Below are 72,089 nucleotides of genomic sequence, written 5' to 3'. Positions count from 1 at the left end.
CTAATACATATATTCTCATTATAGACCATCACTACACCACTTTAATTCCATTAAAATTCATCAAAACCATCTTTAATTCATGGCTACTAAAATTTAGGGAAGGTCTAACATGCATAATTTGTTTCAATTCTAACAATCTCTCACTCAATTCATGGTCGTAACAAAGAATATAAAGAGAGAGAGAAAGGAATTGGCACTAACCTTGAAGTGAGCTAATTATGACTTTGTTAAATCTTCACTTTCTTTGCTTTTCTTGGCTGCCAAACACCTTAGCATGGTTCTAGGGAAACTTTTAGTATTGGGACTTAGGAAAAATATGAAGAGAATTGTAGGAAATTAGAGCTTTCAAGGAACAACGATGGTGGAATGAGGGGAGAAGTGGTTCAGTTAGCCTAAAGAAGGGAAGAAGACAACTGAATTTTTCTTTGGTTTTATCTCTTTTTAATTTTTTTATGAGTGCTTTTCCCATTTTAATTATTAGGGGTTTTTAATTGTATCATCCTAGCATAAGGCTTGTATCATAATTTGAATTTACTTTTCATTTCATTTTATTTTCTTTTCTTCTCTTCTCTATTTATTTCTAATTACATTTTTATCACTATTTATTCATATATTATGTCATAAACCTTACTTCCTTAAATGGACAAGTTGGTCAAAAATCATCTCTGAAGGTGAAATGACCAAAATGCCCTTCATTTTGCTTACCGAGTTAAAATTATCTGCATCGATTTATAAAATTTTCTTAGCATTTTCTTGGCATTATATTATCATATAAGCCTCAATAATTCTTCACTAGAGTCTCAAAAATTATTTCACAGGGTTTTCCCACGGGTTTAGGTTGCTAATTTTCTTTACAGCATTCCCGTTAGGATTACCCATCGCCGTAGCTTCGGCTCATTTAACCTTATCACATTTCGTCTCTTAAATTTTTTCTTAATTTTTCTTATCAGTATTTGAGTTATTTATGACTCCTCACTCTAGTTTAAATATAGTTCTAGACATTCTGATTATCCGGATAAACATTTATCACCAAAACTGTATAATGTATGGGTTATCTAAAGTGAGGGTGTTACACTTGGATTATGAAATATAGTATTATGTTCATGTTCAATAGATTTTTAGGCTTGCTATGGGTTCTGGTAGCCTTAAGCTGACTCGACCCCTAGCACCAGTAATGACCCCTTAGCTAGGTCACTGTAGCATCACCGATAATGCATATCCTACTTTAGCATAAGAAAATGGGACATTTCATTTGAGATTGTCTAAAGGCACCATAGGTATTAGTGGCCATTGTTTCATAACCTGCATATAACAATGTGTAAGGTGGAATGCGGTTTGCTAGTTAGTATAGTGGTACATCCAGCTTCCAAAGAGCTACTTGGAGTGATGCAAAAGCACACAATTTAGCCCTAAACAACAATTAGTAAGGATGAGGCCTGGTCAAGTCAGGCCAAATGTTTTTACCACAACACACTAGACGTGTAGACTTCAAATGCAATAGTATCAAGTACAACTATAGTCTATTCTAAAAAGGCTTGTGGTTTAATTGATTCAAGTGCTATGCATTCTTTTATTTTGCCTATGTTTGCCATGAAAATTCAAAATTGGCCAGTCAGACTAGTCAAGCCTTTATTGGTAACCACACCACTTAGTGAGTCAATAATGGTAAATGAAGTCTAATCATCCTAACCTATTTGTATTTGAAAAATAGACCTTTTATCACATCTAATATTATTAGATGTGATAGAGTTTGATGTGATATTTAGCATGAATTGGTTGACTTGATATTATGCAACGATTGATTATCACAAAAAGGAAGTAAGCTTTGGTCTATCAGCTGAAAGCAAGTTCAATTTCAATTTCAACAGTGATGGGAGGAAAGCCACTTCTCACAACTAAAAGATTGATGAGTAAGGGATGTCATTTAGGTATTCAATTAATCTTGCTAGGTATAAATGCTTTTCTTCTAGTATTCATGGCTCTTTATTTTGGCAGTGTATATGATACCTGGGCTCAGGAGGGGGTTATGGAAGATGTTAGAAAAATTACCAACTTGGTATCTTCTTGTTGTGAAAGAAACCACAAATAAGGCAACTAAGAAAGAAAATGTATTAGTGGCCTAGGTACTCTATGATGCATTTCTTAAAGATCTACCATGACTTCTTTAAAAGAGAGATTTTGCACTGTTCTAATGATTGGCATTAAATCAATATCTATTCCTCCATATCAAATGGCCCTAATAGAGTTAAAAGAGTTAAAAAAGCAACTAGGATACCTATTAAGCAAAGGTTTCATCAGGCTAAAAATATCTCTTTGGGGAGCATTATTTTTGTTTATAAAGAAGAAAAATAGCTCCATAAGGCTTTACATTGACTACAAAAAGCTCAATAAAAGGTCACAATCCTTAACAAATATGATTTGCCAATATTGATGATTTGTTTGAATAGTTGCAAGGATCCAAGTAATTCTCTAAGATTGACTTGTGGTTCAAATATCTTTAGTTAAGGATAAAAAAAGAGGATATTCCAAAGATGAATTTTTGAACCAAGTATGAAAATTATTAGTTCCTAATGTGTCTCTTGGCCTAACAAATGCACCTATAGCATTAATGGACTTGATGAATAGAGTGTTCAAGCCATTCTTGGATCACTTTGTGATAGTTTTTTTAAATGATATCTTAATGTAATCTAAGACAAAGGAGGAGCACATCAAACACATAAAGATAGTGCTACAAACTCTGAAAGAGCATCAGCTATATACCAAATTTTCCATATGCAATTTTTTGCTAGACAATGTTGCATTTGTTGGTCATGTGGTAACTTGAGAAGGAATCAAAATAGACCCTAAGAAGGTTGAAATAGTTCTTAACTGACCTCAACCTAAGACCATGATAGAGATATGAAGTTTCTTAGGTCCAACTAGTATTATTGGATATTCATGCAAGATTTCTCTAAGACTACATTACCACTAATAATGTAATATTATAACATGTTTGATATATGAAAATGAAATGGATTTTATTATGAGGGGAAGTTCAAAATCAAGAAAGTGTTCCCCTCATTTTATTATGTAATGCCAAAATTTGAATGTTTGGTATTCACGTATCAAACAAGAGAAAGGGAAGAGGTTCCTTAGAATTTCGATCAAGAGACAGAGACTGAAATTATTGCCTTTGTGAGGTAAAAATCCATATCTCTCCTTCTAGATAAGATTAAAAATATATATACATGTGTGTATAAATGTACAAGTACATGAATTCTTGAACTTCAATTGTGACACTTTGTGGTTTGAAGTTTATGTGCCTATTTGATGTGTTTTGTTAGTGTATTCATCACAAATTGAGCCCTAAATATGTGTATTGTGAATTTAATAGCTAGTTGGATTATGGGAATGAATTATGAGTATGCAGGAATCCGAGTGTCTTTGTCTTTATCCTTGCAATTTGTTCATTGACACTACTTGGCTACATAAGTTTTATTCCACCAAAATATGTTAGTTACATTGCTATATGGATAATATGAGTCATTTAAGAAGTTGTATATATATATATATATATATATATATATATATATATATATATATATACATACATACATATTGTAACACCCCTATTTGCATAGCCTGGTATATGTTACTGTTCCGGTGACCGGTGTCGGTCCGGACAATTAAGAGGATTAGAACTATGTTTAAGACACCTAGTTAAGCCCTGAACACAAATAATTAGTAATTGTCAATTAATTAAGTATAAATAAGAAAAACAGAACATAAGAAGTTAAATGAGTCGAGAGTCACAGTGATGGGTGACCTTCTTGGGAAGGATTGCGAAGTCAATTTAAACTCAAATTTCGAACCGTAAAATGTGACACCGCGGTCCTTAGGACTATTGTGAACACAGTGGAAAAGAGAAAATCAAGAAAAAGAATTGTTAAGCCAGTCAAATAATTAGGTTAGGGAGCCGAAAGAAATATTGAATTATTTGCAAACCGGGTTGAACCGGCGAGGGGCAATATGGTCAATTGACCCTGAGAGCTGACTCCTGACCTAACTGTCAAATAAAATCAGAAAAAAGAAAATTTCAGAATCGAGAATTAAATTAAAGAACTAATGGAAAAAGAAATGAAAAAGAAAATGAAAAATTCAAAAAGTAAAGGCATTATGACATCACTTAAGTGATATATGCATGACACCAAAATTAATTTGATTTCTAATTTAATTATTTTGAGGATAATTACACTAATAAAAAGACAAAGTAAAAAAGCAAATTTTTATTTTTCTCTTCTTCCTTGCCGTGACTTCTTTTCCTCCTCACCCTCTCTTCCAATTTCCTCCATTAAAGCTTATTATCAAGCTTTTTAAACCCCAAATTACACCATAAATCTTTTATGAAAAATAGTAGAAACCTCAAATTAAACCTCAAGAGGAAGATTAGAAGGACAAGAATTGAAGAAAATTGAGAGAAATTGAAGATAAAATTCTGCTCATTTAAGATTGGTATTCTTCCTTCATTCTCTCTTTGAATTTATGTTTAAGTAGCTAAGTTACATTTGTAATTAACAAATAAGTGAATAAAATCAAGCATGGTGGATCAAATAGAAATGTGGGCAGCTAGGGTTTAGGTTTGGGGATGAATAATTTTGATACAAATTATGAATTAGTTAAGTGTGAATGAGTGTATAAATTCCAAATATGCATGTAGAATTCAACAAATGAGCTAAACATGGAAGTTAGGGTTTTGGACCTAGGGTTTGGGAGACAAAATTTAGAGAAATAGTGAAATGATGTATTTGACCTAGTTTGAGGTGAGAAATGGTCATTTGTGACCAAATGAAGTGTGTTGGAAGTGTTGGAGTTGAGTTTAAATTCGGATTCAATGTGGTCATGCTGCAGGCAGCAGGATCAAGGTCCCTTTGAGGGACCAAATGTAACACCCCTATTTGTATAGCCTGGTATATTTCACTGTTCCGGTGACCGGTGTCGATCTGGACAATTAAGGGGATTAGAACCATACTTAAGACAACTAGATAAACCATAAACACAAATAATTAGTAATGTCCAATTAGTTAAGTATAAACAAGAAAAACTAAACATAGGAAGTTAAACGAGCCGAGAGTCACAGCGATGAGTGACCGTCTCGAGAATGAATGCGAAGTCGATTTAAACTCAAATTTCGAACCGTAAAATGTGATGCCGCGGTCCTTAGGACCCTTATAAACACAGTGGAAAAGAGAAAATCACGAAAAAGAACTGTTAAGCCAGTCAAATAATTAGGTCAGGGAGCCGGAAGAAATATGGAATTAATTACAAACCGGGATGAACCGACGAGGGGCAATTTGGTTAATTGACCCCGAGAGCTGACTCCTGACCTAACTGTCAAATAAAATCAGAGAAAAGAAAATTACGGAATCGAGAATTAAATTAAAGAACTAATGGAAAAATAAAAAAAAAGAAGAGAAAATGAAAAAGTTGAAAAGGTGATGACATCATCATGATGATGCAACTATGACTTCATAATTAATTTTAATTTAATTAACTAATTGACTAAGTCAAATTAAAGAATAAAAACAAAATTGAAAAGCCAAATTTTATCTTCTTCTTCTTCTTTTTTTTTTTTCTTTCCCGTAGCTTCTCATCTCTCTCCCTTTTCTCACTAAATCCTCCATGGCTATTTAATTTCAAGCTTTTAAAGCTTGAATCAACCCCATAAATCCCATAATTTTCCTAAATAAAACTTATTCTTGGATCTTGGCAAGCCTATTGAGAAAGAAATTTGAAGGAAAATAAAAAGGAAATTGAAGCTTTGGGAAACTTCACAAGAGGTTAGTGATTTAAGATGCAAGATTAGTTTACTTGTTATGTTTTCAGCTTGAATTACTTGTAGATAAACTTAAAATGGAAAGAAAACTTGTTGAGGGATTATATAGAATTTTGGACAGCTAGGGTTTGGTAGCAGGGGAGCTACCTGCTAGAAGTATCGGGTGTAATTTATACCCTGACTGTAAATATTCATTTTGATGCATATTGCACGTAATTGTATGGACATGTAAAATCGGTGTTGAGCAGCTTGTACAAAGTTTGTATAAAGTTGTAATAAATTTAGTTTGGATTTTCTTAATGTAAATTTCTAGTATGATGAATATAAATTGTTTTGTCTCTAATGAAATATGAGTGGAACTATTTTATTTAATCTGAATGAAATGTATTGCTAATATTTTGAGGATTATTGAATTTTGAACTTGAGAAATTGATTAAAATAATTGTGAAGTTGTTGAAATGGATTGAGTTTGATTGTGAAATAGAAGTAGTTGTTGAGAAAAATTTTTAGAAGTGCTTTTTACAGGTATTTGAAGAACTAGTTTCTCAAAATACAAACAGAACTCTGTGAAAATTTTTATAAAATTTGCTAAAAACTAAAATGGACCAAAAATATTAACTAAATTTACTTTTAATCAAATATTTTAAATACCTATTAGAAAATGCTCACCACTTGTCAAAAGTAAGAAAATTGTTTTAAAATCCCTTGTAGGGTACTTAATGAGTTATCGATAGGTGAAGTTCGGTAGTTCATTAGGTATTCTACGGGATCATGTTATGCCTTATAGAGGGGTAAGGTGTGACATATTTTAGTAGTATCAGAGCAAAATTTTTGAAGTATGTTTTAACTTGAGAATTTGTGTCTTTCCTTGTTAAGTACAACTGCTCAAAGTCCATATTTGTTACATACAGTGCATTACATCAATATAATATGAACTAACGGGGAGAAATCTCTTTGTGTTGGGTGTACAGGAAAAAGAAAAAAATCCTGTGAATAGATATGGACAAGAGGGATAAAATTGTAGAGCAGTCTGATACAGGTAACGTATAAAGAGAGGCCCCAATTTCACAGAGCATTGGAGGTCCAACTGCACCAATCCCTCCTATATAAATTACTACACAAACGGCCCAGCAGATGGCCATGTTCTTTCAGCAAATGGCTGATAATCTGTCAGCCCAGGCCTAAGTACAAACCCAACCCTCTCAAGAACAGCATGAAAAAGAGAAAAGTGGGAAATCTATTGGTCAAAGTTCGAGTAGTAATTTGGGAAAGAGAAAAGATTTTGAGGGACCCCGAGCTCTCAAGTATGAGAGAGGCAGATCTTCAGGGCGGAAGCAATCAAGAACCATTCGTCAAAGAACCAGAAGTTCCTACCCTATCCGTCTTTGTGACGTTTGTGGGAAATTACACGGAGGTATATGCCATAGGGTCACTGGAGCCTGCTTCAATTGTGGTGGAATTGAACATTTCGCCCGAGATTATACTAGTGCACTTCGAGTTATGCCACATACTACACTAAAGGAATCAGTCCAAGGTTCTAATTTTAGAGGCTCATTAATAGTCAGTAGGGGCAGAGGCAGACGTATAGATAACAATGTAGGTAATCCTCACACGATGGACCAAGCCGAGCAGAGGAATACACTAGAAAGAGGGAACGCCGTGCATCGAGGGGAAGAAGCAGAGACTTCAGATGTAGTTGCCAATATGTTCTTAACTTGTGAAAGGAATAATTATGAACTATTTGATTCCGGCTCTACTTGTTTATATGCTAATGCAAAATTATATGTTCTACTGCTATTCCCTTGCATGGAGATAAATTTTAATATGTTAGTAATTAGTCTTTTAGGATAATAATTGCGATAATAAGCATGATTGGAATTAATTTTGGAAAAGTTTCTAGTAAGGGACATCTCCTAGACTATGATAAATTATAAAGTTAATTAGTAAGCCTAATTAGGTAAGGCAAGAGGACCTAAAAGTAAGTTGTAGTAATATATCTGCCCTAGATGGAAGTAAAGGTATTACTGTTGATAGATGTCAGTAAGTACCATAATCAAAATAAATTTAAGATATTAGTGGATTTGAAAGAAATAAGACATAGGGAAGTTTGATCTATTGGGATGTATCGTAGTAACTATGCAATATACTTGATGTTTGTCTTTGTAAGTCTAGATTCTGATATTGACTTGAGATTTATTGTGTAGAGCTACGTACTACCCAATAGTACATAAGGATAAGAATAGTTATAAATGATTTTCACTCTGGTACAAATATACCAGAATAGAGTTTTATTACTAGGACTAAGTTTGAAAATCCTAATTCGGGATTTAAAACTCTACAATTAGAATATCAAAATATCATGGTTGCAAGGTAGTGAGAGTTAAAGACTCCGTTACCCTAGCACGAATTATAGTACATCAAGAATTGTTATGGGACTAGAGATTTTAGCATGGTAAAAATTTAAAAATAACACCTATAGGGCTAAGTCATCCAGTCTCTGATATGGGGTTTATAGTTGTTTTGATATTGCAATGGATCTTTTGCTCAAAATTTATTAAGGAACAGTATTCTATTTGTGTAACAGTAAGACACAAAATATAAGTTTGTTTCCCTAGAAGAGACAGGATGCTATGGATGACAATTATAACTTATAAAACAGTTAAGAAATGATATTCTACTGATAACAGTAATTCGATAAGAACTAGTTGGCCAGGTATTTTTTAGGAAGAGCACAATTTTATTGTGCAAATCATAAGGATTAGATTAGAATTCAAGCGGAACTTTTGAATAGCATGGGAAACAGGAGAGTCTGGTAGACTCCCTTCTTAAGATTAAAGAATTGTTTATGGTTAAAAAAAAAAGGGTAATGATCACAAACCAGCGAAAAATAAGCTATAGAATATTGATAGATAAAAGAGTTGTGGAAGTAAAAATTAGAATAGTTAGTGCGAATGCAATAAAGAAACATTATGAATATTAGTTAAAGTGATGACTAGAATGGTCAGAGGACCAAATCAAGTAATATTAAAGTATAGTGGATTTATTAGGGACGATAAGAGGTACTAAATTACAACTCGACAGCCAAGTTAAGGAAGAAGATAAGATTGAGGAATAAAATAATTAAAGTTAAGTTGTGGAATTAAAAGAAACAAATAGAACAGTAAGAAATGAGAAAAACACTAGATGAGAATTTGCCACCAAGGCAAACAACTTACTTAAGACACGTAATGATATCCCGAACTATTTTATCAAGAAGGAAATAAGTTAAACAAAAACAAACAAGATAGTGTAAAATGGCACATAGGCCTTGGTCATAAATGGGGATAGTAAGATAATGGTTATGGACCTATGGCCAAGAAAGAGATAAGCAGTTCATATATGACCAACAAGGTCATTTAAGAAAAAAGACTATAAAGGAAAATAATTGTTAAAACAACAACAAGAAAAGACTAAAATATTCTAAACTAAACTAAAGGTTGCATCAAATGATCAAGAGATTTGATAAGAAAAGAGTAAAACTAAGTTCTCACCCATAGGATCATAAGAGGTCCTAGAAAGAGTGGATCCACTAGCACACAGATTTGCTTACCTCTAAAATTGAAATGAAATTGAATCTAACTTATGACAGAAGCTCATAAGAAACTTGGCACACGAGGTAAGCAATTGATGAGTAAATAGTGTTGGTTAAAGTGCTACAGACCATTATTCCGATTATGAAGCTACGCAGAAATGTGAGAAAAACATGAGAAAACAATATTTATGACTATTAGAGGACAGATAGTGAACACAATTTCGAGGACGAAATTATTTTAGGGGGGGGGGGAGAATTGTAACACCCCTATTTGTATAGCCTGGTATATTTCACTATTCTGGTGACCGGTGTCGGTCCAGACAATTAAGGGGATTAGAACCATACTTAAGACAACTAGATAAACCATAAACACAAATAATTAGTAATGTCCAATTAGTTAAGTATAAACAAGAAAAACTAAACATAAGAAGTTAAACGAGCCGAGAGTCACAGCGATGGGTGACCGTCTCAGGAACGACTGCGAAGTCGATTTAAACTCAAATTTCAAACCGTAAAATGTGACGCCGCGGTCCTTAGGACCCTTATAAACACAATGGAAAAGAGAAAATCACGAAAAAGAACTGTTAAGCCAGTCAAATAATTAGGTCAGGGAGCCGAAAGAAATATGAAATTAATTGCAAACCGGGATGAACCGGCGAGGGGCAATTTGGTCAATTGACCCTGAGAGCTGACTCCTGACCTAACTGTCAAATAAAATCAGAGAAAAAAAATTACGGAATCGAGAATTAAATTAAAGAACTAATAGAAAAGTAAAAAAAAAAAAGAAGAGAAAATGAAAAAGTTGAAAAGGTGATGACATCATCATGATGATGCAACTATGACTTCATAATTAATTTTAATTTAATTAACTAATTGACTAAGTCAAATTAAAGAATAAAAAAAAATTGAAAAGCCAAATTTTATCTTCTTCTTCTTCTTTTTTTTTTCTTTCCCGTAGCTTCTTATCTCTCTCCCTTTTCTCACTAAATCCTCCATGGCTATTTAATTTCAAGCTTTTAAAGCTTGAATCAACCCCATAAATCCCACAATTTTCCTAAATAAAACTTGTTCTTGGATCTTGGCAAGCCTATTGAGAAAGAAATTTGAAGGAAAATAAAAAGGAAATTGAAGCTTTGGGAAACTTCACAAGAGGTTAGTGATTTAAGATGCAAGATTAGTTTACTTGTTATGTTTTCAGCTTGAATTACTTGCAGATAAACTTAAATTGGAAAGAAAACTTGTTGAGGGATTATATAGAATTTTGGACAGCTAGGGTTTGGTTGGACAAAGTATAAATTTGTTTGAGCTAAACATGTTTGGAAGCTTAATTGAGTTAAGGGAGCATGTTTATAAGTGTTTAATTAGCTAAATGCAACAAATGACATGAATTAGGGTTTTGAACATTAGGGTTTAGAGACAAAAAATGTGAAGAAGTGCTAAATGATGTCTTTGACATATTTTAAGGGAAGAAATGGTCATTTGTGACCTAATTAAGTGTGTTAGAAGTGTTTAAGTCAAAGCCAAATTCGGATTGGGTATGAAGCATGACCAAAAATCCACTTTGAGGGACCAAAAATGAAATTTTATAAGTCCAATTGGTATGGGACCAATTGGTACTGAAAATAGGCACTAAATGACACAATTTTCATTTAGGAAGCATGACCAAAAAGTGATTAAAACCTAGTGAACAAAGTGACCAAAGTTGGAAAATTGTAGGCTGCCCTGCACAAACTGACCAAATGAACAGTATTTGTTCATTTGGTCATAACTCAAGCTAGGCAGGTTAAAATGACCTGAAATTTTACCAGTAGTTAGATGAGATATAGACCTAAAATTTTTATGAAGAATACCAACCCAAATTATGCCATTAACCCAATCAAATTACTAAGCAAATTTGGATCATTGAATCTGCAAACTGCAGATTTGTCATATGAATAGTAAAGTTTCAATGGCTATAACTCTCTCTAGAAAACTCCGATTTAGGTGATTCTTAAACCGATGGAAACCTAAGGCATAGTAGAACATTTCATATGAAGAAAGTTAGACCAAATTATGGACTTAACTTGATCAAATTGCTGAATAAAGTTGGAGCAATAAATCTGCCAGAAATAAATTCTGTAACATGAACAGTAAAAATAATTTGGGTATAACTTGAGTTACAAAACTCCAATTGGAGTGATTCAAAAATGAGAATAAACTTAAGACAATAGGGAACAATTTCTATGAAGAAAGTTTTGCCAAATTCCAACAATAGAATGACCAATGGAACAGTGTAACCTAAGGCACCAAAACTGAAATTTTGGCAATTTTGCCTAAAAGACCTACGTTTTGAGAAAATGACCAAAACCAACAAGTTTGGTGACCAAAATGTGGTATGTGGGTGAAGTTGGAGTTCCCATACCTATTAAGCCTTAGAAAGTCAATAATTTGACTTGAATAGTGTAGTGAATAGTAACCCCGAAACACAAAATTTCAAGAACGTCGAGTTTAGCACGTTAGAGTTAGGTAAAAGTGAAGCTAAATTTATTTTGGATTTATGTTAAGTTCTAGTACTGAAACATTGTGAAATTGTGTGTTTCAGTTGGAAAGAATACAGGGAAAGAACCCAAGGAACCGAGTCAAGGCCAAGGGGCGACTCGCTTGAGGTTTGTGCACAACTAACTCTTTTGTTATTTTTCAATTCCAAATTGATTTGAATATAAATTTTCTTATGCATTTAAGGATTTATTGCATTGTTTTGATGATTATAAATTTTAAGTTTGATGTGTTGCCAACCTTGAGCATGAATTTATGATGATTAAATATGCTGATGATTTGTAAACACTTTGTAAATAGAAATTGTTTTGAATATGATTTGAAACCACAGTTGACATGACAAAATATGTTGTGAATTCTCATTAGCTTGTCTAGTGAGATAACTCCTCCACTTGATGGGGCGAGTTTCTTCCTCTCTGGCTTACCAGTTGGGGAATGATGTGAATGAGTACTCATATATACTAGCTAGTCTTTGTTTCAACCTTTTAGCCTCGGTTATTGGGAGAATGTGAAATGTCGTGGTGTACAACATGGCATCTATTCGAATTTTGGGTCATGGGTTCGACTGTATGTATTGTTGGCAACGCCCTTTAAATTATGCATGATTTGATAAATTGTGATTTAAATAAATAATTTGTCAGTGATTCAAAATTTTTTGTATTGTTTCGGAATTTAAAAGAAATGTAAATAAATAGTTACTATTTGATCAAAATGTTATTCAAATGAATAATTTGCATGAATGATAATGTTGATTTCTAAAGGTCATGGATTTTGAAGAATTTAGAAATTTTAAAATTCTATTTGTTATGAATTGTCAAGCATAATTTGTATTAAGTTTTAAATTATTAGTTGTGCACCACTGAGTTCACCACTCAGCGATAGCTTTGTATGTTGTCGCAGATATAGAGACTAGAGGAGCAGCAGATTGAGCTGCTGAGGAGAGAGGAGCTACCTGCTAGAAGTTATCAGGTGTAATTTATACCCTGATTGTAAATATTCATTTTGATGTATGTATTGCACGTAATTGTATGGACATGTAAAATCGGTGTTGAGCAGCTTGTACAAAGTTTGTATAAAGTTGTAATAAATTTAGTTTGGATTTTCTTAATGTAAATTTCTAGTATGATGAATATAAATTATTTGTCTCTAATGAAATATGAGTGGAACTATTTTATTTAATCTGAATGAAATGTATTGCTAGTATTTTGAGGATTATTGAATTTTAAACTTGAGAAATTGATTGAAATAATTGTGGAGTTGTTGAAATATAGTGAGTTTGATTATGAAATTGAAGTAGTTGTTGAGAAAAATTTTTAGAAGTGCTTTTTATAGGTATTTGAAGAACTGGTTTCTCAAAATACAGACAAAACTCTGTCAATTTTTATAAAATTTGCAAAAAACTAAAATGGACCAAAAATATTAACTAAATTTACTTTTAATCAAATGTTTTAAATACCTATTAGAAAATACTCACCACTTATCAAAAGTAAGAAAATTGTTTTAAAATCCCTTGTAGCGTACTTAATGAGTTATCGGTAGGTAAAGTTCAGTAGTTCATTAGGTATTCTACGGGATCATGTTATGCCTTATAGAGGGGTAGGGTGTGACATCAAAACTGAAAATTTACAAGTCTAATTAGTATGAGACCAACTGGGAATGAAAATAGATACAAAATGACACAATTTTCATCTAGGAATCATGCCCAAAAAGTGACCAAAACCTAGTGAATAAATTGACCAAATTCGAATTTTCTCAGTTTGACCTGTACGAAAATGACCAAATAAACAGTGTTTGTTCATTTAGCCATAACTTGGGATAGGCAGGTCTAAATGACCTAAAATTTTACTAGTGGACAGATGAGATATAGACCTAAAACTTTCATGAAGAACACAAACTCAAATTATGCCCTTAACCAAGTCATTTGGCCACCCAAAGTTGGTGACCTAAAACTGCCAGAACCAGTTTAGTGCCCAGAAATCTGGGTTAAGTCTAATCCGGCAGCCATGATTCAAATGGCTATAACTTGAGCTACAAAACTCCAAATGGAGTGATTCAAAAAGGAGAATAAAGTTAAGACAACAGGGAACATTTTCTATGAAGAAGGTTTTACCAAATTCTAACAGAAAAATGACCAATGGAATAGTGCAACATAAGACACCAAAACTGAAAATTTGTAATTTTGCCTAAAAGACTTAAAATTTGAGAAAATAAACAAAACCAACAAATTAATTAACCAAAATGTGGTATGTGGGTGAAATTAGAATTCCCATACCTATTAAGCATTAGAAAGTCAACAAATTGACTTGAACAGTGTCATGAATAGTAACCCCAAAACACAAATTTTAAAGAACGTTAAGTTTGGCATATTAAAGCTAGGTATTAGTAGATTTGAATTTATTTTTGGAGTTATGATAAATGGTGATACTGAAACACTGTGAAACTGTGTGTTTCAGTGGAAAAGAATACCGGAAAAGAACCCGAGACATTGAGTCAAGGCCAAGAGGCGACTCATATAAGGTTTGTGCACAACTAACTATTTTGTTACCTTTCACAAGTTTATTTTATGATTTATAATTTTGTTGTGTTGAGGATTTTAATTTGTTGAATGAAATTGTATAAATTAAATGTAAATTTTCTTATGCATTTAAGGATTTATTGCATGGTTTTGAGGATTGTAAATTTTAAGTTTGATGTGTTGGCAACCTTGAGCATGAATTTATGATGATTAAATATGTTGATGATTTGTAAACACTTTGTAAATAGAAATTGTTTTGAATATGATTTGAAACCATAGTTGATATGGCAAAATTTATTGTGAATTCTCATTAGCTTGTCTGGTGAGATATCTCCTCCACTAGATGGGGCGAGTTCCTTCCTCTCTGGCTTGCCAGTTGGTGAAGAGTTTGAATGAGTACTTATATATACTAGCTAGTCTTTGTTCCTCCCTTTTAGCCTCGGTTATTGGAAGAGTGTGAAATGTCGTAGTGTACAACACGGCATCTATTTGAATTTTGGGTCATGGGTTCAACTGTGTGAATTGTTGGCAACGCCCTTTAAATTATGCATAGTTTGATAAATTGTGATTGAAATAAATAATTTATCAGTGATTCAAAATATTTTGTATTGTTTCGAGATTTAAAAGAAATGTAGATAAATAGTTACTATTTGATCAAAATGTTATTCAAATGAATAATTTGCATGAATGAAAATATTGATTTCTGAATGTTATGAATTTTGAAGAATTTAGAAATTTTAAAATTTTATTTGTTATGAATTGTCAAGCATAACTTGTATTAAGTTTTAAATTATTAGTTTGTGCACCACTGAGTTCACCACTCAGCGGTAGCTTCGTATGCTGTCGCAGGTGAAAGAAAATATAAAACAGTTGAGCAAGATTATTGAAAGGCATAGTGAGACTATCTTTGGGTATATCATAGGTGTATTGAGTTGCTTATGCTGATTTAGAAAATGAGATTGAATAATGGAATTGTGATTGAGAAAAATATTGGGAGTATCTTTATTTTCAGGTTTTGAAGAACTGTTTTCTCAAAATACAGAAGGCACTCTGCCGAAATTTTTGTAAAAATTGCGGAGATTTTAAATATCTAAAAATTTAATTTATGTTTGGACTTTAAATAAAGGTTTTTAATATGTGAGAAAATTTTACCCACTAATTTAAAAATAAACGAAAATTGTTTTAAAATCCCTTGTAGTATATTTAATGGGTTATCGGTAGGCGAAGTACGGTAATTCATTAGGTGTACTACGGGAGCATATTACATCTTACGAGGGGTAGAGTGTAACACATATTATTTTTGAAATAAAAAATAAAATAAATGCCATCAATAATCAGCCTAAAATCTAAATTTATTTCACATTATTAGCAATCGAAACAATAATTGTAGTGGATAAATGCTACCAAATCAATATATACTAGTATAAAAATTAATATTATAATTAAAATTTTGCCAATATATAAAAAAAATAACTTAACTGTTTGAAGTTAACATGATTTATGTTAAATAAAAATTTTTAAAAAAAAGTTATTATCGTACAATGCACGAGTGAATGACTAGTTATATTAATTTGTGAATCTAGTGATGTGAGTGCGGGATCCACCAATTTAGGATAAATCTCTTATATTAGGAAATTTATGAAGGTGTTTTGTCTGGAACATTCCTAATATTGCTTGTGTTGTTTGTGAATAGAGTAATGTGTTTACTTGAAATCCTTATGTGGGAGGATTTGGGGGTTGTAATTATCATAAGTATACCATGTGTAAGTTTTAACGGTGTAATTGTTTTGATTACAAATTTTATGAATCTATAATGCTAATGTATATTAGAAACAAATTATGTAGGATTTAATAGAACAAAAAATGGCAATTATAGGGGGATTCATGGTCTAAATGCGTAATTAAAGAAGATTGCCTATTACTAATTTGTGAGATAACACTTAGGAAGCAAAGTGCTACGTGGCCTAGCCATGTCATAAGTTATCTTATGAAGAGTTGAAATCTTATTGATGCGTTTAAACTCTAAGTTTAATCTCTGATGGTTGTATGAATATAAAATGTATACGAAAGTAATAAAAACTCTAATTTCCAGAGCTGTGATTGGTAAAAAGTAATTGAAGAGGCAATTCTATTATAATAGTTATTTGTTATCTAATATTGTGGCTTTGACATGAATTTATGTGACTTTGTGGTTCGAAACCATTTTTCACTAAGAATTCGATGGAAGTAAATCGATAAATGACTTGTTATGGAAAATAATTTACTTTTGATTTATGTTAGCATAATATCATATGTAATTTAATGAATTTGTGATATTGGATTGTGAGCAGTAATTTCTGTGAATAGTATTATATTAGGATATGGGTATTACAAACCTAAATTTTAAAATGTAAATTTTATAGATTTTAATATTATTTTATTTGTAGTATTGTAATTTAAAGAATTTAATTAAATATAACATTACTTTATTAATTTTGCTTCTAAAATTTAATTTAGTTATATTATCAAATTATTTATGTCATATACATTGTTGATTTTTGTTAATTAGTTCATTTAATAATAATAATAAAAAAATTTGGAAACTTCCCTCAATCGATTTCGACATGCTGGGCGAGGAGTTTTAACAAAGCATCTATAGATGTGTGACCATCGGCCCATGGGCATCTTGAAAATGTGGTCAGATTGATAATACCTTACTGACACCCGGGACTAGATTTCCAATTAAATTGTGATGCTAGGCATACCGTCTTGGAAGGTGGTTGTGCTTACAATCTTTCCTAGTGTTTTGGGACGCTTAGATGCATTCTAAGTAGCAAAATTAGTATCGATAAGCTCGAACTCCAACTTAATGGTTTGACCTAGAGTTAAGGTTACAGATTAATTAATTAAGAAATTTTAGCTTAATAAAATTAATAAAATGATTTTTTACGGACCTAAAGATGATAAATTGGACATTCAATAATATTTCTAGAATTTTTGGAACCCTTATAATAATCCATACTGTATATGAGTTAGGGATCTTAGCTGGAGATTGGACTTCAAACATAGAATTAGGATTCTATTATGCTCCGGATGGGTAATGTGACATTTGTTGTGGGCCCGATGCCATTTTTATTAAGTTTGCCTTGCATAGGATTAGGTCTAGATAAAAGGAAAACTCTATCGATTTAAAAAAATTTAGTATTGTCTTTATTGCTTATGTATTTAGTTATTTACTTATGGTTAGTGTTTGACAGATGTCGATGTGTTTGCATTGGTGATCAAAGCTGGCCATATTCTTCCTCCCATTTGAACCAGTTACAGTCAGGTTCTCAGAACTATGAGTTAGATATTAAATATTATTTATAATTTTAATATTATTTATATATTTTCTCTAGTATTCTCATGCATCATTTATACATATGTTTAGTTAATAATTTAGGATCACTCCCTATTTAATGCATATTATTTGTTGCAATGTGCTGCCCTAGGGATACGTTGGAGCCACCATATGTATATATATATTTTTTTGGTGTTTGACACACTGTTTGCTGGTTTTACAACCCCACAAGTGCATGGATCGCGAACAAGTAATAAAGTGATGAGTAGAGCATCATTCCCACGAGGAATTTATAGGCATACTAAGCTAGATAGTAATTTTGATTATTTAAACTACCAAAGGTTTTGAAGGAATTAAATCTAAACTACTGCTGAGAATATTGGAAAGCAAGAGTAAATAAAGTTGAGAATTTAAAAGATTCTATGAATTAAACAATTCGAGACTTAAGCTTTCACACTTTAACCCTATTATGGTTTTAACCTTGCTCATTCAGTGGATTAAGTGTTGTCACTTTAACGAAAATTAATTCTAAAGTATCCTAGATCCTCTCTCAATGTATCTAAGGTGCATTTTAATTAATCTGAACCCTACTTTTGTGGTGATCAATCATAATTAAAACCCTTTAAGATCTTTGATTAATCATGGAATTCCACAAAAGTTATCAACCTATCTCTAGGTCAGATTTCCTAAGTTCAAAATCCTAATTTTCCAATACTAATCTTTACCTTTCAGTTCTTCAATTAGTATCTTAGATCATAACTAAGTGGATATCAACACATAACATGCATTCAAAACACAGAACATTGAATCAAAACACAAAACTCAATTCCATTAAATAAAACTAAGTGTGTATCGATAACAAAAATTAAAAGTGCTACTTTCCTAATTCTAGAATTAAAAAAACTACTCACTCATGGTGAGTTTAACAAACATAATACAATTAAAGTAAAAGAACATAAAATCGATATGAAGAATTGAAACAAAAGAACCCAGAGAAAGATTCTGCAGCTTTGGACTTGTGGAACTTTGGCTGAGATCTCTTCTTTGATGCTGATGCAGTTCTCCTTCAAATGGCTTGGAAACTAGGGTTTTCTATGCTAAATTAGAAGTCTTCTATCGAAGATGGTTCTCTTTTATGCTTTCAATCTTCTGGTATTTATATTGGGTGTCTTACGGTTATGTTTTAGAGTCCCAAGGACATTAAAAGTCTGTTCAGCACATGAAAACTGGAATTGGAATCGAATTAGGAAGCTAGCTATTGCATAATACATGGCCTGTGCAGCACTACATGGCCTAGGGGCGTGTAAGTCTCTAGACTGCACTTGGCTTTCTTTCTAATGGGAGGTAGAAGATTACACGGGACACATAGGGTTTACACGGGTCAAGGTACACGGCCCATGTACTGCTTTCCTCCCTTAGCTCTTCAGGTTCAAATGTTCGAAAGGTTACATGGCTCTTAGTGAGCTACACGGGGTCATTTACATGACGCATGTACTATGGCTCTTCGTGCTTCCTTCAGTTTTCTCCTGCTAAAAGGTTACACGCGTTTGGCTTTCTCTTTACACGATCTATGTACTTTGGTGCAGTAACTTGCCTTGCTTTGGCTTCTTTTCAAACTTGTCTAGTTTACTCCTACACCTTGGATTTCCTTTTAAAATACTTGAAAAGATACAAAAAATAAAAAATTTAGTGGAGATCAACTACTTTAACAAAAACTAATGAAATTAACTAAAATGCATGTGATTAACTGCCTAAATGCTATGAAATGCAATATAATTATGCCTAAAAATATCTATATAATACAGATGTATCAAATACCCTTAAACTCAAACTTTTGCTTATCCTTAAGTAAAACAAAACTTTTGAAAACTCATTGGCGTACTTAGAAGCATAACCAAAAACTCAACTTGCATACAATTGAACTCTCTACAACCTTCATACCAAGTTCCCACTTTTAAGGCATAGAGACATCAACAGCTGTTTGCTAGAATATCATTGTAATGCCCTCACTTTACGTAGTCCATACGTTCTACTATTTCGGTGACCAATGGCTGTCCGGACCGTCAAGATGTCTGGAACTACACGTAAATGATAGTGAGGAGATATAAAATAATGAAATAAATGATAAAAAAATACAAAAAAAATTAAGAGAAAATAAAAGAAATGAAATGTAACTAGGTTAAACGAGCCGGAACCATATCGATGGGTGACCACACTAGGAAGTCACTGCGTAGATAGTTGACAATCCCAGGACCACGAGGAACCCTAAAAAATAATTTTTTGAACATAATTAAAGGTCTACTGAGATACAGATGACATTAAAAATGTCAAAGAAAATTTAGTTAATTGATATAGATAAAAATGAAAATTAAAGGAACCGTCGGATCAGGGATTAAATTGGTATTATCGAAAAAGTTCGACTAGGACCCGAAGAGGGGCATTTTGGCCATTTGATACCTAGAATTGACTTTTGACCTAAATTTCCATTAAAAATGAATAGTATTAAATTTTGAAAATCCCATGAAAAATGAAATTAAATATGAAATGAAATTAAAGAAAAAATGAGGGGTATAATTTGGAATAATGAAAACTTTAAATATTATAACAATTTAACTAACTTAGTGGGGATATAAATAGGCATGTAGAGACAAATTGCACCACTTCATTTCCATCTTCTTCCTCACTTCCTCACAATTGTCACCTCCTCAGCAATGCATGTAGATAGGACTCACATTAAGCATATTATGTATTTTGTACATTATAAATATTTCTTATGTTGTAATGCAAATTAAGAAATTGTATTGAATAAGCATGTGATGTAATTAATTTGTATAATATGTAGACTATGAATTTATGCAATTAGTTACAAATTATGTACATTAATGAAATTGAGAATTTTGATATATGAGTTGAGTTTGAATATGAATGAGATTGAGATTGAGAATATTGGGAATATATGACATTGGGTTGAGATTATTGGAATTGTTTTTTTTTAGGTCCGAAGAACTGTTTTTCAGATTTTTAGCCTGCACTCTGCTGGATTTTTAGTAAAAATTTTTAGAATACCAAATTAATTAGATTTTAATAAACAGCGTAAATGGCCTAAACCTTACTTAGACATTCTTAAAATAATGAATCAAGAATTGAAGTGAAATAAGATAAGATAAGGTGCTCCGGCACACTGTATGACATGCCTTGCTCAGCTACACTGTAGACGGGTGAGAGGTGTTACATTTAGTGGTATCAGAGCAAGGCTTAGGCGTTCCTAGGCATAGATAAGTAGAAAGAGCTAGTGTGCATAACATGCATTACATTCATAAGAGTCGAGGTGACACTAATGCATATCTGTTTATTTTTTGTTATTTTAGGATAAGATATGGAATCAGAACTGCAAAAGGCAATAGAGGAAGAAGTAGTAAGTCATCCCCTAACTGGAAGTGATGTTAGAGATAGGGGAGAACTTGCTTCGTTAGTGTAAGAGATGCCTGCACAACCTCAACAGGCCTTGTTTGAGCAAATGACCGAGTTCTTCCGACAGATGACTGGGGCAATTCCACCACCACAGCCTCAGCAGAAGTTACCTTTGGGAAGAATCAGAAAGTATGGGGCTGTAGATTTCAAGGGTAAGAAGGATGAGATGTTAGAAAATCTAGTCCATGAGGATATATCGTAGTGACTATATAATGTTCTCGATGTTTGTATTGTAAGCTACAGATTATAGTAGTGACACAGAATTATTGCGTAGTGCTACGTGCTTCCTCATGGTAACCCAAGATGAGGATGTTTGCAAGTGGTCTTTGCTTGTGTACAGTTACGCCAGAAATAGAGTATTATTATGGCAAATAAATGTGGAAATTCTAGTTAGAAATTTAAAACTTTAGAACTAGCATATCGAAATGTCACAATTGTAAGTTAGCTAGAGTCCGTGACTCGGATACACTAACGTGCACTACCATTACCACAGGAATTGCTATAAGCTTAAAGGTTTCAGTATAGTTATAAATTAGAAAGAGCACCTTGAGGGTGAAGCTATCTAGTCCTCGATATGGGGTCTTATAGTTATTTTGATATTTTAGTCAGAAAGGAATGATTTAGGTATTTGAAAATATATTTAGAAGTTGTATTGCTGCTCTCGGAGGGAGCAAGAATAGATACCTTCCATTGATGGAGTTCGTGTGTAGTGATAGTTATTAAATAAGCATGAAGATATCAAGATATAAGGTCTTGTATGAGATAAATGCAAAATACCTAGACAAGGACAAGTTAACAGGATTGGAATTGGTAAAAGAGATTGAAGGACCAGTAAGGATCTTAGCATGAGAAATCAAGGAACTAATGAATAAGAGAATTTCATGAGTGGGAATACTAAAGACAGAGAAAACAATGATAGGAGAGTGAGTAAAATTATGAGATAACAATATTCTCAGTTATTTGAATCTAATGAATTTCGAGGACGAAATTCCTTTTTAGAGGGAAAGAGTTGTAACGCCCTCACTTTATGTAGTACGTATGTCCTACTGTTCCGGTGACCAATGGCTATCCGAACCGTCAGGATGTTTGGAACTACACGTAAATGATAGTGAGGAGATATAAAATAATGAAACAAATCATAAGAAAATATAAGAAAAATTAAGAGAAAATAAAAGAGATGAAATGTAACTAGGTTAAACGAGCCAGAACCATAGCGATGGTTGACCGCACTAGGAAGTCACTACGTAGATGGTTTATGATCCCAGGACCACGGGGAACCCTAGGAAATAATTTTCGGGATATAATTAAAGGTCTACTGAGATACATATGACATTAAAAATGTCAAAGAAAATTTAGTTAATTGGTATAGATAAAAATGAAAATTAAAGGAACTGTCAGATTAGGGATTAAATCGGTATTACCGAAAAGGTTCAACTAGGACTCGAAGAGGGGCATTTTGGTCATTTGACACCTAAAATTGACTTTTGACCTAAATGTCTATTATAAATTAGTAGTATTAAATTTTGAAAATCCCATGAAAAATAAAATTAAATATGAAATGCAATTAAAGGAAAAATGAGGGGTATAATTTGGAATAATAAAAACTTTGAATATTATAACAATTTAACTAACTGAGTGGGGATATAAATAGGCATGTAGAGACAAATTGCACCACTTCATTTCCATCTTCCTCACTTCCTCATAATTGCTGAATTTCCATCTTCATTTTCCTCCATGGGAGCTCTCACATGCAAACTTCATTTCTCCATGTTCATGCCATAAGTCTTGCAACTCCCTTCACTAAAGTTGGTCCTCACATCATTGAAAAGCTATAGGCAGCAAAAAGAAAGAGAAATCTTGAAGTTTTACAAGCTTGGAAAAGTTTTAATTCAAGGTTAGTGCTTAATCTTCCTACCTCTCTTTGTTAATTCTTGAATTAAGGTTGTAATGAGTTGTTATGAAGTGAAATTTGAAGGAATTAATGAGGAATGGCGAACCCTCATTTCAGCAACCATGGAAATTATGGGAAATTGTTTGATTTTTACATGTAATTGATGATAATTATAAGTGCTATGAATGTTAATATCGAGTTTCGGAGTTGGAGAATAAAAATTGGAAGTGCAATTTGTGTGCAGGTTGAGTAATTATTGAGGCAGTGTGTATTTTGAGCCATAAGTGAAGTTGTGTGATCCCAATTGCTATGAGGCTAATTGGAGGTAAAACTAGACCTAAATTTGACCAATTTTTATGTAGAAGTCATGCTAAAATTTTGCCTAAAAAGTGACATAAAAATTGACCTAATTTAGATTGACAATTGTGAACCCTGAATTTTGATTAAATGACTAGTATTCATTCAATTAGCCATATCTCACTGTAGACAGGTCCAAATGGCCTGAATTTTATACCATTGGAAAGCTTAGACATAGGGCTACAACTTTTGTGAAGGACACAAAGCCCAAAAATACCATTAACCAAGTTAAATTGCTTGCCCAAGTTGGGTTATCAAAACTGTCCAGTACCAAAACTACACAGATTTTGCCATACATATGCAATCTATCCAGCTTTGATAAAAAGACCATATCTTGGTCTATAGAACCTCAAATGACATGATAGTGCCAAAATTTTAATAAGACATAGGCCTACAAAATTGGTATTTGGACCAAAACCCAGAAATTAAGGGAACTAGGTCAATTAGCTTGATTAAGTTGGCATAAAAAAATCTTCAAAATGCATAAGTGACCAATGAATCCAGAATATTGTTTTAAGCATATCTACCTCTAGAGAACTTCAATTGAAATCAGCCATATCATTCTGGAAAGCTAAGAAGTAGAGCTAAAACTTTGTTTTAGACACCCTCCTCACATTATGAATATAAGAAGCTTTAATTATAGGTCAAAATTACTGACCTAAATTGGAAACTTGTGAAATAGGACATTTAAGTCCAGTCCAATAATGTGACTATAGTTAACCCTACAAGACTTGAAAAATTACAACTAAAATTTTTGATTGACCATAAGACATAGGGCAACATATCCTATGAAGAACATTAGGCCTAAATATTACTACAAGTTGTTCAAAGAAATTAGTAAAGTCCAGAACCAAAATTACCTAGTAAGGAAACCAAAAATTCATAATTGACCTAGTTATGGTTATTTGACCATAACTTGAGTTATACAACTCCAAATAGAGTGATGCAAAAAGGGAATTAAAGAAGACACAATAAGAAACAATTTGGTGAAAAGAATTTTGTTAAATTCCTACTGTAGCATTGGTCCAATAGAACAGTAAACATTGTCTATAAAATCTAAAAATCTGAAATAACATATAGTAAGCCTTAAATTAAGATTGGCAATTGATGCCAACAAGTGTTAAACTCAAAATGTGGGATCATAGTGCAATTAGAACTAACACATCTATTAAGGGTGAAAAAGTCAATATTTATGTTTGACTAGTAATGTGAATAGTAAACATAATGACATAAAAATGCTTTAAGTACAATGGTACTTTAGGAAAACTGATGTGAATTGTGATCATTATGATGATATTTGTGATTTAGAAATCTGTGTTCCCATTAGGAACAGAATCAATTGTGATAAATTGTAATTGAACTTATAATTAAATAATGATATTTTAATACATATTAATGTTTAATGGTATTTATGTGCCCATGTATTGCCTGGACACATGTAGTCAGATTGGATAGATTGGCATGCCAATAGGGTATTGTTTGAGCATAAGGCTTTATGCCTATGTTTCTGGGGCTTATATGCTCAATTATTAGTTTGTCTATTAGCATGGCTTTTTAGCCATATTAATTGCATACGTCGTTGATGTTCTGTATATGTTAACATGGCCTTTTTGTCATACTGATTGCATACGTGGTTGACGTTCTGAGCTTATGCGTCCCATGGTATGACGGCCCGAGACACTACTACGGTGTCTAGTGCCCAGGATCCGTTATCCAGTTTAGTCAGCCTGTCATAAGTTACTTGTGTAAAAAAATTTATTGAAATAAGTTAAGAATATTAGCAATTAAAAATATTAGAAATTAAATAAATAAGTAAGAAGACCTGAAATAAATTAGATTAGCAAAAGAATTATAACTTAAATAAACATTACAAATGCGACTTACACAATAATATAAGCATAGACTTAATATTTAGATTATTTTTGATATTGTACATCACTACTGTAAACTTATGAACTAAGCACCTCCAAAGAAGAATATAGTAGGATAAAGGATGATTAGTATTAGAAATTTCAAACGGTATTAAATTAATTATAAATCTTAATTATCCGAACTCTGTTTTTTATTTTTCTATCTTTATTTGTATATTACTTCTTTGTTATATTATTGCACCACTAAGCAGCAATACTTAGCGCGATGGATTTGTTTCCTCGTGTAGGTACTGAAGATAAAACCCATTGAACATTTGACTGGGATTTTTGGAGTCTAGATCTGCAGAAGTGTCAGAAGTGTTAAAAGTTGTCACTTCCTTAGCAATGCATGTAGATAGGGCTCACATTAAGCATATTATGTATTTTGTACATTATAAATGTTTCTTATGTTGTAATGCAAATTAAGAAATTTTATTGAATAAGTATGTGATGTAATTAATTTGTATAATATGTAGACTGTGAATTTATGCAATTAGTTACAAATTATGTACATTAATGAAATTAAGAATTTTGATATATGAGTTGAGTTTGAATATGAATGAGATTGAGATTAAGAATACTGGGAATATATAACATTGTGTTGAGATTATTGGAATTGTTCTTTTTCAGGTTCGAAGAACTGTTTTTCAGATTTTTAGCTTGCACTCTGCAGGATTTTCGATAAAAATTTTCAGAATACCAAATTAATCAGATTTTAATAAACAGCGTAAATGGCCTAAACTTTACTTAGACATTCTTGAAATAATGAATCAAGAATTGAAGTGAAATAAGATAAGATAAGGTGCTCCGGCACACTGTGTGACATGCCTTGTTCGGCTACACTGTAAACGAGTGAGGGGTGTTACACTCATCCCCTTCATAAAGCTTCAATTAATTATTCCTCTTGCAAGGTCATTAATAAGTCACAAATAACCTGCTTTATCGAGATAGATCAGAGAAACACTCACTCTCCTAAATTTTGCCTCCACTATGGATGATTATGATAAAGTGTTTTATTTCCAACCCCATAGACATATCTCAATTCCCTATCTCCACTAACGTAGCATACGCATTTCAGAAGATCAAAAGGTCTTTAAAAGGGTTGTAATGGGGCTAAAGGGTAGTGATATAGCTACCAATGAAGGGTTTTTAGGGAATACAAATATAAGAGTCACCATTATGCACAAATACCAAATATAGTAGGTTTATTTTATTGGTTTTGTATAGAGCGCGGGGTGGCAATTGGATTTTAGTGCCAAATATGCTTCTTTGGGACTTTATTTTGCTTTCTTCTCTCTCTCTCTTTTTTTTTTGAATCATACTTGTGTCCCTTTTATCCTCTCTCCCAAACTCATTATTTTTTATGGATTGGAGAGATAATTCTTCTCTAATTTTGATTGCACACCTGCACTCTCTCTTGAGTTTTACATCCTCTCTCCATATTTTCTTTGGTACTTAGTATACTTTTTACTTATGCATTTAGCTTCTTCAAAGGGTAAGGTAGGTGTTTAGGCTAGGGGCTAGGTGAATAATATAGGTAAAGAAAAAAAATCATAGGGTTAGATATAGGCTTCAAGTTGGCTGCAAGGGATATATATTTTAATTAAGGGTGGTTAAGGCTTAATAAGGTTAAATTCAATGAATGCCTTAATCACCTCTTTATCAAGTATATGCTAAGATTTCGCCTTGATAGATCTAAAAGACATGTTTTAGGGTTGGTAAGGTATTTTTAGGTTTGTTTATATTTCAAAAATTTTCTCTTAATTCTGTAAGTTCAATGTGACAAACTAATGACTATGAAGTGATTTAACTAGTTTGACTCCACTTAGGTAATTAGATTTTTCACAAATAACATATTAGTCGTTTTGCTTATCAAGTCACATTAATTCCTCTTTCCGAGAGAGTCCAATCGCTAGCTCGTTAAGCTCTTGGTTATAAATCTAAGTTAAAAGCTTTTTGAAGAAGTTTAATATTTTCAAAATTTGTAAAAAAATTTCTGGATTTTTGATACATAAGTATAATATATATATATATATAATATGGCAATGCAATGAAATGCAATGCATGAGTACACCTCCAAACTCAAATCTGACATTGTCCTCAATGGCAGCACAATATGCAAAAATTATTAAAGATAAGGCAATAAACATAGAGAAAATCATATTATGTGTTAAGCAAAGTAAGATGAACAAGAGAGCAGAGTACAAACAAAATGGACCTATCCACTCAGGTAGTGACTAGGACTAAGGCCTATGCCTATGTCTTAAATCAAAAAGGTGCCCTAGTTTACTATCCTATATCTAAAAGGTCTCAGAAGGTGAGGAAGGGGACTCTACATCCTGCCTCTTAAGGATCATGTCTAACTTATTGTGGGCTTTCTAAAGACTGTCCTCCACTGCTCGAAATCTGTCTGCTATAATGGTCTCTAGAGCCCTCAGTCTAATGTCAAAAGTAGCCTCCATCCTATGCAGATAACTAAGCACAAGGTCTGCAGGTGGAGGAGTGCTTGAAGGGGCTCTAGCTGGTGATCTTTGGAGGAGAGGGTTTTACTCCTCTTACTGCCCCTCCTCTCTCTGCACTTGTGCCTAGGAAAACTCCCCTGGTTCCACCCCTGCTAGTGCCCTCCTAATGACATTCCCCTCTATATCTATGAGAAGGCACTCATCTCTAACTCTTCTGCATATTCCCATAGATATATAGATAGTCTGATCGATCCTGGAGGTGCTAGAGATGGGGCACAACTAGACATGTGCTGGCACAAACTCAAAGTGCAAGGCAATGGCAGTAATGAGGTCGCCCAACATAATATGCCCTGTGGCCTGGTGAGACATCCTCCTCAAGTGGTTGCACAGGAAATAGTCAGTGCTGTAGCACTATCCTATCATCATGCACCATAAGAAGAATAGTTCATTAGTGTTTACCATGCCCAGGCTGTTACCACGACCCATCATGGTGTGTGCTGCGAACCGATGCATATAGTGCAATGCAGGGCTCGTCAATCCAGTGGATTTGGATTTGCTGGAGTTGTAAACCTTAGTGTTTGGTGCAATGGACTGCCAAAACTCTACACTATCATAAACCAACTTGTTCTATGAAATCTCCTAGTGTCCCGTGCTACCAAAGCCAAAAATGGCATTAAATTCATCCATGTTCATGTTACGGTAGACACCCAGGAGCCAAAACTCGATCTTGCCCCTGTCTCCCCTATTGGTGGCCTTAAAACTGCCCAGAAACTCCAGTGTGGTGTCTCTATATGTCAAAAACTACATTTGAGCGAATCGACTCCACTTAATACTGTTAAGGAGCCCATTGATCTCATCTTTTAAACCCAGTTGCTCTAACAATGGGACGTCCATGTATTTTATGGACTTTTGGCTTTTAAGCCTGTTGCAAATGTTCTTATGTTCTGCATTTCTGAGTGGCTAGGCCAAAGAGAATTTAGGTTGCGGTGGTGGTTGGGGCTTGGGTTGAGGCTATGGTTAGGGGTGGGGCTGAGGTTGAGGCTCTTCTTGCCTAGCCTACCTAGTTTGGGGTCTTTAGAGTGGAGATTGTGAGTCATCTCCCCCTTTGGAAGAAGAACCCATTCTCCTTGCAGGTCTCTACAGTGGCCATGGAAGAAGGATGAGGGAACATCTAGGGTTTGAGAAAATAAAGATTAGGAGAGAGTTTTTAGAAGGGAATCTGAGAGGAAGAGTTTGAATGGGTGTTGTTAACGGTTTAGGGCTATTTAAAAAGGTGGGGTGCCATTTGGAATGCTGCTTTGTGCCCTTTTAGTATTGAGTCTATGAAGATTTACTTGGGTTCGTGTATCACTACATGGGGTGGGCTCGTGCAATCTTCTGTCTCTTTTTTTTTTCTTATTTTGGCAAGTTACACAGGTCGTGTAACACTACACAGGTCAGACCCATGTAACTTTTTGTTGCATTATCTCCCTCTTAGTGGACCCTATTCTTCTTATATGAAGCCGTGTACAAGTACACAGGGAAGGCCCATGTAAGTTTTTGCCTTATTTTGTTTCATTTCTCTTTCTCCTAATCCAGTTACACGGGTCATGTACCACTACATGAAGTACCCTGTGTAACTTTTTAGATTGTCTGTGTGTGTGAATTTCTAGATCTAGTAAGTTACACGGGGCGTGTAATATTACACAGGGAAGACCCATGTAATATTACATGGGGAAGACCCATGTAATTTTCTGGACTCAAAATATCTTTGTACTTTTAAGTGATTTCTCTTCCTATTTTTCCAAGGTTTGATGCTAACAAGTTTTTAAGTAGAAAAATGAGATGCATATGGAAGTTAACAAAAATACTTCCCCAGTTTTGTGATTTCCTTTGTTGTGTGACTTGGACTTGGTAATTCCATTCTCTTCTTACTTCCTGCTCTTTGCTTCTATCAGCATGTTCAATTTGAACAGTGAGGTGCCTACAAAAACTAGAAATAATGATAAAATGAAAAATAAAATTAATTATAAAGAAATTCAAATTCCTGGATTGCCTCCCAAGGAGCGTTTATTTATAGTCTTTAGCTCGACTTTTCTTCTTAGTTTATGGCTATGTTAGAGGGTTGCTGAAGGAATGTGTAGATCCTGTTTCTATTGGTTCCCCCGAGAAGTATGGTTTTAGCCTCTAGAAGGTGCCTGAGATCTTGCTCTATACTTCTACTGCTCCATGTGAAAAGACTTATGTAACTTTGAAGGGTCCAGACCACCTTGACCTTAGCTTTCCTAGTAATAACTTCAGTCTTAAGTTAAAGAGTAAGACAAGATCTCCTTCCTTGATTTCTCTTCTAGTTATGTGCTTTTCATGCCAGCTTTTGGTCCTATCTTTGAAGATTTTTGTGTTTTCATAGGCATCATGCCTAATCTCCTCCAATTCATTGAGCTGTAGAAGCCTCTTTTCTCCAGCAGCTTTCAAATCAAAATTCACGGTTTGAATTGCATAATAAGCCTTGCGTTCAAGCTCAATGGGTAAGTGGCATGATTTCTCGTATACTAAGCGAAAGGGGGTTGTTCTAATGGGAGTCTTGAAGGCAGTGCAATAGGCCCATAATGCATCATCTAATTTTAAGGACCCGTTCTTCCTTGAGCGATTTATGGTTTTCTCAAGGATCATCTTCAATTCCCTATTTGAAATTTCCACCTACCCACTTATTTGAGGGTAGTAGGGTGTTGCCACTTTGTGTGTCACTCTGTATTTTTTCAATAATGTTTTAAACTGCTGATTGCAGAAATGACTACCCCTATCATTAATGATTGCCCTTGGTGTGCCACATCTTGTGAAGATGTATTTCTTGAGGAACTTGACCACTACTGTAGCATCATTTATTGGTGTGGCTATTGCTTCTACCAATTTTAATGCATAATCCACACCAACAAGGGTATACTTATTACCAAATGAGGATGAAAATGGACCCATGAAGTATATACCCTAAACATCAAATAGCTCAACTTTAAGTATACCATGCAGTGGCATCTCATTCCTTCTTGATATGTTTCTAACTCTTTGACACTGATTGTAAATCAGTGCAAAGTTTCTCACTTCTTTAAACAAGTTGGGCTAGTAGAATCTTGCTTATAAGATCTTGGTTGTTGTCCTTATTGTGCTAAAGTGTCCTCCATACGATGATGAGTGGCAGTGCTACAGTATACTCTCTATTTCCTCCTCTGGTATGCATCTTCTTATCAACCAATCATAGCATCTTTTGAATAGTAGAGGTTCTTTCCAAGTATAATCCCTTACATCATGTAAAAAAAATTTTCTTCTATTGGTAGGACGTGTTGGGAGGCAAAACCCTGCACAAAAGAAAGTTAACAATGTCAGCATACCATGGGGCTTGGGAAATTGCTAACAAGTGCTCATTCAGAAAGGAATCATCAATTGCCAGGTCTTCATAACTATCCCCTGTTTCTTCCTCCTTGAGAATGGAGAAGTGGTCAGCTACCACATTTTTTGTTCCCTTTTTATCTTTGATTTCAAAGTCAAATTCCTGCAGAAGTAAAATCTACTGTATCAACCTTAGTTTTGCTTCCTTCTTGTTTAAAAGGTACCCGTTTTGCTTCCTTCTTGTTTAAAAGGTACCGAATAATAGTATGATCTGTGTATACAATGACTTTTGATTTGACCAAGTAAAACCTGAACTTGCCAATTGCAAAACACTACTGTTAGGAGTTCTTTCTCTATAGTTGCATGATTGACCTAACGTCATCAAGTGTTTTGCTGGCCTAGTAGATGGCATGAACCTTCTTGTCCTTTCTTTGTCTAAGTATTGACCTTACTGAATTGTCACTTGCATTACACATTACAAGTATTGCCCTTACTGCATTGTCACTTGCATTACACATTACCTCAAATAGCAGCTCCCAATCAGGTGGTTACATAATTAGTGCTGAAATTAATGCCTTCTTTATCCTATGAAATGAAACAAAGCAACTTTCATTAAAGTCAAAAGGAATATCTTGATTTAGCAAATTAGTTAAGGGCTTAGCTATTTTGGAGAAATCTTTGATGAATCTCCTATAGAAGCTTGCATATTCTAAAAAGCTTCGCACTTCTTTGGCTAACGAAGGTGGTGGCATTTTCTCAGTGATCTTAATCTTTGCCTTGTCCACCTCTATTCCTCTTTCTGATATGAGATGACCAAGGACTATACCCTCTTACCATGAAGTGGCATTTTTCCCAATTTAAAACTAGGTTTGATTCCGCACATTTTTATAGTACTTTGGATAGGTTAGCTAAACACTCATCAAAAGTGGTTCCATAAACAGAGAAATCATCCATAAAAACTTCCATTATATTTTTAATATAATTAGAAAAATAGTCATCATACATATTTGAAAAGTACAGGGGCATTGTAAAGTCCGAAGGGCATTCTTCTATATGTAAAAGTGCCATAAGGACAAGTAAATGTGGTCTTTTCTTGGTTCTCTGAGTGAATGGAGATTTGGAAAAATCCTTAATACCCATCTAGATAGCAGAAATAAAAATGTGTTGCTAGCCTTTTTAACATTTAATCTATAAATGGAAGAGGAAAATGGTCTTTCCTGGTGGCACTATTTAATTTTCTATAGTCCATGCACATACGCCAACCAGTGGCTACCCTAGTGGGGATTAGCTTATTATTTTCATTTTTTACAATAGTTGTCCCACCCTTTTTAAGTACTACATGTACTGAATTGACCCATTTATTATCAGAGATTGTGTACATAATACCCGCATCTAATAGTTTCAAAATTTCCTTTTTAACTACTTCCTTCATGTTGGGGTTCATTCTCCTTTGGTGTTCAATGGTAGGTCTGTTGTTTTCTTCCATAGGTATTCTGTGCATATAAATGGAAGGGCTAATCCCTTTTAGGTCTTCTATAGTGTATCTTGTAGTCTTGCTATGGGTCCTAAGCTTCCTTAAGAGTTTTTCCTCCTCTACATTATTCAAGCTAGCATTCATAATAACATAATATTTGGAGTTGGAGTCTAAGCATGCATACTTTAAAGTGTAAGGAAGAGGTTTCAGTTCTACCTACTTTGTCTCCTCTGGTGACTTGCTTTTGGGTTGTTCTTCTTGCAATTCTTTTATTAGTAGTGCTTAAGCTAAAGGTAAAGGTAGGCTAGCTTCCAAAGATTGGTTGTGCACTATGCAAGCTTCAAGAGGATCTTAAGGATATCTTTTTTGGAATTCCTTCTCTACTAGCTTGTCTATTGTCACGACTCAATCCCAAGGGCCAGACCAGCACTAGGACTTGGGTCAGCATAAGGCCCTCAAAGCCCGTAGTAATCCTAACTGTTCATTAGCTAAACCTTGAAGCCCATAGACAAGCCCATTTTAAGAAACCAACTAAATAGAGTTCGGCCATAACCTGGACCATCCAATAGGGAGTTTTTAGCTCATCTGACCTGTAATTACAAAATACATACATTCAGGAAGCTCAGCTCAGCCTCACCATTCCCAACATAGCAATATAAATCAAATGGGAGGTCAACTCCCTCATTCAAGGTGAACATTCATCCACCCATTTACACATACATAGATTAATAAGTTTACAATTCCAAACTAGATATTCTTTTATAGTCCCATACCAAATAAAATATTTCTAATATATGTGGAGATCTAGATTTCAAAATAAACAATATGGAATACGGAAATAGCAACTAATGGACCTGCGAGGAAGAAAGCAGGTTAATAACAAAGAAAGCAGGTTAATAACAAAGAAAGGTCCTCTTGTAACCTGGAAAAATAGGGTGAACAGGAGTGAGCGTTCGACTCATAGAGTAAGATAATGATTTCATATACAATTTCTATAATTATCCAATACTAATACATCTCTAAGGATGAAATACAGCATAGATCAGCAATTTCAATAATACTTACACAAAGAATAATTTGGAGCACTCACACAGCCATGTGTCACATCAATATAAATATAATATGGAAGCTAATCTCCTATACAGCTCTCTTAATCCAAGGCTTGCCAGTGAGATCAACTTGAGCCAGACTTTCTCTTATAATCCAAATGCATGGGTCAGTGAGATCAACTCAAAACCGTACTCATCTCAACTTATCACAAAAGGACCGAGCCCTAAGTGAGACTAGCTCAAGCTTATTTGCCTGTCCTATCCATATCCACCACCAATACACCACGAGCATGCCGATATACACACACAGCTCTGAGTTACCCTAAGGCGACCCTCACATCAAACCATCAAGTAAAGATGCAACACAAAGCGTGCTTATAGTAGCTAATATATATATCTATAAGTGATACATGGGCATGCTGTGACCTATAATAACAATAATATTGAAATTGTAAATAAAATCAATATCTACTCACTAATTAACCAGAAGTCACTGCAGCGGCTGGATAAAGGAGGAAGGCTGACCTGGCTCACCTAAATGATTATATTACAAATTCATCAATAGTAATTTCAAACAAAGCTTTAAAGAGGCAAAAGATGCCCTAATTTATGACGAAAATCTAGCAGAATTTCTCCTGTACCTAGGACTTACCCAACCTACAAAGCAACTTAAACAGCACTTCTAAAAGTAAATGCCTCAGGCCTACATCAAAACAACATCATATGGTCCCTCCTAGGCCCACTAAACCAGATAATTCTCAAGTAACTACACAATTCAACTATAAGGCTTAAAACTAACATTTTTAAAAAATCATCCAAACTATCTTCAAAAATTCTATAAATATGCCTTGCAGTCCTTAATGATGCTATTAAACTATTACAAAAGGAATTACAATTTTCTGGCTACCCACAAAAATTTTATAAAATTTTATTCTAAACTCAACCTTAGGTAAAATGGGACATTTGGAGTTCAGATTTACCTATGCTAATTCTGACACCTGGAGTGCATTTGGGGTGTCTAAAAATGATGGAAAGCACTGTAAGTGTTAACCCATTTCCGAAGCGGGTCTGATAGCCCATGTATCTGACCCGAAAATGCAATTTCGATCGCCAGTGGAATTTCCTCAAAATAAAAATACCTACGTAAAGCTCACAACACCAGAAGTTAGAAAATAATTTTTATTTAAAAATTCAGGATGTTACATCATGATATCAACCCTTAAACATTCATCAAATTCAAATTTATGCTTCATTGCTCTAAATAGGTTGAATTCCACTTCTTTATCTCCTACTTCAAGAGTTAACCTCTCATTTTTTACATTTATAATAGCTTCAGCGGTTGCCAAGAAAGGCCTTCCCAATATTATGGGAATTTTAATATCTTCTTCCATTTCTAAGACTATAAAATCTATAAGAATAAAGAATTTTCCTACCTTGATGGGGATGTTCTCTAAGATGCCAACTAGATATTTGACAGATTTGTCTACCAATTATAGTGAGATACTAGTTAGTCTGAGTTCTCCAACATTCAACTTTTGGCATATGAACAGGGGCATTAGGCTCAAACTAGCACCAAAATCACAAAGAGCCTTGTCTATGTTCATGTTACCAATGAGATAAGGTATGGAGAAGCTTCTAGGATTTTTTAGCTTTGGAGGCAACTTGTTTTGTAGGAAGGTGCTACATTCCTCTTTCAAAGCAATTGTTTCATAATCTTCCAACCTTCTCTTCTTGGAAAGAATTTTCTTTAAAAAATTTGCATAGGATGGCATTTGAGATAGTGCTGCTGTAAAAGGAATGTTTATGTAGAGTTTTTGAAAAACTTTCAAAAATTTTCTAAACTACTTGTCTAATTTAGCTTTCTGAAACCTTTGAGGAAAAGGTAGAAGGGGCTAGTGAGGTTCTGGTAATTTCTTTTTCTTTCTTTCCTTTTATTTCTTATCTTCCTTAACTTGCTTCTCTTCCTCTTCTGTTTGGCTATTAGAATTTTCAAAAGTTTCTCCTTTCTGCTTTCGCTTTTCTTCTGGTTTTTTGCTCTTGTAACATTCTGCCACTCCTCAATGCAACTGCCTTATAATGTTTCTTAGGGTTCATCTCTAGTTGACTTGGCAATTTCCTAATATGTTTGTTTGTGGAACCAGCTTGCTAGGCAATCTAATTTTCAAGCATCTTATTATGGGTAGCCAACTGGTCCACTCTAGAAGCTAATTGTTTGATCATCTCATTCTGCTATTATTGTGCTGTCAAGAAGCTCTCTATAATGAATTCCATGGTCAACTTGGATTCTGGCTGTTAATGTTGAGGTGGTAGTGGTGGCTGCACTAAGTTCTGACCTTTATTCTGAAAACCAGGTGATGGTGGCCTGTATTCCTGTTATTTGTTTATTAGGTGATTTTGCTAATTCTACAAATTAGACCATAAGAAATTGGGGTTGTTTCTCCATCTAGGGTTATAAGTATTTGAATATGGATTATTGACCTGTCTATAGTTAAAGTTCTCTCCATTATTTACATAGTTCAGCTGCTCTATAGAAGGTTCATTATAATGGCTGCATTCTAAAGTTGTGTGACCTCCCCCATAGTTATCGTAGTGTTAGTTGCTTGACCCCACTACATTGGCCTGCATCCTGTCAAGTCTTTTTGTGAGCTGGTCAAGCTGGGCATTAATCATACTGAGGGCATCCAATTCTGGGATCCTTGCTATTTTTCTTATATCTCCCCTTTTATTTGACTACTCAAAGTTATGATAGGCAACCCTCTCTAGCAATTCCAGAGCTTTAGCTACTGTTTTCTCCATGAGGTCTCCTCCTGCTGCTAAATCAATTGTACTCCTTATGGATGGTAGTAGTCCATTATAGAAATTTTGAACAAGGAGTCAGTCTTTTATGCCATGGTGTGGACATTCCCTTTGTAGGTCTTTGTATCTTTTCCCATGCGTTATAGAGTGATTCTCCTTTCTTTTGTCTGAAAGTATTCAATTCTAATCTCAGTTTTGCAGTCTTTGTAGACAAAAAGTACGTTGTTATGAAGGCTTGTGAGAGATCCTCCTAGGTGGTGAATGTTTCAGCTAGTACAGAAAGCAATCACTTTTTTGCCTTATCTTGGAGTGAGAATGAGAATGCCCTGAGTCTAATAGCTTGATTAGAGACCCCATTTATCTTAAAAGTGTTGCACAAAATAAGAAAGCACTATAGGTGATAGTGCGGATCTTCTATAGGTGAGCCTCCAAATTGAGTTTGCTGAATCATCTGGAGCCATGCTGGTTTGAGTTCAAAATTATTGGCCTCCACTGTAAGCCTGGTAACACTGGATTTGAATTCTTGGATAGTCAGAGCTTTATAGTCCCTTAGGGGTCTTGGCCTATTATTGTTGTTGGCCATGACAAAAGTTCTAAGAATTTCAGGTTTTGGTTCTGGTTCTGGTTCTTGGTTTCTCCTTTCTGTCTTGGTGGCTCTTAAAGTCTTGTCTATTTCAGGATCTAATTCAACCAATTCTTCTTCAGGCTTGATTATAGTCATAAACTAAACTGAGAACCTGAAAAGAAACAAAAAATAAAATCAAATTAATTAATTTATAATAACAAAAATAAATGTCTAAAGTAGCTAAGTTGCCTATCGCTTAATATTACTAAAATTCTCTAGCAACGGCATCAAAAACTTGTTTACTGGTTTTACAACCCTGCAAGTGCATGGATCACGAACAAGTAATAAAGTGATGAGTAGAGTATCATTCCCATAAGGAATTTATAAGCGTAAGTATTAAGCTAGACAGCAATTTTAACAGTTTAAACTACCAAAGGTTATGAAGGAATTAAATCTAAACTACTACTGAGAATATTAGAAAGCAAGAGAAAATAAAGCTGAGAATTTAAAAGATTCTATGAAGTAAACGATTCCAAAATTAATATTTCATACTTTAACCCTATTATTGTTTTAACTTTGCTTATTCAATGGATTGAGTGTTGTCACTTTGATGAAAATTAATCCTAAAGTATCCTAGATCCTCTCTCAAGGCATATAAGGTGTATTTTAATTAATCTGAACCCTACTTTCATAGTGATCAATCTTAATTGAAAGCCTTTAAGATCTTTGATTAATCATGGAATTCCACAAAGGTCATCAACCTATTTCTAGGTCAAATTTTCTAGGTTCAAAATCCTAATTTTCCAATACTAATCTTCACCTTTCAATTCTTTAATTATTATCTTAGATCATAGCTAAGTGGGTACCAACACAAAGCATGCATTAAGGACATAGAACATTGAATCAAAGCACAAAACTCAATTCCATTAAATAAAATTCAGTGTATATCCATAACAGAAATTAAAAGTACTACTCTCCTAATTCCAAAATTAAAAAAACTACTCACTCGTGGTGAGTTTAACAAATATAATACAATTAAAGTAAAAGAACATAAAACCAATCTGAAAAATTCAAACAAAAGAACCCAGAGAAAGATTCTGCAGCTTTGGACTTGTGAAACTTCAGCTGAGAGATCTCCTATTTGATATTGATGCAGTTCTCCTTCAAACAGCTTGGAAAGCTAAATTAGAAGTCTTCTATCAAAGGTGGTTCTCTTTTATGCTTCTTGTCTTCTAGTATTTATATTGGGTGCCTTAGGGTTATGTTTTAGAGTCCCAAGGGCCTTAGAAGTCTATTCAGCATGCGAAAACTAGAGTTATAATCAAATTAGGAAGCTAGTTGTTGCATAGTACATAGCCTGTGTGGCACTACATGGCCCAGGGGCATGTAAGTCTCTGGACTGCACTTGGCTTCTTTTTGACGGGAGGCAAAAGATTACATGGGCATATAGGGTTTACACAAAGGCCCGTGTATTACTTTCCTCCCTTAACTCTTCAAGTTCAAATGTTCAGAAGGTTACACGGGTCTTAGTGAGCTACACAGAGTCATTTACACAACCCGTGTACTACAGCTCTTTGTGCTTCCTTCAGTTTTCTCCAACCAGAAGGTTACACAGGTTTGGCTTTCTCCTTACACGACCCATGTACTTTGGTGTAGCAATTTGCCTTGCTTTTGCCTTCTTTTCAAACTTGTCTAGTTTACTCCTATGCCTTGGATTTCCTTTTAGAACACCTGAAAATATACAAAAAACATGAAACTTAGTGGAGATCAACTACTTTAACAAAAACTAATGAAATTAACTAAAATGCATGTGATTAACTACCGAAATACTGTGAAATGCAATATAATTATGCCTAAAAGTATCTATATGATACAAGTGTATCAGACACTGAAAATGAGATTATTTTGGTTGGCTATGTTTTAAGTATATTGGCTGACAATAGGTTGAGAAATATTATTTTAAAAAGGATTTTGAATTTTTTTTTGTTTATAATAAGTTTATATTTATAATATTTATTAAATTGTTTATAGACTAAGAGGATTTTCTAACTACATCCCACTAGCAGGAGTGGTCATTTCATCTTCATATCACTATGAAAATATATTAAACAACATTCCATGGCATTACTGGTATATATTAACATGTCATTTGCATCATTTGACTTATATGAATAATTAAGACAATTAAATTGAAATTCATGCATATGTATTGCATAAATTGTTGTGTAATTTTTATTATTTCATAATGATATTTGTTTAAGTTATTTTGTATTACTAAAAGGATAGAATTCAGGAGAGACATATATGTGAGAGTAAGAGACTTTTGATTGTTATTGCCTTGTGATAATGTTGGGCTTTGTGCTTTGCCAGTTTTAAATCCTCCTTGTGTGTCCCTGGAGGCTTGGAGGGGTTGTGGGAAAACTCGATCTGGTGAACAGTAGTTGTTTTAGGTATTTGAGGATTGTTATGCAAAATCCCGCAAGTGCACGGATTATGACAAGTAATAGAGTGGTGAGTGGGTATCGTTCACACGAGAATCGTGTTTGAGCACCAAATTATACAGCAATTATAATTATCTATATTATCAAAATTGAGAGGAATATATAAACTAAACTAATTATTACTAGAAAATGAATGAAAGCTGATTAATTAGACTAAAATATTAATGAATAAAAGTATTCCAGAGTTAGTAGTTCACACGTCAATTAATCAAAAACTCAATCTGATTTATTCAATAAATCGGAAATTATTGCTATGAAAGAAATTAATCCTGAATTATCTTAAGTCCTCTCTCAAGAAAACTCAAGTTGTATCTCAATCAACTCAAACCTTACTTTCATGGCAATTAAATTAATTAAGATACGTTAAGTTCTTTAACTAATTGTTAGTTCCACTTAGGATTTTAGCCTATCTCTAGGTCAAAAACCTCAAGTTCAAAATTCAGTTGTTTCAATATTAATTTTCACCGTTCAATCTTTTGATTAGTATCTAAAATCAATATTAAGTGAGTACCAATACATAGCATACCTAAAATCAATATTAGATTGAATCAAAAGAATGAAATCCATATTTATTAAGATAGAATTAAACATAATTCATAACCGAATTGAAAGTGCCACATCTCTAAACCTAGAATAAAGAAAACCACTCATACATGATGAGTTCTACAATTAAACTTAAATAAAACAAAGATAAGACATAAGAAGAAATAAGAATAAAAGAACCCATAATAAGAATTATAGCTTTGAACTTTTGAAACTTCTAGCGATCTTGTCAAACTGATCTCTTCCTTGGTTTTCACAAAAATAGAATGCTTGCTTGAAGGTGTGTGTGTGCATGTGTGTGTGTGTGTGTGTATATATATATATATATATATATATATATATGTCCTCCCTATTAATCTTGACTTATTATATTTATATCTAGTGTAAAATCCCTTATTTCAGAGTCCTAATAGCCTTGAAAGTCTTCCCGAAATGAGTGAGAAGCAAAGTCGAATTCGAATTCTTGTCTAGAGTCTGTGCATGACCAATGTAGTGTTGCATGAGTCAAGGCCATGTAATGTTTTACTACTATTGTTTCTTGAATATTTCATTCTCCAGAGCATTGCATGGGGTACAAGTGGTCACACAAGGCTATTTGCACAGGCCGTGTATTGTAGTCTATAGTGCCAACTTGCATGGGCCGTCTAACTTATTTACATACTTAGTGCAATGCTTCCTGTTTCGAGATCTTTACTTTTCGGCATTAGATCTCTTCCAAACTTGTCGTTAGCTCTATGGATATATCAATATCCTGATGTAATATAAAAATTAAGAGATTAGGATGGATTAACATATTTTTCAAAATATAACAAAAATTACTTAAAACTATACAATTAATTAACTAATTGCTCTTAAATGCCTTTATAACGCGAATGCATTAAGGATGAGTGATGGTAGAACTCTTGATATTTTGCAAAATAGTAGTAATTGATTTCTCCGAATGTGTGACTTATTGTCATAAATTGACATAATGTTATATATAGCTTTATTTTGAATTTTCCTTCTATTTATTTATTTAAACAGGTTTTGCCTAAGATAGTATTTAAGTGGAACGCACTTTGCCGCTACCATATGCAATGAGCCTTGTGCGTCGCTGACTCTTGTCATGGGACCTGTGCTTTGTTGTTCCTAGGATTATTTTACTTTGGGAAAATGTTTAATTTGTATTTTGTATATTATATTGTATGTTTTAATATATAAATTTTACATTAAAATTTTCGTAAAATTGTGTTTGGAATTGTGGGAAGCAAGGTAACCTACGGACTTAAGTCTCCCCAAGTCTTACCTGAAAATGGACTATGACAAAAGCAGTTGCAAAAATATATCTTGTCGTACCAAATATTTGTTTCTATCTTAGAAACTAATGAATAAATTTAAGTAAAATTTGTTTGAAAGATAAACAAAAAAAATATTGGGAAAAAAAAGCAAAAAGAAGAGAATAAATTAATATTAAACGAAAATAAGAGAATTTGTGGATGACAATTTTTTTCCTTGTAAAAAAAGAAAAAAAGTTCCACTCCAAAAATTTGTTTCATCTTCTAATTTGTAGAGAATATATTCCTTATAAGCAATATTGAGATAAAAATGAATTTTAGAACGCTTTGTCTCATTTTATTTCAATATTATTGTCTTAATTATGGAAAATATGTTTACATTATCATTTTAACTTATATAACATGTAAAGTGATTTATTTTAAAATATATATACTTTATTATCAATGTTAATAATATTAAAATGAATAATTTAAAAAATTAATAAAGAAATAAAATAGGAACACTTAAATCTACTTTCCATTTTTTCCGTTGTTCTCTTTTTCTACTCGGTTATGGATGTCAAGGTTCGAATATCATCTATAAGGAAAGAGAGCACAAGGTGCATTAGTTGACCATCGCTTTGATACCTTAGTAATGAGAACTAAACTTTAATAAATAGGTAAAATTCATTAGTATGCATATTTGATGGCCTTATATAAGCTTTGATGTAAATTTCTATAAAAAATAGGAATCTATGATTAAGAAATACTAAGAGTTCTTAATTCTCACGTGGATGGAACTCTAACTACGGTAAATATATTCAAATCCTTATTTTTAACTTTATCCTAAAATATGTTTGAGTGTGACTCTCTAATCGAGTGTCTAAATATTTAATGATTATTTAGTTCAGATCGCCCATCACTTATTACTCGATTACATTGAAAACAAATCAGTAGGACTATAATTAATATGTAAAAATAAAAAAAATTTCATATCCATTTTGAAAAAAAAAGTTGCTATTATTATTATCATTATTATAGATAATAATTTTGACTTATTTGATTTGTAACTCATTTAAATATACTCTTAATTTATTCAAATTTATATTGTATTGGAATTATTTTATATTAAAAAAAATCTAAATTTACAAAATTTAAAATAATAGATTTACGACTTAAAAGTTGATCAATTTTAAGATCAATTTAAATTTTAATTCAAAAATCAGGTGAATAGGATTTAATTTATTTTAAATAAAATAATATATAATTTGTAAATTTATTTAAATTTAATATATATTTTTTACATGATGATTCTAATTATTAGATTAAAGCATAGTTAAAGTTATAAAAAGTTTTAGTTTATTGAAAGAAAAATGGTGAATTGTATAAAAAAATAAAAAAAATTGATAAATAAAAAGAAATATTAAAAATATTCGAAGATAGTGACAAGATTAACCATGGTTAAGACAAGCCACACCCAGATGCTACTTTAATCAGTGCCATTTTCAAGGAAGAAGGAGACATGAAAAAGTAATAGAATTAGATAGAGAGAGAAGCTAACAACTCTTTAATATTACCATTACCATTAGAGAGAGAAACCAAACCAATTTGTCTCCTTAATGTAGGGGAAGAGAGGGGCAAAGCTTCGGCATTTGGTCTCCCTTCTCTCTCTATTTGTCGGCTCTTTCTCCGGCCACCATTTGACTGCTAAACTCGCCGGAACTCACTTGCCCAAAAGCCCAAATCCACCCATTAGTTGACTTTTTTTTTTGGGCTTTTGGGTCACTTGCTTTACTTTCCCTTTCTCTTCCCTTTTGAGCTGATCTAGCTAAGTTCATCGGCTGAAGTAAATCTTTTACGCTTTTTAATCTATACTCTTTTCAGTTCAAAAAGCTATATATGCTATGAGCATGTGAAAAATTACTGGATCAAACCTCACTTGTAGTTTCGCCGGAATAAGCAATGAAAACGCCGGCGATCAGTGCTGGAGTATCCGTCGCCGCCACTTCTTGCGTCACCACTTCAAATCCTGCTGAAGGTCATTTCTTTCCCTGTAATTATATTTATATAGATATGCATATGTGAGGAAGTGCTTTCTCTGTGTCTCTATGTGTTTATCTTTAATGGATGAGCAAGCATAGGAAGAACCGGTTGATCTTTGTCTTTTATCTTTGTTTATTATTGTCCCTATTTCTCTGAGAGTTAGGAAAATCTTCTATGGAATCTACCAATCTAATTGGTTCTTGTCTTGTATGCTTCATTATTAAGATTAGAAGAATTTTTTTTCTTTTCCTTTCCTTTGTTCTGTTTTCCCGGAAAACAAACAAAGGGAGGAGCAGAGATTAGAAAAACAAAATTTTTAAAAATGATGGAAAGGGTATTGACGAATGGGTGGATAACACGTGGCGATGCAGGAGGAGAGAACAAGAGCATAAACCCAGAGCTATGGCAAGCATGTGCAGGGCCGTTGGTGAGCTTGCCGGCGGCTGGGACGCTTGTGGTCTATTTCCCACAAGGCCACAGCGAACAGGTCAGTGTCTCCAGCTATTGTGCGCCCCGGTGTATTTTCTTAACCTAAGCTCTCTCTCTCATTTTCTTTAGTTACTGGATGTATAGGCTTATGATTTGTATGATTTCCTTATTGTTAAAGTTGTTGGGTGTAATAAATAGGCTGGGATCATAAGGGCAGAAAGGGCAGATTTAATTTTGGAAAATTTTTTAGTTTAGTGTTTTTGGTGGCAAGTTACCTTTTTTACCCTGGACTCAGATGATGTTGTTTGATTTATAATTTATAATGTATTTCTTAGATATTAATGGAATTATTTCCTTGAATATATTGCCTGGTCATCTTGTGCTTTTTGAATGATTAACTACCAAATACAATTTTATTTTGCTTGTATTATTGAAGTCAACTGGCTATTCTAGTTATTTCATGTTCAATGAAATCCATTTCTATCTCTGGACAAAGAAAAAAGAACAAAAATTATGGGTCCTGAGTAGCCTTTTTTAGCAAGCAATTATAATATTATTAGTTGGTTATCATAATTTATATTAACCAAATAAATTTTGAAAAGTGGAATTTGGTTATATGCATCGCAACTTTTTCTCCCCTTAACTATGGTATTCTTCTCAACATAAAGAGTTTCAGGATTTTATGATGACATATTTTGTGTTCTAACAAGATAAAAAAGCTTAGAACAACTAATTTACATGCGAAAGATTCAGTCATAGATTGCTTTATGTTGATTTTTGTTGATGAATATTTATTTTACTACTGCATAAAAGAAGAGAGGTTTTTATGCGTTTAAAATTTGTCTGTTTTGTTATTTCTCCTCCACAATAATGTTCATGTCCTTACTTGAGAGTGAAAGTTGTGGTTTCAGGTTGCAGCATCAATGAAGAAGGATGTAGATGCCCATATCCCTAATTATCCGAATCTTCCTTCAAAGCTATTATGTCTCCTTCATAATGTGACCTTGCATGTATAAACCCACTTTCTCTTTCCATTCATCTTCCTTCATTGAAATCCTGTTCTATTTTGGAAATTTCCAATTTTTTGACTTAAATTTTTTTTAGGCGGACCCGGAAACAGATGAAGTTTATGCTCAGATGACCCTCCAACCTGTTCCTTCTGTAAGGGCTTGATTTGAAGTAACTGAGAGAATATACTTTGCGTTAGGTGTTCTATCAAATCAATGAAACCAAATAAAAATGAAGTGGCAATAATATATCCAAGTTCAACGTCTAAAAAATAGTAAATGACTTCAGCATGTTTTTATTTGCCAACTTCAACTGAATCTATCAGCATCTTCTATGCAGTTTGACAAAGATGCATTACTGAGATCAGATCTTTCACTGAAGTCAAATAAAGCACAAACAGAGTTTTTCTGTAAAACATTAACAGCAAGTGACACAAGTACTCATGGAGGCTTTTCTGTGCCCCGTCGTGCGGCTGAGAAGATTTTCCCCCCTCTTGTAAGTTGGTCTTCCTTAACTTAGAAGTATTTCCTAGGTTAATGGAATAATTAACAGAAATATTTTCTATGATAATTGTATATTAATATAAAAATTTACTTTATTTTAATATGATTTCTCTATGTGAATGGCATGTTTAACTTTTTTCCCCTCTATAGGATTTCTCCATGCAACCGCCTGCCCAAGAACTTGTAGCTAGGGATTTGCATGACAATGTCTGGACTTTCCGTCATATCTATCGTGGTATGTTAGTTTTGCATCTGTGAAGTTTAAATGATTGAAAACCTAAAGGGTTTTACCTATGATTTTTAGCTTGCCTATCGTCATTAACATCTCATGCTAATTCCTGCATTCCCTGAACCCAGGACAACCAAAGCGTCACTTGCTTACAACAGGTTGGAGCCTGTTTGTTAGTGGAAAGAGGCTATTTGCAGGTGATTCAGTTCTATTTATCAGGTAATGGTAATGAATTTGTGTTCCTTTTCTTTTGATATCAAAAGACTGATTTTTCCTGACTCTTAGGTTTTTCATATATATACTGAATGATATGGATATTTCTCGAGTTCAGCTCACTTTCTTTTGGCAAACAAACCCTTTTAATCAATCTTGTGATGTTATATGTGAGCAGAGATGAAAAGCAGCAACTTCTCTTGGGGATCAGGCGAGCAAATAAACAACCTGCTAATTTATCATCATCAGTGTTGTCAAGTGATAGCATGCACATTGGGATCCTAGCTGCCGCAGCCCATGCAGCAGCAAATAATAGTCCCTTCACAGTGTTTTATAATCCAAGGTTACTGAGTTTAGTTTCTATATCATTATGCAATTTTGTGAGATTTCATCATTAAAATGATACAAATAGGGCCATAATTACTTCAGATTTCTTTACATTGGGTGGATGTTTGTCCAGGGCTAGTCCATCAGAATTTGTTATTCCTTTGGCCAAATATTACAAGGCAGTGTACAGTAACCAAATATCACTTGGCATGCGCTTTCGGATGATGTTTGAAACTGAAGAATCAGGAACAAGAAGGTAATATTATTTGATTCCTTTCCATTTCATGAAGTTACAGAGTTGCAAATCTGAAGTGATGTCTGAGAACATAGTAGTATGGCTTGGGATTATTTAAAATTTGGAAAGATGAATGCTTTTTTTTTTTTTTTTTTTAATAACTCTCTTATTGAGCTAGAGCCATGATTCTTAAATTATGTTTTTTAGGCTTCTTGGTACTTTTATTACTTAAGAATAAGGGATCTATTTTACAGGTATATGGGTACAATTACAGGAATTAGTGATATTGATCCTGTACGGTGGAAGAATTCACAATGGCGTAATTTACAGGTACTAATTTTAGCAGTTTTTGTGTTTCAGTTATGCCAGGTTGACCTGATAAGAATGTCAATAAACATTACCTTTCGCTATACTCTGTCATAGGTTGGATGGGATGAGTCAACTGCTGGGGAAAGACGCAATAGAGTCTCAATCTGGGAGATTGAACCAGTGACTGCTCCATTTTTCATATGCCCACCACCATTCTTTAGATCTAAGCGTCCAAGGCAACCTGGAATGCCAGGTATTGGACAGACTATGGCAAACTTATCATTATTTTGAAATTCTCTCATAGGATTGACTATTTTTTTTTTTTTTAACAAGTTAATTCAATAAAGTTTACCGTGATTCAATGCTGATGTCACCGAGGACTAGGAGAGTTTAGCTTTTGCTACCCTAGTTGCTAGGCATTGCTTTAGATGCTTGTTTCTTTTGTGTTATTCCCTTTCTTTGATTGGACCTACTAATTAGTGGTCCTGGATAATGATGGGTTGCATCAATTGAATTCAATTTTCAATCAAGTAAATGAGAATAAAAGGTGTGGGACAGACATATCTTTCTGTTTTTCTTGTCTGTGTCAATGTTTGGCCTTCAGAGTTTGCCCATATCTCTTGGTACCACATAAACTAACTTGATTGTTTAAGTCTTTATATAACTTCAAAGACATTTTTATGCTTTATTTTGATTTAAATTTTCAATATTTCAAGTATTGATTCTGTTCTAATTTACTTCTTATATTTATGTTTGCAGATGATGATTCCCCTGATTTAGATAACTTATTTAAGAAGTCAATGCCTTGGCTTGGCGACGATTTTTACATGAAAGATCCCCAGTCTGTACCTGGCCTGAGCTTACTGCAGTGTATTAACATGCAGCAAAACCCTTCCCTTGCTAATGCAATGCCGCCCAACTACATGCAATCTTTGTCAGGATCTGTTCTGCAGAACCTTACCGGGCCTGATCTTTCACATCAGTTGGGCTTGTCAGCACCACAGTTACCTCAGCCAAACAACTTACAGTTTAATTCCCAACGGCTGCCCCTGCAATCACAACAATTTGACCAGCTTCCAAAGATGCAATCTTCACTGAATTCACTAGGTTCCATCATACAGTCGCAGCAACAATTAGGTGATATCACTCAACAATCAAAGCAAAATTTGGTAACTCAAACTATAACATCAAGTCAAGTTCAAGCCCAAATTCTGCAGCCTCAAACTCTAGTTCAAAATACTAACATTCTTCAGCAACAGCCATCTCTTCAAAGCCATCAACTTCCGAGAAACCTTCCTCAGACTTTGCAGCAGCAGCAGAATCAACAGCAGCATATTGTAGGTCAGAACCAACAGCAAAGTGTAATACAAACCCAGTTGCCTGATCAAGTAAACCAACATTTACAAATGTCTGACAATCAGATTCAGATTCAACTGTTGCAGAAGCTTCAACAGCAACAACAATCACTTCTAACACAACAGTCTGTGTTGCAACAACCTAGTCAATTTGCACAGCTGCAAGATCCACAAAGGCAGCTGTTAGAGGCATCCCAGAGCTTTTCAAGGTCCATGCGACCCAACCAATTGTTAGAAATGCCTCAAACAACACCCAATTCACTCCCGCAATCAAATATTATTCAACAGCAGATGACAAAGAATGGCAACCAGACTAATGCTCAGTTCTCCCATATGCCACAGCAACTGAAATTGCAACAACAGCAGCCTGGCATATTGTCTGAAATGCCTGGACATATGGGACTTCCCCCTAGCTCAGGTGTCAATCATTTCTCTACAGTTGGTAGTAGCATATTGACTGCTGCTGCAGGGGCAGGGATTTCTGGGATTACCGAGGAGCTTCCATCTTGTTCAACTTCACCTTCCACAAACAACTGTGCAAATATGGTTCATCGGGTACACCAAAGCACAGCTATAGGAGATGACATGGCTCAGTCTGCTGCTACACTCTTGAGTTCCAATGCCTTAGAAACAATGTCATGTAGTACTAACTTGGTTAAAGATGTGCAACAGAAATCTGATGTTAAGCCTTCAATGAACATTGCCAAGAATCAAAACCAAGGATTCTTTGCCCCGCAAACATACCAAAATGGTGCAACTGCCCAGACAGATTATTTGGATACTTCTTCTTCTACAACTTCAGTTTGTGTTTCTCAGAATGATGTTCATTTGCAGCAGAATAACAATTCGTCTTCTTATAATCCACATTCACTGTTGTTGAGGGACATAAGTCAAGATGGGAAACTCCAGGCAAATCCCAGGAATAATGTTCCATATGGAGCTAACATTGATGGCCAACTGGGAGTTCTAATGAATTCTGACCAAGTGTTGACAAAAAGCATCATAGGTCTGGGGAAGGATCTCCCAAATAATCTTTCTTCAGCGGGTATGATTTCTAACTGTGAAAATTCAAAAGATCCTCAACATGAGCTTTCATCTTCAATGGTTTCCCGGTCATTTGGAGTTCCAGATATGGCATTCAATTCAATTGATTCCACAATCAATGATAGTAGCTTCTTGAACAGAGGTCCTTGGGCCCCTCCCCCACAATTTCAGCGGATGCGTACATATACGAAGGTTTTTATTTTGTATTCAATTCTATTTGTATACATGCATAGGTGCATGTACGCATTTATGAATGTTATGTAAATTTGGCTTTTCCTTCTTGGCATACAATTTTAAGTTTGTTAATGTTTATTGTATAGGTGTACAAACGCGGAGCTGTGGGGAGGTCTATTGATATAACCCGCTATTCTGGTTATGATGAGCTTAAGCAAGATCTGGCCCGGAGGTTTGGTATAGAGGGACAGTTAGAAGACCGACACAGGATAGGCTGGAAACTTGTTTATGTGGATCATGAGAATGATGTTTTGTTAGTAGGGGATGACCCATGGGAGTAAGTTCCTTGACTCCCTTCCGTCTTTATGTGCTTATTGATAAAATGTTGTATGATCCTTGGTCTCACTGGCGCGTACATTGGCAAGATTATTTTACATCTACATCTCTAGATATCTCACCTCAAAAGATGGGAAATAAGAAAATCTCCCATCTCACCTCAAAAGATGGATAATAAGAAAATCTCCTTTGGCCTATAATGTGTGCTTATTATCCAGCTTTAGTGCTTTCATTTGGATTCGGTGAACTTGGATCTTTAACAAATTAGCCCCCAAACACATTTTTTTAAGGCTTTGTCATGAATCCACTTAATTTTGAATGCCAGTAATTCCTGTTTGCATTTAAATCTGTCTGATCTGATCAGAATTTTAAGTATAATTGTTGCACATTTCTTCTTTCAGCCAAAAGAAGAGCAGTTACAAGTCTACTCTTATCATTATCAATGACGCACCGAGGGAGAAATACTCTCTCTTCTTGTATGCTCATGAACAATTGGAAAACATTAAAAATATGATTTTGTTTTGCTTACTAGTCTACTATTTCTGGTATAGTTTTGAGTCATCTGTGTGATGTGTCGTGAAATATATTGTTCTGCCTCTTAACACCATTTTGTTGTGTTGGGTTATGTAGAGAGTTTGTGAACTGTGTTCGCTGCATTAAGATCTTGTCCCCGCAAGAAGTACAGCAGATGAGCTTGGATGGAGATTTTGGGAACTCTGTCCATCCAAATCAAGCATGTAGCAGCTCTGATAATGGCAATGCATAAAGTAGTCGACCAAAATGCTAACAAATTCTTCCACGTTGGGAACCTTATATTATTTGTGGATTCTGTTCATAGCTTTCTGTATGTTGTTTATTCTGCTTTATCTGGGTTTTCAAGGTTTTCCTAGCTTGCAAAAGTGGCAGGCAAACCAAGAATTTTCCAGCAACCTGGTAAAAATTGAAGTTGTTCTATGGCACTCAGAGCTCTATTTCAATTTGTTCCAGCTCTAAATTGTATAACACAGATCAAAAGCAGAAAGATCACCAATCAATGATGCATAACTGGTTCAAGGCTCTTTTAGAGTTTCCCTCGGGCTTGATGAGGAATCCAGCTTGGTTTGTGCCTTTAAACTAGTTAAGATATTTGATGCTGTTGTGATGTTTATTAATCAACTTCTTTCATGTTTTTACTAGCTGAGAAATCTCCTTTTGGAGGCATTGTAGAAAGCAAAAACAAGAAATTATATGGCCTAGTTTTGCGTATATAAAATGTGTAGATTTCTTCAGTTTTGCAGTGGAAATGGCTCAAACTTGAATAGGTATGAGGTGACATGGAGAACTTGTGTAGTGATATTGTGTAAAATTATCAGATTGCCCAAAGCTTTGGAAAACATTCAGTATGGGATCTGGGTTTTTGGGAAAACAAAATTTTTACGCATGCAGTAGATAGAAAAGGTAGCAGAGAGTGAACAGAGGCTTTATCTGTTTTCTGATCCTGAAAACAGAATTATTCTGCTTATCTTTTACCTCAGAATTTCATGCATTGGGCATAGAAGCTTGGAAAAGAAAGTTTTAAGAAAGAATCAAATTTAAATGTTTTCTGGTAACGTATTCAAATGGTGGAACATGGCAATCACGCTGTAATTTGTTTCTCACTATTCACTAATTCATTACATTGTCCTCCATAATGTGGTTTTTTTTTTTTTGAGAGAACTATAACGAAATGATTTCATTAGCCCATTATCAATAATTACAAGTGAAAATTTTATAGTCGCATGATCACGTCTTTTTTCATCATATCATCCTTTCTATGTAATTGGTTTGTCGTATAGGTTAGTGGTATTCGAGTTCAACCACACACACAACTGATTCTATATTACTATCTATGCAGATAGCATATTATAATAAATAGGATTTTTCTTGTCTAAATGAATATGTAACTAATATGTAATTAATGCTGTGTTAACAACTCAATTCAGGTAAATAATAGTGATGTCATGAAATAATATTCAATATGGACTCATAGACTTGATAGCCAACACAAGCTCTAGCTAATGGGAGCCAAACTGGAAGGAAAATAATCTAGATTACCTATAATTATATATAAAATTTTTATTAGAAGCTTGAAAATAAACTACAAATAATTAGAAAGATTTTTTTTTTTTTAAACCTTGAAAATTTTTAATTGTTCGGAATGAAAGAAAAGTTTTTTTTTTAAGGTATTTAATAGTTTTAAAGATAAAACCTTTTTAAATTATCAATTTTATGGATAAAAAAATGAATTTTTTAAAAGTCTTTCAAAACCTTATTTCTTAAAAATTTCAGGTTTTCCCAAACACAACTTTAATGTCACAACCCAACCTATGGGCCGGACCGGCACAAGGACCAGGGCCAGCCTAAAGCCCCCGAGGCCCGTAGTAAGCCTAACTATTCCTTAACCCAACTCTAAGGCCCATTTGGGCCCAATTTCAAGAATTTAATCGGATAGAGTCCGGCCATAAAATGGACCTTTCAACGAGGAGTTTTTGACCTGTAAACAAAATATATATTCAATTGGGGAGCTCAGCTCACCCTCCACATACTCAAATATCATAAAATAAATGGGAGCTGAGCTCCCTCATCCAACCCATCAACATGCATAAAATAATAAGTTTACAGGTCCAAAATAATAATTTATATTACAGACCCAATTTAAATAAATATTTCTAACACATGCGGAAATTCTAAGAGTTAATAGGTTTATACAAAAATAATAAATTTAAAAATTAGAGGTGTTACATTCTTCTCCCCTTACAGAAAATTCAACCTTGAATTTTACACAAGGCAGAATAAAGTACATGATTACACATTGAATAGATAAGGGTACTTGCTACGCATGTCCCGTTCTGACTCCCAGGTGCACTCTTCCACTGACTGGCTCCTCCACAAAACCTTAACAATAGGGATCTGTTTTGATCTTAGCTATCTCACTTGGTAGTCCACTATGGCTACAGATTGCTCCTCAAATGTCAAGTTCTCTTTTAGCTCTATTACATCCGGCTGTAGTACATGAGAAGGATCTGGAATGTATTTCCTGAGCATGGAGATGTGAAGCACAGGATGAACATGAGAAAAGTTGGGTGGTAGCTCTAACCGGTAGGCAACTGCTCCAACTCTATCAGTAACCTCAAAAGGTCCAATATACCGAGGTGCCAATTTGCCCTTCTTCCCAAATCTCATGACTCCCTTCATCGGAGAAACCTTCAGGAATACATAGTCGCCTACTGCAAACTCCACATCCCTCCATCTGGGGTCTGCATAACTCTTCTGCCTACTGAAAGCTGTTTTTAATCGTTCCCTGATTAAAGGAACTATCTCTGAAGTGTACTGCACTAGGTCTACATCATGCACCTTCGCTTCTCCCATTTTCGTCCAACACAGAGGAGACCTACACTTTTTTCCATATAGTGCCTCATAGGGTACCATCCCTATGCTGGAATAACACCCCTAATTTTTAAATTTATTATTTTTGTATAAACCTGTTAACTCTTAGAATTTTCGCATGTGTTAGAAATATTTATTTGAATTGGGTCTGTAATATAAATTGTTATTTTGGACCTGTAAACTTATTATTTTATGCATGTTGATGGGTTGGATGAGGGAGCTAAGCTCCCATTTATTTTATGATATTTGAGTATGTGGAGGGTGAGCTGAGCTCCCCAATTGAATATATATTTTGTTTACAGGTCGGGTGAGTCAAAAACTCCTCGTTGAAAGGTCCATTTTGTGGCCGGACTCTGTCCGGTTGAATTCTTGAAATTGGGCCCAAATGGGCCTTAGAGTTGGGTTAAGAAATAGTTAGGCTTACTGCGGGCCTCAGGGGCTTTAGGCTGGCCCAGGTCCTAGTGCCGGTCCAGCCCATAGGTTCGGTCGTGACAAATGGTGTATATCTCACACACTTCACCATACAGGTAGTGTCTCAAGATTTTTAGTGTAAAGACTACAGCCGCCATTTTCAAATCATGGGTGGGGTAGTTCTGCTCTTGCCTCTTCAGCTGCCTTGAAGCATAAGCCACTACTTTTCCATTCTGCATCAAAACACACCCTCAGCTAACTCTGGAGGCATCATAATACACGGTATATCCTTCACCACTCATAGGTAGTGTCAACACAGGGGCAGTGGTTAGACACTCCTTAAGCTTCTAGAAACTCTCTTCACAGTCATCTGTCTAAATGAATGGAACATTCTTCCGAGTTAACTTAGTTAAGGGAGCCGCTATGCTGGAAAAATCTTGCACAAAACACCTATAGTAGCCAGCTAGACCCAGAAAACTTCGCACCTCAGTGACTGTTGTAGGCCTAAGCCAATCAGTTACAGCTTCAATTTTCTTGGGATCCACTTGAATACCTTCACTAGAAACCACGTGTCCCAAGAATGAGATGCTTTCTAGCCAAAATTCACATTTTGAAAATTTAGCATATAGCTGGTGCTCCCTCAAAAGTCTGCAACACCATTCTCAAGTGCCACACGTGTTCTTCCTCAGTCCGAGAGTATACCAAAATGTCATCTATGAATACAATGATAAAACGGTCTAAAATGGCTTGAACACCCGGTTCATCAAGTCCATGAAGGCTGCTGGTGCATTAGTGAGTCCAAAAGACATCACCAAGAACTCATAATGACCATATCTTGTCCTGAATGCTGTTTTGGACACATCCTCATTCCTGATTCTCAACTGATGGTAGCCTGATCGCAGGTGTATCTTGGAAAAGAATCTAGCTCCTTGGAGCTGATCAAACAGATCATCGATCCGAGGAAGTGGATACTTGTTCTTCACAGTCACCTTGTTCAGCTGTCTATAGTCAATACACAACCTCAATGACCCATCCTTCTTTCTCACAAATAGAACAGGAGCACCCCAGGGTGAAGTGCTCGGACGTATGAAACCCTTGTCCAAAAACTCCTGTAGTTGCTCCTTTAACTCTTTCAATTCTACTGGTGCCATCCTGTAAGGCGGCATTGATATGGGGTTTGTACCCGGCACAACATTAATGCAGAACTCTATTTCCCTTCCTGGTGGCAACCCTGGAAGCTCCTCAGGGAAGACATCCATGAATTCTCTGACAACAGGAACATTTCCCATGTTGACACCTTCTACAAATGTATCTCTCACCAATGCCAAATATCCTTGATATCCACGCCTCAACATTTTTCTAGCACTAATTGCTGACACCAAATTATATGGAGCCACGCTCCTGTCACCATCAAAACTAAACTCTTTCATACCAGGTATGTGGAAATACACCTTTTTGTTCTTGCAGTCTAAAGTGGCATAATGAGTTTCCAACCAATCCATCCCCAAGATTACATCAAAATCTATTACTGGTAGAGGAACCAAGTCTACTGGGAGGATCTTTTTATCCACTACTACTGGGCTACCCAGAAAAATCATATCTACATCTATGTTGTCACTAAGCGGGGTAGCTACAGACAAAGGGCATTCTAAAGTTGTAGGATTTCTACCCAACCTCTTGGCAAACACAGGGGAGACAAATGAGTGCGTAGCACCCGGATCTATCAAAACACGAGCTCATAGGAACAGACTAGAAGAATACCTGCCACAACTGCATTGGAAGCCTGAGCATCTTAGTGGGTCAGGGTAAAAACCCGAGCTTGACCCCTACCCTGAGTGGCAAAATCCTGATACTGACTTTTATCTCCTGATCTGCCTCCAAATCCACGTCCCCCTTGTCCTCGGCCCTGTTGGCCACTGAACTGACTGCCTGCCATGCTGGAAGCACCCGGATACAACTGACGAGGAACATTTGCAACAGAACCTTGTGACCCCATCTGTGGCTCGCTGAACATGGGGCATTCCCTAGCAAAGTGAACCTGGTTGGGCACACCTGAAACGTACTTCTGAACCCGTCATACAAGGTCCTGAATGTCCTCTTCCACACTGTGCACAAGGTGCCAAGGAGGATCCTGAACCAGACCTAGAACTGCTGTACTGTGACCACTGCTGGATCCGTACCCTAGTCTGAATCCTTGAGATTTGTATCTAAAACCACTCCTCTTATTCCTGCTTCTTCCTCTGTAATTAGTTTGGCCACCACTATCCGTAGTACCCATGTGGGGAATACCTGAGGAACCCTCTGCTCTATTTTTCTTTGCCCTTCTGCTGTCATCCACAGCATAGTTAATCTCAATTTGTCTGGCTCGATCAACCACCACATCAAAAGACTAATCCGACATCATGGCCAGGTTTGCATACCTCCTGTCAAGCCCCTTTAGGAACCTCTTCACCTTCATAGTTTCTGTAGCTACTGCTGTAGGGGCATACCTACTCGATTCGAAGTGCAGAGCATATTCATCTACAGACCTACCATTCTGTCTTAAGGCCTCAAAGGACCACTGCTTTTGATCTCTGAAACTTTCTGGTACAAACCGGTTGATGAACAGTTCCATAAACTGAGTCCACGACAAACCCTCCATCCGAGGTAATATATAGTCATTCATCCATTGTCTAGGCATATGCCCCATGACATGCTGTATACACTCTATAAGTCTTCTATCAGTCAACTGCAACTCTGTTCCTGCCTGTCTGCAGGAATCCAAAAACCGATATGCATCGTCTGACACATCATAAGTACCAAGCGCCAACTTCTTGAAATTGATTATCTGTTTGTAAGGTTCCCCTCTTGGTGCGGTGGACTGCTGCTGCTGTGGAGGGTGGACCATATACTGTGTCATCATATCGATGGTTCTCTGCAACCCAGCTAGAGTAGCTGCCATGGGTTCCATGGGACCCTGTGCCATAAAAGACTGATCCTGAACTGGTAGCAGCTGCTCTTCTACTTGAGCAGCTCTAGGCCTCCTACCCCGCCTCCTTGGGGCAGGCACCTCATCCTGTGCTGACACCTCATCAGGCACATCTGGTTCTGGTGCAGTGGCAGCTCTCCTGCTTCTACGCATTTTCTTGAAATTCAGCAGCATTAGCCCAAAATATTCAAAACAACATGTTACACAACTCTATAGACTCATATTTATACATAATTATATGAAGCAGAAACTAGAAGCAAAGATGACAATTCAAGACGATTGTGGACCCTATTTTCCGCATGTAACTCTTAGTAGACTCTTCCCAACACTTTAGACAATTATTCCCTATGAATCTGGAGCCTAAGCTCTGATACCACATTTGTCACGACCCAACCTATGAGCCGGACTGGCACTAGGACCTGGGCCAGCCTAAAGACCCCGAGGCCCGTAGTAAGCCTAACTATTCCTTAACCCAACTCTAAGGCCCATTTGAGCCCAATTTCAAGAATTCAACCGGACAGAGTCCGACCACAAAATGGACCTTTCAACGGGGAGTTTTTGACTCACCTGACCTGTAAACAAAATATATATTCAATTGGGGAGCTCAACTCACCCTCCACATACTCAAATATCATAAAATAAATGGGAGCTCAGCTCCTTCATCCAACCCATCAACATGCATAAAATAATAAGTTTACAGGTCCAAAATAACAATTTATATTACAGACTCAATTCAAATAAATATTTCTAACACATGTAGAAATTCTAAGAGTTAACAAGTTTATACAAAAATAATAAATTTAAAAATTAGGGGTGTTACATTTAAAGTTTTAATTCTTAAAAAACCTTTCAACACTTTAAAAATCTTTCTTCCAAACATATTTTAAGGTGTATGAAATGAGAGATTTTGAGTTATGTCTCTTATCTAGTTGTCTATTTTGAGATTTATCACTTTTACTATAAAATGGATTTATCACTTTTACGATAAAATGGAGAGAGAGTTTATTATTATTATTATTATTATTATTATTATTATACAATTAAACTTTCATCAAATTGAAAAAAAAAAAAAGAATTTCAACAAAATCCATAAATTTTGTAAAATTTCTCATTCAAAATTCCTTAAACTAAATATTACATCATTGAAATGTGGCTTTTCAATAATAATAATAGAGTGATTGTTTTCCCATGGCATAGCATTGTCAGAGGCCCACTGGATTAATTCGTACAAGTACATAGAAGTGATGAAGAAACAATCAACCATCACAGCAAAAAAGGGTGTGGTCTTAGGATAGTGAAACATTGGCGAATAAAAAGCAGGGAACCGGGAGAAGAATAAAATTAATTATTTAATCTCAACTTCAAATTGAAAGCTGGCATTTTCTTATGGAGAAATTACTATTTAATTTTTTATTTTAAATTAATTATTTAATTTTTATAATTTTAAAAATATATTATTTATTCTATATATTTTTTAATTCTTCTTATTATTTTAGATATTAATTTTAATTTTATTAAATTTTTATAATTTAAAAAATATAACTATATAACATTTATAATGATAGTTTCTTTCTTTCTTAAATACATTGACTAATAAAAAATTTTATTTAAACTTGACGAAAAAGGAACTAAAGAGTAAATAGAACATAAACATAGAGCTAACTAATATATTTTTTAAAACTTTTTTTTTCTCAACATGTATTGTATCATTGTACTCGTATAATGAGATTTATATGTAAAACAAGTAAAATAGACATATTTATGTTTTATATATATAATAGATTATGAAAAATACCTTTATAAATATTATTAAGAGTTTTGAGTCTATTAAAGTCTAAAGATACTTTCTGAACGTATGGACAAATATAAGAATAATATTTACCTAACATAGATATCCATGATGGATTATCTACCTTACATGAAGTAATTCAAGGCTTGTAATCAAGAAAATTGTTAAAAGATGGATTCTCTTGAGAGCTCTCTTGCCAAGGTGATTGCGTTACCCCGTAATGATCGTTCTAAGAAAGTAGAGTTCCGTGATGATCAAAACCTAAGTACTCCTCTAGATCGGTCCACTGGTGATGCTATAAATCCCATAGTCACCTTTAAGGATAAGCTCTTAGAGGGAAGTGTGGGCAATCCAGACTATGAGATGGACTCGAGTGAGGATGACGGTGATAGTGGTAGAGAGGAGGGTTAAAAGGACGACGAGGAAGAGATGTTGGTTGATCATGTACCCAAATGAAAAGGTAAGGAATAAGACATCTGATGCTATTAGCAGTAGTCTCTCCCGAATAAATGTAGTTAAGATTTCAGATAAAAATTTCTCCATTGACCTATCTAAAGCGATTCTTAGAATCATTTTGTCTCAAAATGCCAGGGAGCAACTTGTTAAACCTAGGCAAAAAGCGGTTGTGGTTAGACTTATGGGGAAGACTATTGGATATAGGGGTTTGTGTTCAAAGATTCAAATCTTATTGAAGCAAGAAGGGGATTACAAGGTTATTGATTTGTGCAATGAGTATTTCCTGGTGAATTTTGCAGATAAAATGGATCATTATAAGTCTCTGCTGAAAGGACCATGGTTGGCACGAGGGCATTGTTTAACAGTGCAACCTTGGAGTTTTCAGTTTGATACTTCCAATGAAAACCTATCCTCAGTATTGGTGTGGGTGAGATTCCCAAATATGCCTCTTCACTTGTACCATAAGAAAGTTTTACGTACGATTGCGGGATTGATCGATATGTTGGTCAAAATAAATTATAACACTATGGATGTTGTTAGGGGCAAGTTCGCTAGAATTGCTATCTCTGTGGACTTAACAAAACCACTTCTGGCAAAATTCAGTGTTGAAGATAGAGTGCAAATTGTTGAGTATGAAGGGCTTCAAAATGAGTGCTTTACTTGCGGGGGTTACGATCATTCGAAGGAATTCTGTCACGTTCATGCTTTGGTTGTTAGTAGAGAGGGAGCTAGTAAGAATGACAGTGGTGCAGGGGGTGCTAAAATACAGGAGAACACTTCGACGGAGGAAGAAAATTTTAGGAAGTGATGAGGGTTCGTCGGAACATGAGCGGAATGATGAGGGACAGTAAGGAGAAATCTTAAGTATCAGTTTTGGGTGTGAATCAAGAAAAGAGTGATAAAGCGAGAAGCGGATCCTGTAGAGGAATGAGGGGAGGTATTTCAAGAGCTAATAGTGGTGGATCAAGATAGGGTGGTCACGGTCCGGTTTTGAATAAGAACCGAACCAGAATCGATTCGGTCAAAACCCGATCGAAATCAGTCAAAATCGAAATCGGATCAAAACCGTCATTCTACAGTTTGGTTCAGATTCATATTTTTTAGAAATCGTGAACCGGCGGTTCCGAACCGGAATGAACCGACGGCTCCGAACCGGACTAAACCGGCGATTTAAATACAAAAAAATTTAATAAATATCTCACTCAACTCCTAATTCATTTATATATATATATTAATTCTCAACATAATTATTCTCTACACTCTCTTTAATTCTTAATGCTCTTTTAATTTCTCTAAAATTTTCTGAATAATTATTTTCTACACTCTTTTTAATTCTTAGTACTCTCACAATTCCCCTACTTTATTATTTTATCTACTCACTGAAATTTTTAATACTATCTCAATTGCTCTGTTATTATTTTATATCTTCAATAAAATTTTCAATACCCTCTATTTTATTTTTTTTTTCTTTTATACTTTTTAAATTATCAATTATCATATAATTTTTTAAAAAAGGCGAGTAATATTCAACTCAACTAAGCTTTTATCCCAAAAATTTATTGGGGTTGGCTATATGAATTCTCTTTCTCCACTCTAAACGATTTTGGGTTAAATCCTTGGAAATGTGTAATGCTTTTAGGTCATATTGTACTACTCTTCTCCAAGTCAGTTTAGGTCTACCTCTTCTTTTCTTTCTATCATCTAACTCAATGTGCTCTACTTGTCTAACTAGCGTATGACTACGCTTCATATGACCAAACTACCTCAATCTCCATTCTCTCAGCTTATAACTGAAAATTTTGATCCCCCCCAAATCTTAAAGGAATACATAGGCAAAATTAAGTTCATACATATTTTTCTAAATTTTTTTTTAAAAAAAAGTTAATTTTATCTCTAGTTTTTTAATAAGTTCAAGTCTTTGCTTATTAAATTTTTCTTAAAAATAAGTCATTTTCATTCTTTTTTTCTTATTTGATCTTGATTGAAAGATTTCTAAGAAAAATTAAAATATTTTTACAAATATAACTTAAATTCTAAATCAATAAAAATTTCCTCTAATTTTTTCCTTTAAGTTGCTCTTAAATTGCCCCTAAACTGCTTCCAAACCGTCTTGAACCGTTATTTTTCGAACCGTCCTTTAAATTGTTTTAAATTGGGGCTCAAATCGGAACTGGCAGCTTAGGAACCGTCTTCCAAATCGTCCTATGACGGTTTGGTTCAGGTTCATGATTTCATTAAACTTGAACCGGCGGTTCAAAAATCGTAACCGGCGGTTCCTGAACTGTGACCACCCCTAGATCAAGATTTGATATTCTCGCTAATGTCTCTAATGGTGGAATGAAGGAAGTGTGGATGGAAATATAAAAATTCAAACGAATAATATTAATGCTGTGGTGAGAGAAGGAAGTAGGAACATGGAAAAAAGCCATAGTGTTATTTCAAAAGGAAATGGCGGGAATGCTAAAATATGGGAAGTCTACCAAAGTGGGTTCGGCTAACAGAAGGGGTAAAGAGGTGGCAAACCTATCAAACGTTGGATCGAGTGGGCCTTCAATTTTAGAATCTCAAGCCAGGAAGATGGAGTGGTTTCTGGTATTTGTGGGCGTAATGGTGCTAGTAAAAAGCATAACACAATGATCAATAGAGGTCTTAGAGCCCAGCCTGCATTAACTATGAACTCTAATTACTCTTTGGTTTCGTTGGATGATAGCCCAATCGGTGTAGAGCGGCCCCCAAATGCTAAATTCATGTTGCAGGGGAAACTCACAGATTCCAAGAAGCATTCAATTGAGGGAAGTGCATTTGTAAAAAGGCTTTATAGTAGTGCCTAGAGGGAGGTATGAGTCTTAACCTCCAAATATGAGTAAAAGGACCAAGTTGCGTTCGCAACATGGCAAGGTCAAATTCAAAAATAATAAATTTAGGAAAGAGGTGCATGTTCATGTTAGTGAAGCCTTAAAAGCTATTTCAGAAAGTTTGAACTCTTTATCAACGGAAGGGGGCAGATTTGATGAAGATCCTCTTTTCAATGTTGGGGAGGATGATGATGGGCTTGAGAATAAGATGGAGAAATTGGGAGATGGTCTAGGAGCTCATGACTAGTCTTTCATCTCTTGTTTTTATGGATATAAGAGCTTGGGTTTGGAACTATCAGGGGGCAACAAATATGAGTTTTTTAGTAGTTTTGAGAGAGTGGATTCATAAGTATGGTATTAATATTCTAGTTCTGGTTGAAACAAGAACTAATGGTGTTTGAGCAGAAAAAAGCATAACTAAGATGGGATTTAAAAACTTGCATAAAGTTGAGGCCAGGGATTTTTTGGGTGGCATATGGCTTATTTGGAAAGATGGAAAGAAGTGTGAAGCATTAAAATTTTGGCAAATAACCAACAGTTTATTAATACAGAGGTAGTGATTTTAATGGGAACAAGGCCTGGTTCACAGCGGTGTATGGTAACCCCATTCCTAGTGTCAGGCGACAGTTATGGGGTAAGCTTACTGACATTTATGGTTATTGTTCAGGGCCATGGTGTGTATTTGGGGATTTCAATGCCCTTCTCAGCAACGATGAGCAATTTGGGTGTAGTCTGAGGTAGGGGTGGCCACGGTCCAGTTTTGAACCAAAACTGAATCGGAACCGGTTCGGTCAAAACTGGTCAAAACCAAAACTGGCTTCGAACCAGACCAAAACCGTCCTTTTGCAGTTTGGTTCAGGTTTATATTTTTTAAGAACCGTGAACCGGCGGTTCCAAACAGGATTGAACCGATGATTTCGAACCAGATTAAACTGGTGATTTAAATATAAAAAATTCAATAAATATGTTACGTCACTCCTAATTCATTTATATATATCATTAATTCTCTACACAATTATTCTCTGCATTTTCTTCAATTCTTAATATTTTTTTATTTTTTCTCAAATTCTCTAAATAATTATTTTCTATTGTTGATTATATGATTTAATTGTGTGATTTGATCATGAGATCAAAAGTTCATTGCTGGTTGTAAAGCAAGGTGGCGGCATGTATGATGAAAACCATGGTGCGCATGGTTGATGCACCACAATGGTGCCCAAAGGTAAATGGATAGTGAATGTACAATTGTTGTATGATCTATGGTTCATCCTATGACTAATTAAAATGTCTAATTAGGTGTTTTAATCACACAATTAAATTTTGATTCAGATCTGAATTTTAAAAGTTGTTTGAATGTGATTCAAATCTGAAGTTTAAAAGTTGTTTGAATGTGATTCAAATCTGAATTTTTAAAGTTTTTTGAATGTGATTCTAATCTGAATTTTTAAATTTGTTTAAATGAGATTCAAATCTGAATTTTTAAATTTGTTTGAATCATATTTAAATCTAGATTTTTAAGTTGAATATGAGATATTCAATTTAATTTAAGTATGTATGTTTTATTTAATTGTTAAATAGTGATATGCATGATGGATGATCATGAGTCATAAAAGACCAATGTGATTGGATTAATTTCTTTTATGTTTCTGTGGGTTGTAAATTAATTAATTTATTTTTAATTTATTTTGGGCATGTATTATAAAGGTTGTAATAATTTTCGGTTGTAATTTCATTTATTTAGTTCTTGTAAATTCGCCTTGGTATGCCAAGGATTACTATGTAATTGGATTGCAAGAAGATTAAGGAGGTCAAGAGCATTAGTGGGACCAGTGGGAGGAATTCAAGATCAGTTGTTGATTATGTACTTCTTCAGCAGCTCTTGTAAAATGAATGAATGAAATGCACCTATGAATGCCTTGATTCAAATCTTGGTGGCTCAGAATTGAATCCCTTAGAAAGTCCATGATTATACCATATCTACTGTTTATCCATGAATGTATGAGATGTATGGGAATGTATGCAAGTATATGATATATGCATGATAAATGGATAATGTGCAAAGTGAGACCATAATAGTAATTAGGATGACCACAAAATCTTCCAAACAAATGAATAAGTTGGATATACTATAATTAAAGTAATTATAACATGGGCCCTCCATTGGGGCAGTTATTTTAAGAAATTTTAAATAGTTGCATATGATGCAATTAATTTAAGAGATTTTCTTAAGAATAATTGTTAAGCATGAGATGTTGTAAATATGTAAATGGTTTGGTGGCCAATAATGGATGTGCCTGAGGACATTAAAATTATTTGCATGTTTACTGGCTCAATGGGATCAACTTAACTAATGCAAGATAAGTCAATAATCGATGTGCATGAGATTTTATACATTAGCTAGGTAAAGGATTGAACCTCACATGAGATGTGATGGACAAAGACTTGCTCACTTATAATTTATTGTAATTCCAATAATGGATGTGCCTGAGGATGATCAATAGGATTATAAGAATTCAATCACCCACTAGAAATCCATCCAACTAGGATTTCCGTTTTTTACTTTGGAAGTGTAGGATTCGCTAAGTTAGTGGGAGGACCAATTTGATTAAAAGACTATAATCATTTTGGTTAATTACATGATATATTTACTAATTAATCTGGTTATTTTCTGCAGTTAATTTTTCGATAATAATGAGCACAGAACAACCACCACCATCCAATATCCTTGCAAGCATACTTGATCGCAATAGGTTGACAGGACCTAATTTATCTGATTGGCTAAGAAATTTAAAATTTGTCCTGAACCTTGAACATATAGGATATGTTCTAGACTCAAATGTTCCTGGTCCCTTACCTCCAGAGGCCACTCAAGAGGAACATGAAACTTTGGACAAGTGGAAGGAGCATGATATGAGAGCTAAGTGTTACATGCTTGCTTCCATGAGTAATGAGTTCTGAGCGGACATGAGAACATGCAGAGTGCGAGTGAGATCCTCCTTCACCTATAAGAGTTGTATGGTGAGCACAGCAAGAATGCTAGGTATGAGATATCTAGGCAGCTGTTCCGCATGAGGATGTCAGAGGGACAGAATGTTGGGGATCATGTCCACAAGATGATTTGGCTGATTGAGCAGCTGGAACATCTTGACTTTAATATGGATTTCCAACTGCAGACGGATTTGATCCTTCAATCCCTTTCTGAGTCTTTTGGAAATTTTGTAACAAATTTCTATATGACTAAACAGGAATGCACCTTGGCTGGTTTACTCAACATGCTGGTTATTGCCCAAAAGAATATGCCAGGTAATAAAGGAAAAGAGGTAGCTTTGATTGCATCTTCTTCTGCTGGAAAGTCCAACAAGAAGAAGGGCAATAAGAAAAAGAAATTTCAGATTCCTGGTCCTTTCAAGAAAATAGCTAAACAGAAACGGAAGACTAAAGCTGATGGAGGCAAAGGAAAGTGTTTCCACTGCCAGAAGGATGGGCACTAGAAAAGGAACTGCCCAGAGCATATTGCTTCTCTGAAGGACAAGAAGGATACACCTTCGGAAAGTATGTCCATATATTGTTATTTAGATTCTGATGATACTCATAGTTCATCTACAGCTAGGGTTTTAGATACTGGTGCCAGTTCTCACATTTCTTATGATATGCAGGAACTAGCAAATAGTAACAGCTTGCGTTCTCGAGATGTTAGACTCCGGATTGACGATGGCTCAACTGTTGAAGCTTTAGCCATAGGATCTAAATCTTTTTACATGTCTGGACATGTTTTGTGTTTGGATAATATTTTATATGTACCTGATGCTTTTAAGAACACCATTTCTATATCTAGTTTGACTAGAAATGGCTATGAATTTCAGTTCACAGATGATGTTTACAATATTTATTTTGGAAATAAATATGTTAGTTCGGGTTATATGAATGATGGTCTTTATTATTTGGATAATAATGACAAACAAGAAATGAATGCAAGTGATCTAAATGAATGCAATGCCATGGTGAAAATCAACTCAAGTTTAAAATATATTTGGCACTTAAGGTTATGTCATGTTCAGAAGAAAGGATTGCAAAACTGGAGAAAATAGGGATTCTATCCTCATTGGGTTCTGAACCTACTCCAACCTGTGAATCCTGTCTTCAGGGAAAAATGACTAGATCACCCTTTGTAGGACAAGAGCTAAGAGCTGAATGAAAATATTTTAGAGCTAATACATAGTGATGTATGTGGTCCATTTAAAGAAATGGCTAGAGGTAGTTTTCATTACTTTATTACCTTTACTGATGATAAATTAAGGTTTGGGTATTTGTGTTATGAAATACAAACATGAATCCTTTGAAAAGTTCAAAGAATTTAAATCTGAAGTAGAAAATCAAACAGGAAAAAGTATTAAAGCTCTTCGATCAGATCATGAAGGTGAATACTTGAGTACTAAATTTGATAAATACTTGAGAGAGCACGGCATTGTTTCCCAGTTGACTCCTCCAGGAATACCACAGCTGAATGGTGTATCTGAAAAGAGAAATCGTACCCTATTGGATATGGTACGTAGTATGATGAGCTATACTGATATGCCAATCTCCTTTTGGGGATTTGCATTAGAATCAGCTTTGCATATTCTGAATAGGATTCCATCAAAATCAGTTTCTTCCACACCTTATGAGATATGACATGGAAGAAAACCAAGTCTTAAGCATGTTAAGATTTGGGGTTATCCAGCTTATATCAAAAAGCTAAACACTGATAAATTGGAAACCAGATCAGAAAATGGTTGATTTGTTAGATATCCAAAAGATAGTTTTGGATATTATTTTTATTTGCCTACATCACAAAAGGTTGTGGTAAGTAGAGATGCCAAATTTCTTGAACAACAGTTTATTCAAGAAGGAGGCAAAGGAAGGCAAATAGAGTTATAATTGGAGAATTCTGACCAACCAACAGATAAGATAGATATAGATCCATCTAGTCAACTTACACCTATTGATGAAATATCTACAGTTATTCCTCATAGAACAACCAGGGTATCTCACCCACTAGTGAGATATGGTTTCCTTCATGAAGAAGAACAAGAGTTGTCTACTCATGAAGAAGTTGATCATGGAGATGATCCACTTACCTATGAAGAAGCTATATCAGATATAGACTCTTCAAGATGGATTGATGCTATGAAATCCGAGATTGATTCCATGTATAAGAATCAAGTTTGGGATCTTGTTGACCCACCTGAAGGTATTGTACCTATAGGAAACAAATGGGTTTTCAAGAAGAAAATTGGTTCTGATGGAAAGGTAGCGACCTATAAGTTAAGGTTAGTAGAGAAAGGGTTTCGCCAAAGGCAAGGAATTGACTACGAGGAGACTTTCTCGCCTGTTGCCATGCTTAAATCAATTAGTATTCTATTAGCAATAGCTGCATACTATGATTATGAGATTTGGCAGATGGATGTCAAAACAACTTTTCTCAATGGATATATTGAAGAAAACATTTTCATGGAACAACCTAGGGGTTTTGAATCCCAAGATGGTTCCAAAGTATGCAAGCTAAAGCGATCCATTCATGGGTTGAAGCAAGCTTCGAGGAGTTGGAACATCCGTTTTGATGAAGCCATTAAGTCATTTGGTTTTATCAAAAATGAGGATGAGCCATGTGTATATAAGAAGGTTAGTGATAGTGCTGTCACTTTCCTTGTCTTATAAGTGGATGATATTTTGTTGATGGGTAATGACACAGGTATGTTGACAACTGTAAAGCTATGGTTGTCAAATACATTCTCCATGAAAAAACTTAGGGGAGGCAACCTATATTCTTGGGATTCGCATCTATAGAGATAGAGCAAAAAGAATAATTAGTTTATCCCAAGTCTATACTTGGAAAAGGAATTAAAGAGGTTTAACATACTTGATTCCAAGAGAGGATTGTTACCAATGAGACATGGTATCCACCTTTATAAAGAGATGTCTCCAAAAACACCTAAAGAAAGAGATAAAATGGCCAGGATTCCATATGCTTTGGCTATTGAAAGTTTGATGTATGCAATGTTGTGTACTAGGCCGGATATTGCATATGCTGTTAGTTTGACTAGCAGGTATCAATCCAATCCAGGTTTGAAACACTGGATAGCTGTCAAGAATATCCTTAAGAACTTGAGAAGAACTAAAGATTTATTCTTGATATATGGAGGCGGTGACTTGTAATTGGATGGTTATACTGATTCTGATTTCCAATCAGATATCGATGATAGAAAGTCTACCTCTGGATATGTGTTCATTTGTAATGGAGGTGCAGTCAGTTGGAAGAGTTCCAAACAGAGTACGACTGCAGATTCCACTACCAAGGCTGAGTTTATTGCTGCATCAGATTCTGCAAAAGAAACTGTTTGGATAAAGAAGTTCGTGACAGAACTTGCAGTAGTTCCTTCCATTGAGTCAGCAGTTCCACTTCATTGTGACAACAATGGAGCAATCATACAGGCTAAGCTGGTCTCACCAGAAATCCAAATACATAGAAAGGTGCTACCACATTATCAGAGAAATAGTTAGGCGAGGCGATGTAGCCATGCAGAAAATAGCATCAGCTGAAAATCCAGCTGATCCATTCACTAAGCCTATGTCACAAACTCAGCTAGACCGACATCTTGAGAAGATGGGTCTAAGATATTGTAATGAATGTCTCTAGTGCTAGTGGGAGATTGTTAGTAGTATGCCCTAGAGTTCCAAACAGAGTACGTAATATATTTATGTACTTTTCTGTTTACATGTATCTTGTACATGTTTTTATTAATAAAAGGCATTTTCACTTTTCCGTTTACATAATATATTTATGTGTAATAGAAAAGGTCCATTGATATTTTGTTAGAAATTCTATTCTTAAGTTGTTAAAAATATGAGTGACAGTATTTCTAGCACAAAGTATCATAAATAGGTTCACAATCAAGGATACTTCACAATAAGGACATGACTTATCCAAAAAGATTATAATCATATTTGTTCCCAAGTTATTTATATGAGATGTAAATAAGATAGAATGGTGAGTCTCGTGCCATTTAACAAATATGATAGGCACTTACACATGATAAGTAGGCCGAACCAGTGACATTTATGACAAGCACATGGAGTTTACTCTTGTCAATGTATATAATCTTTAGACCTGAGATAGCATAGTTATCTTATATATAGGTGGTTTGAGTTTGATACTGCTTTCATACTTGTACTGTGTATGGGTATATGGGCATGTGTTGGCTCCTACTAGTTATATATGGAGGTAAGTGTTGATCAAGATGGAATCTGTTCCTCTAAGTAAATAGGGATAAAATCCTATGTTCATTTAATTGTTCTTGATGTTTCAAGTTCCTAGCCAGGACAAATAGATTTAATTAGAAAAGAGTTTCTGATGAGAAAATCTTTTTAATAAAAAACTGGAATTAAAAGAGAACATAATATTCAAAGCAAATGGGGTTTGACATAAACCATGACTCCAGCTCGAATTGGAATTTTGTAACAGAGAGATTCTAGTGCATGGTAACATATGATTATAGGTTCATTTAAGGTAAACCTTATTACTAATTGGGTGGCCATGGCATGCTATGCTAGGTGTTAACTATGGTCTATGAGGTGCATAAAATGATTTAGAGAAATCATTTATGGTAAGAAAGAGTTCTGATGATATTAAGAGTTAATATCATGTCTCATTGCCAATTAGTGATGAGCCTAGTAAGTCACACACATACACAAGTAATCACCAAATTAAATATGATTTAATTAATTAATTAATTAAAGAGTTTAATTGATTAATTAAATAGGTATGCTTTGCAATTAGATTGCAAAGTCCCTAGCATGGCTTGAAACCAAATCTAGGTTATTGGATATATAGTATAAGTTAAATTTATATTTAAAGTGTTTAAATATGAATTTAATTAATGAGAAATTAATTAATAGAGATTAATTAATTAATTTATATTTGATATAAATTGATTAGAAGAAGAGAAATAATTATTTTGAGTTCAGAACTCAAAATTAAGACACAAGGGTATTTTGGTCATTTCACAGGGTGACATGTGGCACCATGAGATGGTGACACATGGCACTACACATAAGCTTGCCATATGTCTTTTAATCATGTAAGATGATCAAAGTCAAGATTTAATATAGGTTTGACACTTGTCACAATGTGATTGGGTCAATTAAACGTAAAGCCAATCAGAAGGTGATATGTGGCAAGGGTTTTAAGTAGTGACCTAGCTATATAAGTGTAAGGATAAAAGAACAAAAAATACAAGCTGCTATAATCTCTTGGTGCCGCCACCCTTGGAGTGTTCTTCTTCTCATCTTCTTCATCTCTCATCAATTCAAAGAGATTTGCCAACAATCTCTTGAATTAAAAATACTAGAAATTGTTTCTAGTGTCCTGTTTACATCTGTAATCTCTCAAAAGGCAAAACCTGATTTTCTAATTGAATGGAAAAACTTTAGAAGCTGTTCAAGGGGCTGCCATTGGTGATCTTGGTGTGGACAAGCTAGAGGGACAATATCTGGTGTCCTAGGCGCATGCCAAAGGTGCCAAACACACTGCAGTGCATCAAAAAGGTTAGTGCACTTGTTCTTGATCTAATCTAGGGTTTTAATAAATTAATCTGTTAATTCTAAAATCTTAAATGGCAAATGTAGATCCAAAAACATATTAAAAGAGTTTTAATATGTTGTTTATCATTGAAATCAAATAGATAAAAATGAATCTTGCATGATGCATGTGACCCTAGATGAAAAATTTTTGAATTCAATAATCTAAACTTATGTTTTTCATGCTTCCGCTCCTTCAGTCCTCCACCTACCCCTTCTTGGTCCCACCAGAGAGAACCTAGTTAGGGATTTCTATGCCAACCTCCACTCTGTTCAACAATCAAACCTTGCCACTCTAGTTAGCTTTGTTAACCAAACTACAGTTGTTATCACCCCTGTTATCCTTACTGAGCACTTAGGGGTCCCAAATGCTGGCAAAGTTGTGTCCAACACTCGCTAGTGGATTACCAAGCCTTACAATCCCGGAGACTAGGTTAGGATTATCTCTTGGGGTAACCATACTGGTGATCCTGTTCACTTTCCTGCTGCTCATCTTAGGGCAGTACCCAAGGTTGTACACCATATCATCACCCATGAGATTATCTCGAGAGCAAGTCATATGTCTGATCTTACCTATGCTAAAATGTTTGTTATGACCTGTCTTCTAGAGAGACATCCCCTTAACTTCCTAGTTCTGATCATTCATACCATGACCACTGCCTTTAGGCACTCCATGCTTATCTCCCCTACAGTCATCTAATCATTAGACTTTTTAAGGCTTTTAGGGTCGATCCTGGTATAAAGGCCGCCATAACCATTCTTAGATACTATGGTTTTTATACCATGGACACTCTTCCACACATGGGGCTTGCTGTCTACTAGGATAGTTATGAGCATGCTTGGAGGGACCGCCCTACATCTTCTCAGAGACCATAGCCTTGGAGCACAACAGTGGGAGCATCTTCTGATCAGGGTGGTGCAGCCACAACAACAACTAGCCCTAGTGACATAGCTAACTAGGGCAAGTAATCTTGAACCTCTCATGACATTTATGATGCCCTTCTGATCATATTTATTCAGATAGAGGATAGACTGCAGTGGATGGAGGACAGACAGCTTTAGCATCAGCAGCATGTGGAGGAGTAGATGGCTTAATTTTCTCTCTTCTTCAATACATGGCCTCTGGTGTTCCTATATCAGACACAGTTGCTCCACCATCTCTAGAGTCCTGATATTCTTTCTTTACTTCATGCTTAGATATTCTTTTGTTTATATTCCCCTTTGGTTAATATTTTGATGATGCCAAAAGGGGGATATAGGTAGCTAGTGGATGCATATTTGGCTTCTTGGATGTTATAGTTAGCAAATGTATAGTTGTAGTGTCACACCTTACCCCTCTGTAAGGCATAACATGATCCCGTAGAATACCTAATGAACTACCGCACTTCACCTATCGATAACTCATTAAGTACCCTACAAGGGATTTTGTAATAATTTTTTTACTTTTGTTAAGTGGTGAGCATTTTCTAATAGGTAATTAGAACATTTAATTAACATTAAAACTAGTTAATATTTTTTTGGTCCATTTTATTTCTCCGCAAATTTTATAAAAATTTTGCCAAAGTTCCGTCTGTATTTTGAGAAAACAGTACTTCAAATACCTGAAAAAAAGCACTTCCAAAAATTTTCTCAACCACTACTTCAATTTCACAATCAATCTCAACAATTTCTCAAATCTCAAAATTCAACAGTCAACATTTCTCAATTTTCAAAATTCAATCATCAGTAAAATAATATCTATCAATCTCATTCAAATTAAAATAAAATATTTCCATTCATTAAAGACAACAATCTATATATATATATATCATACCAAAATCTACAGTATGAAAATTCAAACTAAATTTTATTACAACCTTATACAAACTTTGTACAAACTGCTCAAGACCGATTTACATGTCCATACATTTATGTGCAATACATACATCAAAATAAATATTTCTGATGAGGATATAAATTATACCCGATAACTTCAAGCTGATAAATCCTCAATCCTC

The 72,089-nt window shown here is 34.7% G+C and overlaps 2 protein-coding genes and 1 non-coding gene across 6 annotated transcripts; all 3 read left to right on the top strand.

Moving 5' to 3' along the window:
* Positions 1–36,613: 36,613 nt before the first annotated feature.
* On the top strand, positions 36,614–36,721 carry LOC131175204 (small nucleolar RNA R71). The gene has a single exon (XR_009145367.1). It is a non-coding gene; the product is annotated as a small nucleolar RNA R71 (small nucleolar RNA).
* A 6,169-nt stretch (positions 36,722–42,890) lies between these two features.
* Positions 42,891–50,860, top strand: LOC110653489 (auxin response factor 19). Of its 4 annotated transcripts, none has more exons than XM_058138777.1 (14): positions 42,891–43,425; positions 43,802–43,917; positions 44,771–44,869; positions 44,964–45,020; positions 45,207–45,362; positions 45,521–45,605; positions 45,728–45,818; positions 45,991–46,155; positions 46,273–46,395; positions 46,629–46,704; positions 46,798–46,936; positions 47,443–49,274; positions 49,403–49,593; positions 50,223–50,860. In XM_058138777.1, the coding sequence occupies exons 1-14, from the start codon at positions 43,350–43,352 to the stop codon at positions 50,356–50,358; spliced, it is 3,342 nt and encodes a 1,113-aa protein (XP_057994760.1). In that variant the 5' UTR covers positions 42,891–43,349; the 3' UTR covers positions 50,359–50,860. The 4 variants fall into 4 exon arrangements, with proteins under 4 accessions (XP_057994760.1, XP_057994762.1, XP_057994761.1 ...); XM_058138779.1 differs by lacking the exon at positions 43,802–43,917 and having other exon boundaries at positions 42,895–43,233; positions 43,333–43,425; XM_058138778.1 differs by lacking the exons at positions 44,771–44,869; positions 44,964–45,020 and having other exon boundaries at positions 42,895–43,425.
* A 7,747-nt stretch (positions 50,861–58,607) lies between these two features.
* LOC131174450 (uncharacterized) lies at positions 58,608–59,429 on the top strand. Its single transcript, XM_058137801.1, has one exon. It carries the CDS (start codon positions 58,608–58,610, stop codon positions 59,427–59,429), a length of 822 nt encoding a protein of 273 aa, XP_057993784.1.
* The last annotated feature ends 12,660 nt before the right edge of the window (positions 59,430–72,089 follow it).

Source organism: Hevea brasiliensis, chromosome 16, assembly GCF_030052815.1.
Source record: "Hevea brasiliensis isolate MT/VB/25A 57/8 chromosome 16, ASM3005281v1, whole genome shotgun sequence".
NCBI classification, from domain to species: Eukaryota; Viridiplantae; Streptophyta; class Magnoliopsida; order Malpighiales; family Euphorbiaceae; genus Hevea; species Hevea brasiliensis.
This window is presented reverse-complemented; position numbering and strand designations above follow the sequence as displayed.

What these genes read in the sequence shown, in the direction of transcription:
- LOC131174450 (XM_058137801.1), top strand. Translation starts at nt 58,608, where the DNA reads ATGTACCCAAATGAAAAGGTAAGGAATAAGACATCTGATGCTATTAGC.
- LOC110653489 (XM_058138777.1), top strand. Translation starts at nt 43,350, where the DNA reads ATGAAAACGCCGGCGATCAGTGCTGGAGTATCCGTCGCCGCCACTTCT. An exon ending in CACTTCAAATCCTGCTGAAG is followed by an intron (nt 43,426 to 43,801) that starts GTCATTTCTTTC and finishes GTGGCGATGCAG; the next exon opens with GAGGAGAGAACAAGAGCATA. An exon ending in CACAATGGCGTAATTTACAG is followed by an intron (nt 46,705 to 46,797) that starts GTACTAATTTTA and finishes ACTCTGTCATAG; the next exon opens with GTTGGATGGGATGAGTCAAC.